The sequence below is a fragment of the Sceloporus occidentalis genome, unplaced genomic scaffold (genome assembly GCF_023333645.1).
Source record: "Sceloporus occidentalis isolate IW3139 unplaced genomic scaffold, rSceOcc1.0.p SCAF_9, whole genome shotgun sequence".
NCBI lineage: Eukaryota > Metazoa > Chordata > Lepidosauria > Squamata > Phrynosomatidae > Sceloporus > Sceloporus occidentalis.
The window spans coordinates 41,740,634-41,812,722 of record NW_028316989.1 but is presented as its reverse complement, the minus strand read 5'-3'; the positions used below and the strand labels follow the sequence as shown (position 1 = coordinate 41,812,722).

Genomic DNA, 72,089 nt, shown 5'->3' with positions numbered 1-72,089 from the left:
TTCCAATGAATTTTTATGACAAAACGTCCTCAGCACAACATGGGACCTTCTGCAGCCCCGAGAAAGAAAGGAAAGAGTATATGGGCGCAAACTGAATTTCAAATGTAATGGCTATTTTGATGTTAGCATTAGCTTTTATAGAGAATCTCCTGAGAAATAAAACTGAAGAGCAGATGCCTCATGGAATAAGAAGAGCATTGCTGGATGAGAGCAAAGGTTCATTTAGCCCAGCTTTCTTTTCTCCATAGAGGATAGCTGAATGTCTATGGAGAGCTCACAAGCATTACAGGAGAATCTTCCTGTTTGCCATCACTGCAAGTGGCATTCAGAGATATACAACCAATCATTCCATATTCATAATATATTGGTAGGACCTGTTGCATGTAGAGCCAGTATAATGTAGTGATTTGAGCATTGGACTATAACTGGAGACCAGAGTATGAATCCCTATTCGGCCATGGAAACCCCTGGATTGCCCTTGAGCTCAAGTTGCATCTGCACTGCAGAAATAATGCACTCCCAACTGATGGCTATCCGGCCTCTGTTTAAAAACCTCCAAAGGAAGAGACTCAGAGTCAGCCAGTTCCACTACTGAACAGCTCCTGCCATCGAGAAATTCTTCCTAATGTTTAGGGGGAATCTCTTTTCCTGTACCTTGAATCCTTTGCTCTGTATCCCAGTCTCTGGAGCAGCAGAAAACAAGCTTTCTCCCTTCTCAACATGACATCTCTTCAAATATTTAAACAGGGCTATCATATGACCTCTTAACCATCTCCAGCTTACATACCCAGCTCCCTAAGCCACTCCTTATGGGGCATTGTTCTCAGACCTTTCACATTTTGGTTGCCCTCCTTTGGACACACTCCACCTTCTCCACATCCTTCTCAAATTGTGGTGTCCAGAACTGGAAACAATATTCCAATTGAGATCCAGCCAAAACAGAACAGAGGGTTACTATTACTTCCCTCGATCTAGACACTATACTTATATCGGTGCAGCCTAGATCGTCTTTGGCTTTCTTAGCTGCCGTAACACATAGCTGACTCATGTTCCAGGGAATGTCATGTTATCGCCATCATTCTTGAATGTTTGAAGGGACTTTGTGTTGTAATTTTACATTGTAATTTTATTGCCCATTGCCTCTGGGGCATTGGTGGCCAGAAAAGTGCTTTACTAATGCTTTTAATAAATAATAAGACAACTTTGGTATGGCTGCACAAATCCTCTTCACTGTGTTAGAGCAGCTCCATTGTCTCCATTTCCTGAACACATTTCACCTAGGTAGTGGCAGCTTCTGTGACAGATGTCAGAAAAGCAGGGCAATCTGGTTCAATTGTCAACTATGGATAGCACCCTTCTGAAGAATCCAATTTGGAAACAATCCCAAAACCTACACAGCCAGAAGGTATCTTGCAGTTAAAATAACCTTGTTTTGTCAAGGAATCATTGCACTTCACAGCTGTTACTGTCTTCCCAAGTGTTCAGGTAAAGCATTTCTCTGTACTAAGGAACACTCCTTTTGCCAGAATAAAATTTAATAGCCACAAAGGCCATCCATCAAATCCTAAGATTCCCGGGTAGACTATCCACCACTTTGTTTCATTAATTTCCCCCCAATAGCTTTTGCGGATGAGATCTGTTCCTCCATGTATCTTACATAAAGGGCCAATGATAATATGATTTCTCAGCTTCCTGGCTAGCTATTCAGTTCTTTCAGCCCATCCAGCCACTTACAGTGAGACTAGATAAGAAGTTAAATGCATCTTTACATTAAACATGCCACATTTTTTAAAACAAATGAAGCAATTACCATCAAAAGTAGGCAGTAGAAAAGACCAATCTTTATTAAGAATGTAGTAGGTATAGAAGAGAAGTACAGTCTTTTCTTCCTTTGTTGTTCTAAAAGAGAACCAGTGCTTTGAAAGTGCTATTGCAAAGGTTTGTAATGTGGCTTCTGGCCACATCCTTTGAGATGCCCTTGGTTCTGGGACACCTAAAGCTGTTCTTATAATCAGATACTTGTTTTAGTGTGGCATTTTGTACACAGCCCACTTCAACATCTTCGTAGCCTGAAATTAACTACCAGTAGCTATTCTTGTGTGCTTGTATGTGCATTCATTTGTAATATAAGAACTACAATGGTCAATTTCAAAAGTAATGTAACAAGCAATTAATTTTATTTTAAATCCTGTGATTACTAAGAGCAAGTCTGGGTTTCTCAAAAACAAGTCATGCTAATCTAATCGTATCTCTTTTCTTGGTAGGAAAAGCAGACATGGGGAATGCTGTGGATGTGCTGTATCTTGAATCCAGTAAGCCATCTTAGTTCTCTCATAATATTGCAGACAAGCTATAAATTATGGACAAGACAATGCTATTGTTAGCTGAATTTGTAGCTGATTGATAAACCAAACCAGAGTTCTTCATAATCCTAGAAAGAAGTGGGATGCTGCAGAGTTCAACATCTTCAACATATCAATGATTTGAAAACATATCCAGGGATAGCTATGCTGGCCATTCGGCAAAGTGCAAAAACATCCATAATCCACAAAACAGTGATACCTTTGTTGGACCAACCAAAATGCACAAAATGTGTGATGTAAGTTTTCGAAGCTCCACTGGCTTCTTCACCAGGCAATAAATCATACAGGAAGAGAAAAAAAATATGATGTTAGAGTCATAGGTCTAGATTTTGTCAAGATGTTGTTCTCAGTTAGTATGGTAGAAATGGATATCCATGCAGGCAGAGACCATTCATTTTGGCCATGTGGGCTCTAGGAATGGCCTCTCCCTGCCTGGATATCCCTCTGTACCATCTTAACTGAGAACAACATCCTGACAAAATGTAGGCCTATGACTCTAACTTTGTTATATTTTCCTGTCCTGTATGGTTTTTAACACCTTTGCTTGATGAATAAGTCGATGGAGCTTCAAAAGGTTGCAACATGTATTTTATGCATTTTGGTTGGTCTAGTAAAGGTATCACTGTTGTGTGGATTTTGGGTATCATTTCTTGGACAGTGGAACAGAGAGCATTCTCATCAAATCTGCAAGTGACACCAAACTGAAAGGAGCAGCTAATACATTAGAAGACAAAATTGGTTTTTCAGGATGACCTTAGGGGATTGGCAGGCTGTGCCAAAACTTTAAAAAGGGAAAGAATTTCAGCAAGAAAAAAGTGTGAGGTACTACATTTGAGTAAGAAAAATTACACTGATACAAGATGGATGGCCCTTGGCTGGACAGTCATATCTGTCAAAAGAATCTAAGGGTTTTCACAGTCCAGAAGCTTAGCATGAAACAACAGAATGACTCAGTGGCAAACTAAACCCCCAAAGAAGACACTTTATGCACAGAATTACAGAGTACAGAGTCTGCGTCCAGTTAAAGACACCAGCGTTTAGTTTAAGAAGGACCTTAGTAAATTGAAACATGTCTAGAAGAGGACAATTAAGTCAGTCTAGCAAACAAAGCCTATAAAGAATTTAGGTATGTTTGGCCTAGAGAAGAGAAGACAGAACAATGATATGGTAGCTATTGTTAAATATGTGTTCTTCCTGAGTAATACCCTCTTTATCATCTTGGGCATGCTCTGATGTTGCTTTGCCATGTGTGGCATCTGTAAAATGTTGGAGGGTATGACTACTACTAATACTACTTTATTATTATTATTATTATTATTATTATTATTATTATTATTATTATTATTATTCCTGGCTATATGGAGCCCTGGTGGCGCAGTGGGTAAATGCCTGTACTGCAGCCATTCACTCAAAACCACAAGGTTGTGAGTTCAAGACCAGCAAAAGGGCCCAAGCTCAACTCAGGCTTGCATCCTTCTGAGGAGGGAGCTAAAATGAGTACCCAGACTGTTGGGGGCAAATTAGCTTACTTGCTAATTAGCTTACTTGCTGTTCACCGCTATGATCTTTGGAATAGCGGTATATAAATAAAACAAATTATTATTATTATTATTAATTATTATACTGACTGGGCTGGATGGGGATTTGGGTGCGCTTTGAATTCTGGAATCCACATATTATTGGATGTGACCACAGCCAGCGGGAAAGCATCTCAAATGAAAAGTGTGCAAAGAGAATGTATACACAGTTTAATCCAAGGGAGATGAATGCAAGCAATGCATCCATTCTGGAAAATATGCCAGAAGGAAACGAAAGGAAATGAGTTAATGATTTCAAAAAATGTCCTCAAAAAGTGGAACATGTCCCCCTTTTAAAAAAGTCCTGTTAAATAACCCAGAGGAAGAAGCATGCATGTATTTCATGTGGGTGCTGGGAAAGGATGTTGACATGTGGGGCGTATACATACATTCCTTTTCACCAGATGAGCCTTCAGTATAGAAGGCCCACCTGACAGCTCCTTCAAACCAGGAGCCTATCTGCCTGGATAAATCAATCTTGCACCCTCTGTAACCAAAATGTTTTCAGGTATAAGAGTGGCATGTTTCTCTTAATTTCAATGTAGAAAGTAAGTGTCTGGGAAGCACAATATGAAGGCTTGGCTGCCTGGATTTAGTTGGATATATTGTTTTCAATTTTTTTTAAAAAATGCAATTGCTTGATAATAGCAACAAGGTACGATATTACAAAGCTCTCAACCTCAGCCGGATACCGGGATGATTTTACATGCTAAATTATGGCTGCCGGGTAAGCTTGTTTTGGTTATCAGCTGCTTACAAGGGAAGGAGAGACACGCACCATTATCTCATAACGCAAAAAGCCAATGGCATTTCTTAGCTTATTCTCTTTATCCTTGTTTCGTCTTCTCCCCCCGTTCCCTCCTCAAACAGATTCAGTTCATTAATTGGAGCCTCTCTGGGTATTTCTGGAATGGAGACTAACATCTATTAAATACTGCAATCGGCAGGAAGCCCTCTGCTCATTTAGTACTTGCCTATCTTTTCTACTCAGAATAATAAAATGCTCTTAAATCTGTATGAATTATTAAAAAGGAACTGGTTTGTCGGGAAGGGACAAAGGAGGACATTTGCATACTGGATTTTATTTTATTTTTAAAAAACAACAATTTATAATGATGGGCTGCTTAGATGCTAATGGCACATCCCTGCTAGAGCTCTCTTATCAGCCTTTCTCAAATCACCCGTCTTACGGTGTAGTGGTTTGAGCACTGAATTAGGACTCAAGGAGACAAGTGTTCAAATCCCCGCCTGGCCATGGAAACCCACTGGCTGCCCTTGGGCAAGTCCCACTCTCTCAGCCATGGAGGCAAAGAGAAACCCTTTCCCCACAAATCTTGCCAAGAAAACCCCATGATAGGGTCACCGTTAATTCAAAACTGACTAGAAGGCACACAGCAACATCCATTCAAAGGCAAATATTTTGACTGAGCTATCCACCACTATCCCAGGATGAAGGATACAGCTAGCTCAAGGGAGGATAACCAGATGCTGTAGGACTCATCGGGAAGGATGCATATGCCACTACTGGGGGTGATGGTGCCATTGTGGTCTTTGGAGGGTCCGTTTAGGGTACAATGTGGCTGCTGGGCAAGTGGGAAAGAGCCCTTTCTCACTTGCCCAATAGCCATGCCAGTGCCTCTGTGTGTACCATCCCACTGGGTGACACCCATTCTGGGGTGACACCTGGTGTGGCCCGCACCCCCTGCATCCCCTAGTGATGCCACCGCTTCTGAGAGAATGTACCTGCCCAAAGTCACTCAGTGGATATCCATGGCTCAATGGGATTTAAACTGTCGTCTCTAGAGTCCAGAGTCCTAAAATGTAAACCTATACAACTGAGCACAAACATTAGAATTGTACAAGTCATTGTTTTCCCTATTGCCATGTATAGCAGCTAGAGCTGGACAGTGAGAAAAGCGGATAGGAGGAAAATTCTATCTTGGTGCTGGAGAAGAGAGCTAAGGATACCATGGACAGCCAAAAAGACTGGCCACAAAACAAATTTGAACTTGTTATTCCCTGTTTTAATTGGGAACTGTCCAATTAAAAAGATTGTATGTACAGCGCTGTGTAAATTTACAGCGCTTTATAAATAAAGGTTAATAATAGGTTTTGTTACAGCCATTGTTGATTTATTTTTTATTTCTATATTTATTATTTTAAGGTATGTTTTAATCTGCAAACTATTTAATTGTGTTTTGGGGAGTCTTTGGGATTCAGGACTGCATATTTTAATATTTTGTAGTTTCGCAGAGAGATGTGGCATAAATAAATTTTATTATTATTATTATTATTATTATTATTATTAACAAATGTCCCTTTGCTTGTTCAACTTCAAAGCAACTTTATTTTCTATTGCATTTGGGGTTTATTTCATGACTTTGATTCCCACTTTGCACAGCTGATTTATCCTACGATAGAAGATTGTAAACTGAGTGGCATATATTTTATAGTGCTATATAAACTGAACGTTTCTGCTGTCCAATGAGTGGTGAAATAGCGAGTGCTTGACAGTTCCTTACCCCTTAGGATCTGAAGGGGATTCTTTATAAACACTTTAAGGTTCATAAACGGAGTCTGATAGTAAACTCAGCAGTTTAATGACTATGGCTGCACCCACAATGCAGAAATAATCTGGTTTGACTCCACTTTAACTCCACTTTATCAGTAGATTCAACTATCCACAGCTTGAAAATATTTTTTTAAAATATATAAATTCCAAAAAGCAGATTTTGATTTTGATATTTTAAATAAAGGGACACCATTTAATGGGACTTGAGCATCCATTAAATTGCATATAATGAGTTTGAGCGTCCATAGATTTAGGGATTCACATGAGATCCTGTAACCAAACCTCAGAAGATACCAAGGGCCCGCTGTAGTGCTGTTATTCCACTTTAATTGCTGTGGTTCCATCCTAGGAAATCCTGGGATTTGTAGTTTAGGGAAGGGCATTTAGAATTCTCAGTCACAAAACTCCAGTGCCTAACAAGATTGCATATCCCAGGATTCCATAGAAGGGAACCATGGCAGCTAAAGTGGAACAATAGCACTGTCTTCCCCCTGCCATGGCAATTGTGTAGTGTGAATGGGCCACTGGTGATGTGAATGCTGCCCATTCACATCATCTAGTCCATAGAAATCTGCCTCCAAATAATTCCCCAGTCCTGTGTTAAGACCAGATTGTGAAATAATTGTTGTGGCGAGCTTTTAGCCATTACATTCAGTCCACTTTGGGGAAGGCATCATCCATTTGGTTCAGCCAAGGCTGGCACAGGCACCTGGCATGCTTGGGTTGCTGGTGGAACCCTAGTGCTCTGGTGACCCACTGCTGAGGCTGGCCCTAGGCACCCTGTTTGACTCCTTGTTTCTGGAGGGGAATTTTCTTGTACACCTTTATTTTCATTTGTTATGGAATGGATGACTTCTCTTTCCTACATGATAGGATCGCCTTCAGGTCACCATAAGTAGAAAATGACTTCAAGGCATACAACAAGAAAATGGATTATAGAAAGTATGTGCCTTGCATGCAGAAGGCCTGAGGACTGCCTGTTGTCAGTCACTGATGGAAAAGATGGGCACTATTGCCAAATTGGCTTGGTAAAGCAGGATTGGGGCAGGGGTGGTGGTCAGAAAATGCTGCTAAACTATGTTGTGTAACTAAATAGCTGATCTAGAATCATGGCCTTCATTAACAAATTCCTGGAATCTACATATACATACATACATTGTTGTTGTGTGCCTTCAAGTAGTTTCTGACTTATGGCAACCCCAAGGCGAACTGATAATGGGGCTTTAATGATAAGATTGGATCGGAGGAGGTTTGCCATTGCCTTCTCCTGAGACTGAGAGCGTGCGACATACCCCAGGTCACCCAGTGGGTTTCATGGTTAGCTGGGATTCGAACCCTGGTTTCTAGAGTCATAGTCCAACACTCAAACCACTATGCCATGCTGGCTCTCACATACATGTATATATACATACATATATTAAATCTCCCCTGTCCTAACTGCACCCAAAACCATACTAAACCAGAGTAGCAGTGTTACTTATGAGCATGTAATCTTTGTGAATGGTTTCTCTTCTTCTTTTTAATTTCCAAAAAAAGAATAATAAAAAGACACATGACAGAGAGATTGTCATGGCAGGGGAAAGACAGCACATGTGGTTGTACATTATGGACTTTATTATTCCAGTATTTGATGAAGAGTGACCATTTTTCCTTCTCTAAAGTGCTTATCTATTTACTATCCTCTGATTCATAAAAGGTTGATTAATGCATGCAATTAAACAGACATCCAAGCTTCTGCAAAACCAGTCTTAATGTAATCTTTCTTTTCCCATCAAGGAGGTTGCTAATTTTGCTTCCAGGCATACACTGTACACCCTTTCCATATTTTTATAATAGACAGGTTGAACATATAACAGTTTCTTAATTTCATTTTAATTTACATATATACACATTTATCTTACCTTTTCGTGCTCAGAGCAACGTGTCAGAATGGAAGTAAATTGAAACTGTCATTTGTATTGCTTCATATTGCAGATTGAATATTTTGCATCTTAGCATTGTATTGTTATGTAAAATCATATTGGAAATATGGTTGAGGGATTGTATGGAGTGGGGTTGCATTAAAAGATAAAGCAAAACATATGAAAAGTTAGTGTGGTATGGACTAGAATGTATGACATCCAAATTCAACTGCACACTGAGTCCTGAAAGTCACTAGATGATTCTGAGACAACCATGCTTTCTCAACCAGACCTACCTTGCAAGAGTGTTGTGCAGGAGTCGCGACTGAAAATGGGGAGAAATATCATTTAAGTCACCTTACAATAATTATGACAAGAGCAGGATATAGTGGTAACTAATAAATAAAATTGAGGGAAGAAGAGATACTATTCTTAGAAGTTGTTGATGATTCCTTGTGAATGCCAAACAAGGTGAAGCCCTGTTGCACACTATGGGGGCAGCAAATGATTATATTTGGGCACAATGGTTCTCCCAGCAGCAGAGAATAGCATAGTTGGAGAGCATGGCTCCCTTACCTCAATAATGAAATGCAGACAGCTAGCCAGTGAGGGATTTTCATTCTCAGGTTCAAATATATTGTGGCTAACTTACTATGCACCCTGGAGTGCAGGTGGGTGGCACCATTCATGCCCTGTGTTAGCATATCCTGCATACCCTGCATTATTTTGTGGTGCAAATCATCTATTAATTTGTGAGTGTCATCTCGGTAACGTAGCAATTTGAGTAATACCCATGTGAGCCAGCAGAAGCCCTTGAACCAGCCCTCTCCTGCAGAGAAGTGGCAATGGAGGTTTTAAGGACTAGTGAGCCATGGAGGAAGTTTGGCTACCTAGTCCTCCACTGCCACCAGACAGTGTTAAAGTTCTTTCACCACCTTTGGCCAAGAAAGAATTCTCCTATATATTGTTCAGCTTGGGCCCTGGGCATCACTTTGGTGAAACCAATGCCTTACTGGTTTCTGAGGACTTTATCACACCAGTCTGCTGTCCTGCCATAATCATGCTACTTTAAGAATGGAAGCATCTCAGTTTGACACCATTTATGGCAACATGATTTTTCATAATGATTTGGCATCATTTCTTATCACACACCTTTCCCCACGGTAGTCTTTTGGCAATTCATGGTTGCATGATGTGTTTTTCACAGATGCCACCTTCTTGGAAGATGTGCCAAATGCTGCCTTCCAGGAGGAAGTGGGGGAACAAGTGATCCTAGCTGCAAGCGCCTTCCAAAGCCAGGTGCTGTGTGAATATGCACACAGCAGTTGGCTTCGGGAAAGTGTTGGACACTGAAATTGCTCCTCCTTCCTCTGCCCTTTCCTGAAGTGCTCTCTGACAGTGAAGTTTAAATATCTTGCAAAATTACAAACCCCAGAATTCCATAGCATTGAGTCATGGCATTTAAAGTGGTGTCAAACTGCTTTATTTCTGCAGTGTGGCATCAGCCTCTGACTACAGAAGAGGAGCATCATATGCATTTCCCCTTCCTAGATTTTAAGCATTCTACAACCAGCCACACAACTTGGTAATGCAATGTTGGCTTGGGCATGCATCCTTTTTCAATGTGCCCATCCTGCATGGAAAGAATGGAGAATTAGAAGGATCCTTGGTATGACATGGAATTTCAGGTCCAAAATCAACCGCAAAAGCAGGCAGACTGAGACAAATGCCTTAGAAAACAATTTGGGGGTAACAGTAGAAGCAGTCTTTCAACTGTTCATCCTCTCTTGGAGAATACAGCTCTCCCTTCACCCTCCAAACTAGTTTACAGCCCTTAATTGTAGTGGATAACAATGCCAGCCTATTGCTAGTATTTATGTACCATTCATCTATTATTTATTATTATGTATCGTTATTATCTAGTTGGCTTCCACACATGGTCTGGAGGAGCTGCAAAATGTCACAGTATATTCTTAGAATTAACGACATTTGCAAAGAGTCGATAGTCTTGCACAGGATATTTAATCACATTTCATCATCTTAGATACAATTTAGGTTTCTGATGAAAACCCAAGAAGCACAGGATGTTTATAAGTGAACAAAATGAAAACAACGGAGGCCCAACTGTGAAGAAGTGTAATTATACTTAGATGAAGAAAGCAAGTGATATGGCCACAGTGTTTCCTAGAGCTGCAGAACCGGATGAAAAGACATGGGATCTTCATCGGAAACCTCATTGGAAACCAGATCTGATTATTCTGAGCTTGGTGTTTTGATTTTACTCCTACATTTAGCTGCTGTGTGCGAAAGATGGCTAAAGTTAGCTCTTTATTTTACTACAGCTGGGTGAAATCAGTTAATCTATGCATCAGTGGGAGACAGATTCTTGAACTGCTCCTAGCATCTCATGCTAAATTAAGTGAGATGATTCACTGGGCTATGGGGCATGCAAGGAAAATAATAATTGCCTTGTTTATGTATTGCAGTTTTTGGAGGAGGGGTTGCAACTGCCAGGAACAACAAATGGCGGAAACTGAAGTTTTATGCCCCAGAGCTGGGAAACAACCAGCTGTAAGGTAAAAGCAAATGCTCCCTCTGCAAGATTGCTTTACATAGCAGATCTCCCTTTGTTTAAAACAATTCCAAGCATATTAGCAAAGAATAATCAAAGGACATGCACAGTTTGCTTAACGGTGAAACTGACTTGTGTAGAATCCAATACGAACTAAATAATATCACATCTCCTATAACACATAATAATTAAAAATGTGTGTCATGTCAATCAGAGAGGTATATTTAGAAACGTATTGCACAAGGAATGAAAGCAAACATTCAGCAGATAGTAGTGCCTTTCTACGTACCTAATGCATGATGTTGTAGTTCTTCATTTCTCGCCCCATGGGACATTATACAAGGCTTACTGGCAACTCAGCAAGACAACAATGCCTTTGCACCCATTAAGGTTAGGAATGGCTACTCACATGCAAGTTCCTCTTGGATTCTGTACTGTATGGACATGTCACTTACAGCTTTTGATAGCACTCTCTGCTTTTCTTTCATTTGTCCCTTATATTGGTGGGGAGCCAGGGCCAACCTTAACTTGTTAGAAGAATAACCCATTTTATTAATCAAAGTGGGGAACTACCTCATGAGACATGGAAGGGGCATCATTGTGTGAGACACAAAATCTCCCACACTCTTAAACTACCCAGTGGTACTGTCTAGGATCTGTGCATGAAGCAATCCCTTCACATTAACGGAAGCATCATTGCTGGTACCAAGAAATCCTGCTGCCAGGTACATTGATGTGGGAGAGGAGTGGTCCATATGCATATTCCTAAATCCTAGCAGTCCCTGACACATCCATTGAGCAAGTGGTGGGAACTGTTCAACATTCATTTCTTTTCTCTATGTAGTGTTTGTCAGCTGATTGTATGAACAAAATCTGTTGAAAACACTGCCTTATATGAGGTCCATCTCATGAACAATTGGCTTGAAGAACCCTACCTGCATACTTGTTCTTTTATTCCTATGGATAAAGCAGGAGGGAAACTAGAATATTCTTCTTGTCTTTTAACTGCCTTCAAGTTGACATTGACTTATGTTGACCCTATGAATGAGAGACCTCCAAGTCATCCTGTCATTAACAGCCCTATTCAGGTTTTGCAGACTCGGGGCCAGTGGCTTCCATGATGGAGTCTATCCATCTGTAATTCTGGCTCTTTGCTGAGACACGTGATTTGAAAGACAGCAAGCTGGTGATGTCACATATTTTATCTGTCCCTGAAATCTTCAATGCCTTGGGCTGATTAGCTGTTACTAATTGTTTCTGCCACCAACTGTGCTTGAATATGATTAGCTGGAGGGGAGTAGGAGAAGGAAGCAGTCTGTTTGATCATTAGCTGTTAAGTTTCCCCCAATACAATAAATGATATGGGCTTCATATTCAGATATGCTAAGGGGAAATTAGACCAGGAACTGGGTTGCAAGTTTGGTGTAGGTAACATGTGACTCTCCAGGTATTGTTAGACTGCAGCTCCCATCATCTTGTATAAATTCTCCAGTTTGCATGGGCTCAGCTCCAAGCAAGAGGAAAGAGCTCTGTGCAAATCTCCACGACAGCACCACCTTAGTACAACTTGCAATCGTTCATTCATTTGCTGATGTAACTTACAAATTAGTCTATGTATTTACTCAGCTGGCATCCTCCTTTGCTTCCCATCGCTGAGGTGCTCTGTTTCATCATTTGCTAAGATGTCACATTCCATTAGGCATCTTTGCAAACCTTCATTTCCATCCAGTTTCATCTTGTTTCTTGATGGATAGGGGTGGTGGAAGTTATAGTCTGGGCCGTCCGGCAGTTGTTGGAAGGCCACCAATTGCCCAGCTCTGTTCAGAAACCTTCCAGTAGGCATTTTTCCAAGTCTTCCTTTTCACCTGCTTTTGGTCCCTGGATAGGAATGATATAGTCCCTCAACAGCTGGAAGGCCATCAGTTGCTCAGCCCTCTTCAGTCTTTCCAGTAAGCATCTTTGCTTTTCACCTAGTATCTTTTATCTAATATTGTCCCTGTACCTTGATGGATAGGGATGATGGAAGTTGTAGTCCCACAACAGCTGGGGGGCCACTACTTGCTCAACCCTATTCAGTGACTTTGCAATCGTCATTTTTTTGCAAGTCTTTCTTTTCACCTAGTTTTTATCCATGCTTCTAGATGGTTGATTTAGCTTTAACTATCTTAAGCAGCAGAAACCAGGTGAGCTCTCAAAGATAAAATGAAATTAAAAGAAAAACACCTTGCCGGGTAATTTTAAGCTCTCCCTGCCTTCAGTGTTTCACAAAGCCATTTATTCCAAATTGCAAAATGGTCGCACCGCTGCTGTTGTTTTGTAACTAAATCTCCAAATTGCTACTGAAAGGCTGCCAGGCAGGAGAACCTATAATGAACAATGTGAGTGAAACCTCTAGAGCCTTGCTCCTTTATTATTTCAAATCCACAGCAGCTGAGGCTGCTGAATTTATCAGGCTTTGTGATGTACAGCACCTTAGCAATTGGGATGGGACCTCTTGGTGGATTACAGCCATCAGTGCAGAATAATTTATGCCACTTTGGGCAATCCCCATTGAGGACCATTGAAGCTTTAAACTTCCAGGATTGACTCGCCTTTCACACTTAAAGCTCTTCCTGATAATAACTGATCTTGTGGCCTCCACTTTTAAAGAGGGTAGAAGAAGGGGAAGGTAGGAGGAATAATGTGGTTTTGTAGTTAGCACGACGCAGCAGCTAAAAAGGCCAATGCAATTTTAGGCTGCATTAATAAAAGTATAGTGTCTAGATCAAGGGAAGTAATAGTGCCACTATATTCTGCTCTGGTCAGGCCCCACCTGGAATATTGTGTCCAGTTCTGGGCACCACAATTTAAAAAGGATGTGGAGAAACTGGAGCATGTCCAAAGGAGAGCGACTAAAATGGTGAAGGGTCTGGAAGCCATGCCCTATGAGGAACGACTTAGGGAGCTGGGGATATTTAGCCTGGAGAAAAGAAGGTTAAGAGGTGACATAATAGCCCTGTTTCAATATCTGAAGGGGTGTCATATTGAGGAGGGAGAAAGCTTGTTTTCTGCTGCTCCAGAGACTAGGACCCGGAACAACGGATGCAAGCTACAGCAAAAGAGATTCCACCTCAACATTAGGAAGAACTTCCTGACAGTAAGGCCTGTCTGACAGTGGAACAAACTCCTTCCTCGGAGTGTAGTGGAATCTCCCTCCTTAGAGGTCTGTAAACAGAGGCTGGATGGTCATCTGTCGAGTATGCTTTGATTTGGATTTCCTGCATGGCAGAGGGTTGGACTGGATGGCCCTTGCAGTCTCTTCCAACTCTATGATTCTATGATTCTAGTTAGAAAGCTGGTGTGGGACCTGGGTGGTCCAAATTCACCTAGAAATTCATGGAATGATCTCCAGCTTGTCACTCTGAGATAGACTCCCCTCACTAACAGGGTTGGTATCAAGATAAAGTGGAGAAGATGAGAGCCAGGTACAGCACACTGAGCACATGGCATTACAACATAAGTGTAACTAATAATAACATACCTCCCAGTATCCCAGTTGGCAAGGATTAATCATTTGTCACCCCACATTTCAGTTGCTTTTTAAATGTCCCAGTATCTCTCTCCTCCTCCCACTTTCCCCCTTACTTCAACTGCTGCAAACTAAGTTCAAAGTACAAAAGCTAATTCTGTAGGGAGGATGCCAGGGTCATGGTCCAGAAATGGTCCCACCATATTTAATTGCCAAGCTTGGACATATGTGTGGTAATGCAAGATGATGCTGGGAAAAGAAAAGATTGTGCATCTTTGTAACCTGGGAAAATGAGCAGATTTGTGGGGAGGACGAGTGATCTACAAATGAACAAGTTGATTCTTATGGGAAGCTATAGCTTGGTATGGGGGTAGTGGGTGGGAGAAAGTGGAGTAAGACATGGGATGGGAAGACAGTATGTTTTGAGTTGTTGATTAATGGGATGAATTTGTAATCAAATTGTTTGGACTCTAAATTTACTCTGCACCTGAAAAAAATCTTTGTACTGTGTACTGTGATTAACTGCTTACTGAATAAAGCTTTTCTGAATTTTCTGAAGGTATGTCTTCCTGGAATAGAATTAGCCTGCACATTACAAGAAGCCAGACATGCTCTGCATCATAGCACACGTGATTCTTATAGGATCACCCTTTGCTTCAGGGTTACTCTGATCTCACTATGGTATGACATTATTGGAGTCATGGCAGATTGGGAAACTCTGCCGCAGCTACAAGGTGAGTACAGTGTTTCCCACCAATGCAGACAAGCCCTGGGACTGTTGCAATAGAAAGAGATGTTGCCTTTGCAGAATATCTTCATCTTAAACTTGTAAAGGATTGAAATCTTACATCTTGGTCCTACTGCTCTTTATTGAGAATCAGCTCTGACTGCTTTCAGTCCCAGTGGGGCTTATGCCCAACTAAGCATGGCATAGGATGGCAGAGGGAATGACAAGATGAGATACAGTGAAGGCTGATAAGAACAGCAACATACAGCCAAAATGCAGAGCCTGGAAAATAGAAGAACGAATCTAATGATATGCTGAAGCCATCCATAATTGAACAGTGGTAGGAGGATGTTTTGGGTCTCAGAGCATCATTCCACAACTGCTCAGTTATGGATGGCTGATCTCACTAGACCCAGTCTTCTTAAAAGTGAATTTCCAAGTTCTGCCAAAATATATCAGCATCCCAACAGTGCAGGCCAGACCTTTTACCCTGGAGGAACTCTTGAAATCATTTTCAGCTCTCAGGTAACTACAGCTTTTAAAACAGTCTTTTTTTTTCCCTCCAGTCATGATCTCTTGCAGAACCTCTAGCTACCTCTTGTAGAGCCCCAGGGTTCTGGTGAATCCTGCTTAAGAAACCCTGGTAGAAGCTATGAGAAACAAAAATACTGGGGAAATAATCACTTATAAAAGAGGGCTTGATGGCCATGAGATACATATAGATCAAATGTGGCATACATGTACTGATATGGGGAGAGTGTATGGGCAAGCTTAGATTTAGACAATATTAGAGATTATCGGATGGGGAGGAAAAGTCAGGAGTAAAAGGCATACTTCTGGCAAAGCTGCATGATTGTGGTGAAGATTTTCAGCCACATTGTTCTCATCCAGGACTTCTCCCACAAAGATCCAGGAATGCTCCAGCAGCAAACTATTCACACGTAAATCCTGGGAATGGTTAGTTGCTGCAGCGTTCCTGGTTCTTCCTGAGATAAGTCTTGGATAAGCGTAATGTTGTCTGAAAATCCTCAGTGCAATCACGTGGTTATCCTGGGAGTATGCCTTTTTCTTCTCTGATTTCCTTCCGTCTGATAATCTCTACTGTTTCAAATGTGAGCTCTCTGGATTTGGTATGGACACTTGGCAAAGTGTGTTTTGGTGGTTCAAATTCACAGATTAGAAACGCTACTGTTTGGAATACAATCCCTTTAATATTTCAGCCAGCATGGCTATTTAAAAATTCCCTAACCCTGACAACTAATGCAGGTACCATTACCTAAAGAGCCAGCATGAGGAGTGGTTTGAACATTGGACTATGACCCTGGAAACTAGTGTTCGAATCTCCACTCAGCCATAGAAACCCACTGGTGACCTTGGGCAGGTCATATGCTCTCAGCCTCAGAGGAAAGCAAAGTCAACCACCCCCGAACAAATCTTGACAAGAAAAGCCTGTGATAGGTTCACCCTAGTATCGCCATAAGTTGGAAACAACTTGAAAGGATGCAACTTCATTATTACCAGTGCCCTCAGTCACTGCCAGCCAGCTAAGAGCTGCCCTTTTACTGTTTCACATTGCCCCATCAGAGCATCACAGTGATGCAGGAAATAGATATGACACATTAGATGGGGTTGCATTTAGGCTTCCCAAAATGCCCATGGAGTAAGAGTACACTTTGATGTATTGAAACTCTGAGCTATGACATTTTTGTTAAGGCTAAAAAAAAAGCATTAGCACTGTAGCATGGTGTGCCATGTAGGAGAAAACACTGTAGCATGGTGTGCCGTGGCAAGCGGCTGAGCTGGGACTCAAACCCTTGTTTCCAGAGTCATAGTCCAAGTCTCAAACTTCTATGCCATGCTGGATGGCACATAACAATGTGCACATAGGTATTGCTTTAGGATGAGCAACTACAATTCAGTGCAATGACACACATGCATAAGTAGTCTTGCTCACAGATTTTCTAGTATTTTCCCCCAAATTTCTTTAGCCAATCAAGTTCTTAGGATTCATTATCTGCCTGGTAATACAATTTTAGCATCACATATCAGCGTCTTCAAGTTGCCCTTGTTTTTCTGCACACAGACAGCTAACCACAAAGGCTCAACAGAGGCAATTTCAATTGATACTCAAAAACATATCTGTTTTTAAAAGTGTGAGACTTTTTACAAGTCATAACATCCGCTACTCATTATCGTGTTCTAAAAATAATTTGTTGCCATCAGTTTTTGTATTCCTTGTTGCATTACTCATTACATTGGGGGGGGGGACTTAGAGCTGATACAAACATTCAATTGAATAAATTCCCGTAGAAATGCCCCTAAAAGCCCTTCAAGAGCAAGATTTAAAAATAGAAAATATTACTTATTAGGCCAACATAGTTTGCGTGCATTTGCGTATACACACGCTCTGTCTAGAGATCAAAAATAAAATGGTAATGAGCCTAGAAAGTTGCAACTGGGAATGAAAGATTTATTTTTACATTTTTCTATCAGTGATGTGTGTGTGTGTGTGTATGGAAAAAAATGCCGTATGTGGCATTTTTCCACATCAACAGCATGCCTGGTGGATAAATGCCTGCCTAGTATCAATAACATCTGCTGATTCCCCCATTTTTGGAGCCGAGTAATCAATCCTTCCCAGCAGGCTGTTCAAGAGAAATGCAAGCTTGCAGACTGAGATCACCATCTGTGTTTCCCCTCCAGCCAATATTGTGGCAATATTAACCAGAAGAAGAGGATTCGTCTCTTTCTCCCTTTCTCCTACTAACAATCATGGAATTTTTACAAAGCTGGTTATAGAAACAAGGATCACAATGGCGGGTTATAGACCGCCGCTTTGAGGCGGTCTGCCGCCGCTGCCATTTGCTCCATAAGGGAGCCGCCGCAGCCACACCGCGCGGCTCCCTTGCGGAGCAAAAAAGAAGCTCCAAAATGGAGCTTCTTTAAGCGGCGCCTCTATGACGTCGCGAGGCGCCAGGGGAGGACTCGCAATGTCATAGACGCCACGACACGTGCGGACGCACAGCGTCCGATATGTAAACATGGCGGCCCCCATGTGGAAGGGGCGCCGCCATGTTGTACGTATGGAATACGTACTAGGGTTAGGGGGGTGCGGAAGCACCACCCCTTCCTAACCCTAATACGTATTCCATACGTATTTTTTGGCGGTTTGTAACCCGCCAATGTGCCCAGAGTCTTTGTGGTGAACATTGGCACCATGTTTCTGTGGGCATCTTCACTGCCCAGCAACTCAGGGCTGGCAGAATGAAATACATTCACAGTGTTAGGCCTTTATACACAACTTTAAACACAACTTACACAACATTAGGCCTTTATCTAAGCAGTCAGGTGTCTAAGAACACTGCTGTGAGTGCTGTGCAGGCTGCCTTCCACTCACCTGAGGCTGCATCCGCACTGTAGAAATGATCCAGTTTGAGACCACTTTAACTGTCATGGCTCAGTGCTATGGAAATCTTGGAATGGTAGTTTGTTGTGGCACCAAAGCTCTCACTGAGCCAGCGCAGTAAAAGCGGTGTCAAACTGGTTTAACTCTGCAGTGTGGAATGGTCCTGCCAATGTTCCTGTGACTCTGGACAAATAGAAACTTGCCATGAAAACCCCCACAATAGGTTCACCTTAGAGTTGCCATGAGTTGGAAACTACTTGAAGGCACACAACAACAACAACAACAATAACATGAGCTATTTAAGTGTTTATACTGCGTATTAATCTCATCACATCTGTATTGTACAAATACCCAAGATGTACAGAACAGTTCTATGTCTCACTCTTGATCTCAGACACTAATCCTGATATAAAAGATAAAGTGGCCAAATTGGATGCAGCAGTGATTAAAATTTGTCAGGTGATGAATTGTACTATTGACTAGAATAATGAATATCTAGTTACGTTTCATAATTTGATGGTTAATGTGTTTGATATAGTAATTTAGGAGCATACATGGTGTAGTAGTTTGGGCATTGAATTTGGACTCTGGAAACCAGGGTTTGAATCTTGGCTCAGTCATGGAGACCCACTGGAGACCTTGGGCAAGTCACACTTTCTCAATGGATGGCAATGGCAAACTCCCTCTGAAGAAACTTCCCAAGAAACCCCCATGATAGGCTCGCCTTTGAGTGTCCATAAGTCATACTTTGTAATTGTATAGGCACACAACAACAACAATAGCACAATAATGCTTATTTATATTAGTCTATGTACTGCATATCTATATGTATTCATTTTATTTATGAGGTTGAATTGACTATCGTTTGCCTGTCTTATGCTGGTCTATGAGTGTAATAAAAGATCATTGCTTTGCTAATGGTTCAAGAAGCGATGCAGAGAAATGAGGAACGCTGTGGCTCTGAGCTCATGCCTCAGCCTTGAAATTTGGTTTCAGGGCCAGAATGACCCAAATCCTTTTACACACCTGTCTGGTTCTGCTTCTTTCTCAATTATAGCAGCCTAGTCTAGAAGAAAGCAAAAGATTTCTTGTTCTCTCTATTGCTGAAACAGCAGGATTAGGAAACCCTAGCCGAACTACCTCAAATTACCTGGAAGTCTTCCAGGACAGCCCCAGTCTATTGTTCACCAGCCCTTGCAATAAACAAATTGTAAATGTACCACATTCCCATTAGCAGGAAAGAACATGATGTGCTCAGGAAATGCTATCTACACATTAATTTATTGAAAGGCCTCACTCCCACTTTAGAGCAGAGGCTTCCCATTAGAGTTAAATTGGAGGGTGTGACATGTATACATAAAACCACCTCCTCAGACAATGGACAGTTTCAGGGATAGTTGCTAAGCGGTCCTGCTTCCCAGAGCTTGGAAAAATTTGCTTTATATATTCCTGAGGCCTCCTCTTTCCTCTGAGTTGTGTCCAAATAGTAGCCAGCTACATCCTAACCATGAATGAGTATGAAGATTATCAGACGGGGATAGGACAGAAATGGGATCACTCTCCTGTCCTTATCCCATCCTTATCATGATCGCGCAAAAGCATTTCATACATGTCACGCTTATTGTGTCATTATCCTGCCATTGAAGTGGAATTGTATTAATGCAAACTCCCATTAATACAAAATGATAGGATATTCCACTTCAGTGATGGGACAATGACAGGATAAGTGCAATGTTGTACGAAAGTATTTTTGTGATCGCGGCATAAGGATGGGAAAAGGGCAGGACAAGGATATCATTTTCCCCATCTGATAATCTCATCCATCTCTTCTGCTAGCTTCTGAGCAGTCTCCTAAGGCCAGGTTTCCCCAACCTTGTGGAAAATTGAAGCCTCATTTCCTCAACTTGAAACCTTCCAGATTACAACTCCCATTCTGTCTGACTATAGGAAAAACCCAGCAAAATAAAAGGAGCGTGCACTCCACCATTTCACCAGGACCTGCATGACCAAACAACATCAAGGTAGCAACATTATTACAGAGAAAAAGCACACAAGCTGGAAAAGGCTGCAACTGTTTGCTTTGGACTGAGCCTCCTGGATTGGCCAAAATTCTGCCCTTCTTTTCTTTTCTTTCCTGATAGGTTAAATGAGGGCAAAGTGAAAAACTGGGCCATTTTAAAAGCACCTGAAAAGAGGGATGACAAAGAATTAATCCGGACTGTCCCTGACAAATTGGGACAGTTATAGGGTCTGTATATTGTCAGAAGTCACAGCTGCTTAGACTGGATCTGGCCACTAAGTTCATTCCCTCACGCCATCTATTTTAAATCCCATCCCTCCAATATTTTCCCTTTCTATCCTCCTAAACCTATGGGCTCCCCATTGCAGGCAGTTGGTCATGTGGCAAGCTGCAAAATCTCCTGCTTTAAAGGGTGCAGCAACAACACGCACGAGGCCTTGGCCTATTCCCTGCCAATCTATCGGCAGCATACCTGTCTTCAAACAACAGTTGAACACGGAGGGATGTTGACTGGGTGATAACCTTCACTGACATTTTAAAATGGCATCGAGCAAATTGATTTTGGGTTTTTTTTCACCCTGCAAGTCAAGCAAAATGAATGCAATTCTTTTCAGCACCTCTCCTCCTCACCAGCCCCAGATGATCAGCAGTTACTTCAGCTTTACTTCAGCTCTTGAGTCAGTGGAATCCACCCGCGATTTAGAATACTAGATGCTCTTGTGACTTTGGACTACTAGATGCTCTCATGGAGCACCAATACCTGCTCCAATACTAGGATGGGAATATGGATCGGAACTTGATAATTAATTTCTTTTTGCAGCATTGCGTTGCAGTCATAATTTAATGCAGAATAGCTTCAGTCCCTTCGCAAGGTAACTGCAATGACAGACCTTCCAACTGTCCTGGTTTGGCAGGGACAGTCCTCGGTCATCAACTCTCCTACTCAAGCCTTCCAGTTTCCCAAGCATTATCATCTTTTTCAATGAGCCACGCTGTCTCATAGGTACATCCAAAGTATAACAGTCTCAGTTTAGTCATCTTTGCTTTGTTTGAGAGTTCAGGCTGGATTTACTCTGAGAACCACTCATTTGTCTTTTTACTGAATGGTCTTGCCTGTGAAAATGCTATGAAATTTCATGGAGTTGACGCAAATAAACAGTGACAACTCTGTATGGCTAAATACCTTGAAGGTAAATACTCAAAGACACCAGCTCTTGTCTGATCTTGGAAGCTAAGCAGGGTCAGCTCCGGTCAGTACTTCAATGGGAGACTGGCAATGAATAACAGATGCTGTAGGGTATATTGAAGAGGAAAGAACTGACAAAACCACCTCTGGGTGTTCATTGCCTTGGAAAAACCTATGAAATCCATGGGGTCACCATAAACCAACAGGCAACGTGAAGGCACATGCAAACACACATACACCAGATTCCATCTTATCTCAGATGCTAAGCAAGATCAGACCTGGTTAGTACTTGGAAGGAGACTGCCAGGGAATACTAAGTGCTAAAGCGTATACTCAGAGGGAACAAATGGTAAAACCACCTCTGAGTATTCCTTCACTTTAAAAAAAACTTACAAAATCCATAGGGTGACCATATGACAACAGGCAAGTTTGGAGGCACATACTATAATAAATCAGTATTTATGTAAATCCTGTTGATTATATGCTATACTCTAGTTGAGTCTAACAAGTGGATTCATACCAAGTATAGGGAAAGTGTGGCTATCTAGATATTACTTGGCTCTACCACTACACCTTCCCCATTATTGTCTATGCTAACTGGGAAGCATGGGAATTGCAATCTTTCAATAACTTTTGGAGAGCTGCATTTTCCCAGACTGATCCAGGCCAAGTAAATGTGAGTAGAAGAATTTTTTACCCAAAGCCCCACTTTGCCTTGAGACCTAAGCATCTCCTTTTCTCAAAATAAACACTTAGTAGCTATGAGAGCAGCTCATAATTTCCTCAATACAAATAATGATTGGATTCTACCACTCACCAATTTGTGGTTCAGGAAGCAAATATGACCTTGATATTTTTAATACATACATCTTTCTTCACCAATAGTCCATTTCCAACAAAAGTACAAAGGGAAATAGAAGACATCTCCAGAAGCCGTCTGTTGTTTGCCCACTTGACAGGTGAAATTAGCAGACTTGGCAAACTCCTTAGGCTATTTTTAAAAGTATAGAGAACAGGATAAAGAAAGAATGAATACTTGTAAACATTGCTTGAAAGGACTCTGTATAAAAATTAGTTCTACTCTCTTGCAGGTCAGCCCATGCTAGTCTTTTTGCTCCAATTCTGAATGCTATTCATAGAAAAGTTATTTAGATAATTAGCTCAAAGTGTGGTTTTTGACAGTTGATTCCATTTGAAGGGAAAACATGAAGTCCTGATATAAAAGTATTATTTACATTCATGTTGACTTCAGCTGACAGCATCCCTAAGGTGAACCTATTACAGGGTTTCCTTGGCAAGATTTATTCAGAGAAGGTTTGCCATTGCCTTCCCCTGAGGCTGAGAGAACATGACTTCTCCAAGGTCATCCAAGGGATTTCCATGGCTGAGTGAGGATTTGAACCCTGATCTCCCAGAGTGCTAGTCCAACACGCAAACCACTACTCCATGCTAGTCCCACTCAAACCATGTGTGATGGAGAGGGGATTTCTCTTAAGTGTATAAGGGGAAGCTCCTCTAACCTGGTCTTACTCAAAGTAGCAGTCCACAGATTGGTGCCAGTCCATGAACTATTGGCTTCTGGTCCATAGTAAGTTTCTACAAAAGAAAGCAAAAGTTGTTGCCAATGAGCACAAAATGATGATGCTCCCTGGGCACAATGGGAAAAATATTTCTGGTTCTATCAGATAGCAAAAGAACCACTGACCTAATGAAAACAAGTTTGAAAGCTTGTTTATGTCACAGCTGTTGCCATTGCATTCAGTGATATGCTTGAATTATGATTTATGAGTAACACTAGTACATTAGCATGTGCTGTGGTATGGCAGAAAGTCAATAGGTTACTGCCACTGTGTGATGCCAACCCTAGTGACTTCACTGGAAGCCATTTTTTCCTATGGTAGATTGGTCAATTTATTGAGACTCAAATATCTAAAGTGTGCACGTCTGCAGCTTTGAATGCGGCCTAGGAATGTGACCTATCGTAGTCACATAGCCAAGAAATATAATGCATGGAAATGGAAAGCTGGGGGGTAAAGTCACCCTGCATTTTGGATTGGGCAACTTAATCTGAAGGGCTTGATCCAGGATTGGGTCTAGATACTGAGATGTTCTAGAGAAAGATATTCTTACTTGTCCTCATCAGAGTATTATTTACATTCATGTTGACTTTTTGTAGAGAGGCAGGATATTAATAATAATAATAATAATAATTAAACCCACCTCTTTGCCTCTTTCTTCACTATGCAATTTGCTTGTCATCTTCCTCTGGGAACACAAAGAACAGCAAGCTTACACTAAAGTAGTCCTACCGGAAAGGGAACAGCAAATGAAATAAACACCTAGCTTTAGGCTGGTTGCATAGACAGTACACTGTAACAGCTCATTTTCAGAGAAGAGCAATGCTTCTGAACTCTTTCCACACTTTCAGCTCCGAAAGCATTATTCAGATCATATCAAATCTTCCCTTCCTAACTGGCTCTCTAAAACATTTAGAAGTGCAATGTACCGGAGTACCTCCTGCCTTACAGAGGTAATAGAAGTTCTTTTTAATAATATTAATTAGATTTATTGATTATCATCTTAAAATAGTCACCCAGCAATGTCGCGTAGGAAAAGAGCAAAGCGGGCGAGTGTAAAACCTGGCGTTAATCTTATCAGAGGCATGCCGCTAACACTACTTAACATTAACAGGAACTAATTGTTGCTGTAATCGTTTTATTATACAGTAGTATCAGTCATATAAATAGTCCCTTTAATGCTCCTGGTAGTTTACAAATCATTGGTCCTGCAATTCTTGCCAGTTCTTACCACAGGAAAGGAGTACTGTATATACTCATGTACAAGTCTAGAAATGTTAGTCAAAACATTGACCCCAAAAAAACCCTGAGTCGCCTTATCCACGGATCAATGTAAGTACTGCACTTTGACTCTCATAAAAAAAAGAACAATCCTCTGGTTAAAGGCAAGAGTATAATCTGTCCTGGAAGCACTGATCCCCTTTACTCTCTCTCATCCATCCATCCTTTTGTAAGTTCTTTGGCATTGTTTTCCTTTGCTTCATCCTTTAGACCCTTTGTTACATGCTCCTAAATTTTACCTTCGACTTATCAAAATCGATTATATCTCTCGACTTATATTCAGGTATATACAGTAGTTTTGCTTCCCTTTATCATATCCACCGCTTATTTCATTATTTTGTATTTAAAGCAAGGGTTTGAAACCTTTGGTCATCTAGATGTTTGCGATTTCGTATCCTAGTACCTCTCCAGCCAGCAGGGCCAATGGCACAAGGTTCTGGGAGTCATCGTGAAAAATGTCTGGTGGGCCAAAGATTTAGATCTACACTTGCTTCTATACCAGGGGGTTAAAATTGCATAACTGGTATTCTAGGATATCTTTGTATGCCCACACTGAATTCCAAGGTATCAACAGCACAACACAATGAGCATTTGTGTTTTCAGAATAAAACATGTTAACACTCAAAGAGTCTCAGAGTAGAGAGCAGAAGGTGAGCTGTGAGCTGTGTTTGAGGAGTCATCCTTAACTTTTTCTCCACTTTTGGGGGTCATGTTAAGGGTTTTTTTTATTGTTTGGAGCCAAATGCTCTTCCTGGGCACATGGTCTGAGGAGACCAGGAGAGAAGAATAGCAGAGATAGAGATATTGCAGAATGGGGAGAAGAATAACAGAGATGGACAACTGGCTTCACAAACGGTGCCACTAAAAACAATTTGGCTTCTTGGACCATGGTCCACTCTTTCAGGTTAATCAACTTCTGGCAAGGGATGGGTTGCACCTCACCACAACTGGCAGCAATGTTTTTGCCATGAATCTCAAAAATCTGAACCAAAGGGCTTTAAACTGAGTTATGTATTCTTGTGTTCATTTGTGCATTAGCTCCTCTCCTAGCAAGCCACCTAGCCATCTGATTTTGCTTTCAGGCTGCAGATTGGTTTTGATGTCATCCTACTGTGTTCACTTTGTTGATGATGAACATGTCTTCTGGCAGGCTAATGATTATTAATTTTATGGATTAGAAGCTGACAATGTACTTGGCCCTGCAGGGAATACAGTATGACAGAGTCCTTGGTCATGGAGAGATTGTATTATAAGCAGTGGGGTAACACGTTGTTAAAGGAACAGAGCATTCCCTTCTTAGGGAAGAGGTATACCTCAGTGGTGGAACATGCTTTGGCATACAGAAAGGTCCCTGGATCTTCTCCATGCTCAGGTATGGGCTGGAATAACTAATATTTGATACATATTTGAGCAGCATTGAAAACACTGGGAAGACAGATGAATTGTCTCACTTATCAGATTCCTCTGTATATTTCAGGTCTCTGAAGCTGACCTTGGAAACATTGGCCAGTATTCTGTATTAGTTACTTAGTGGTGATCGTGAATATGGAATGATTGCTTAGATTTAATCATCCATAACTTTTCTGTATTCACAATCTCTACTAAGTCATGATTATGACACTATTGCCATGATCATAACTCCTTCCTCCCACCTATTTTACCAGGCATTAGCTGCATGGGAAGACAGAGCTCCATTCTGTCCATTGGAGCGTGGGTGAATGATGTTCCCATTAGGTTTGGGTCGGAAAAGTTCACTTTGGGCAAAACAGAGGGCCCTGAAGCGGCAGCTTGACACCACCGCTTTGATCACTGTATTGGGGCCACATCAACCACACACCGTGACCCCAATCTGGCATTTTTCCATCCCAAAAGGAAGCAGAAAATGCCACTCCTTTTAGGGTGGAAAAAAGCTGCCCTTTCCACCACAGTGGTGGCTTTTCCCTATTTCTATGGTGCAGTGCATGTAAACACTGTGCTGCAGAAATGCCATGATGCCGCCCGCTATGCGGTCAGTGAGGTGGCATGACACCAGCTTGGGGTGGCGTTGGGGCATCCAGCGTGCGTACGTCATGTCCCCACGCCACCCTGAAGCCAGCTCTTTATGTCGGTCTGCTTTGCCCCTTTGTTGAGTGGCTAATACAGACTACTGCCCCTTAGTTTTTAGACTAAAACTAGTCCAAAAAATAATGTTTCCAAGCTTGTAACAATTAACGTAGCCAAAATGGAATTTTAAGGAGCAGGTTTGCAAAGTTGCATGTTGGATTAAGCAAGAGGTACTTTGAATTTAAACCTGTGGCATCTCATTCAAATGAACTGGAGAACCCAGATGTACTGAGGAGTTATGCTGACAGTTGGTTAAACACTCACAGCCATCCTGTCATAATGTATTTAGTCCAGCAAGAAATTGGTCATCACCAGCTCTACATCTTTAATATTACAATATGGAATGATATATAAATTGCCTTAAATTAGTGGCCATTGCCTCTCAAACTTCATTAGATATTTTTGCCCCATTGAAATGCTCCCAGTTCAGAGGTACCCAATACCACGGCATCTTGTTTCTTTTTCTTTCATGCATTTTACAAACTCAAACCCATCTCTTAAAAACAGTTCTAATTTTAATTTTAATTTCAGCAAGGCAGTGTGGGGAGGTCAGCATTCTGTCATTGACAAATTTAATGATAATAAAGGCCCAGACACCAAAACATTATGGGACAAGGTAACCCTCCTTGACTGCTAGCACTGGAATTAATAGTTCCATTCAGTCACTTTAAATTATATTGATTTTTCCCCTCCTGAAGCTTTCTACCTAAAAGTTATTTTTCATTTCTGGGAATCGATACGATGGATCCTTTGATGTGGAACAAGGAGCATCTTGCTGCAGTATGGAGTGGATGATGGAATAAGCCAAGATATCAGGCTTCTTGGTCTGTTGACCTGAAGAATATATATATATATATATATATATATATATATATATATATATATGAGAAAGCAATGTCAAGGTGGCTTCATGAAGTAAGACTGTATGTGAAACTAGACCAACCTGTGTTAATGCCTTAATAGAACTTAGTGGTAGAAGAGCTAGTAGAAGAGTAACATCCATTGGTCAGAAACAATACCAAAAAAGACAAATATTGGTGAGGAATCACAATAGAGAAAGCGCCAGAAATGACAAAAGAAATACAAGTAGGATTGTATGAATAGAATAATGTAAATAATGTATTCAAAGCATATACAACATATAGAATAATATAATCAAAACATCTATACAGTACAGCATGTTTTCGGATAATATTCATTTCAACCAAAAGAGTCATCTTCAAAGTACGGATAATATGTACAGTGAATTCTGAGAGCAAACCCTTATCTTCATAATACATAAGCGTCCCCTAATCATTTAAGAGAAGCAATAGTCTCACAAGCAAGGCTGTTACATAAATAGCACAAGCACAGAATAGCAAATATGCAACACAACAGTGAAATAAGAAAGCACCTGAAAAATAAAAAGAGAAAAACATTGAAATGTGGTGCTGGAGAAGAGCGATGAGGAGATTGTGGACAGTGAAAGGGACAAAGAACTGGAACAAATCAATGGAAGCCATGATGACTAAACAGAGGCTGTCGTACTTTGGATGCATCATGAGAAGGCAAAGCATATTAGAAAATACAATAGTGCTTGGAAAGGAAGAGGGAAGTAGAAAGAGAGGAAGACTGCATGGCAGATGGATAAACTCAATTAAAGAGGTCACGGATATCGGTTTGCAGGAACTGAGCAGTGCAATGGAGGACAGTGGGGCTTGGAGGTGTCTCATCTGCAGGGTCAACTCTTGGGATTTATAGTACATGGGAGAGTAACATGCGACCCTCAGACGTGGGACTGTAATATCAACTGTAATGATTACAGTTATGCTCATGCTGTTTCCACGCTGCAGAAATAATCCAGTTTGACACCATTTCAACTGCCATGGGTCAGTGCTATGGAATTCTGGGAATTGTACATTTGTGAGATGTTACAAATCTCAGAATCCCATAGCATTGAGCCATGGCAATTAAAATAATCCATGGCACTCGCTTGTTTCTGAAATGCGGTTGCTGCCTTTGTTCCCAGACCCACTAAGAATGGAATCCTCTTACCCCCTTTTGCCTGGGAAAGTGTCAACACTTTCCAAAAAGAGGGAGAGATGATATTTAAGGATCAGATTCATTCCTCTTGTCCTGAGGGAGTGGAAGTAGCTATAGTATACTGCAGCCCAGGAACCTAGTCATCTGGAGGTAGTGTCTAGTTTATCACTCTTGTTTCTCTTCAGATTATATAAAGCTTTTTGTTACAAGTTTATCACAGAGACTCCAGTGAATAGCAGCTGCGACAAAGGATTGCTTCAATCAGCTGAAGGGCAATCAGTCTGCTAACTTTGGCTTTAGGTTTTATTTCAGCATCCCACACAACACCTTTGTGCAATCTATAAACCATGATAGTTTCTCCATGATGACTCCTTTATTGCAGACTGGTTTCCAGTTATTTCTTTTATTAAGAGAAACATAGGTAATCTAGAATCACCTGGTTCTCATGTTGGTCTTTGGAGTAGCATCTTAACTTGGAGGCTAGAAAAAGTGATTTTTTCCCCTCCTCCATTACATGTTTTGTTAAGGAATGCTGGCAAGCCGTAAAAAAAATTGTTCTGTTGAAATTTGTAAACTTATATTGTCTTTCAGCCAAAGTTCAAAATAACAAACCAGTGTTTTGGTGCACCTGTGGCTCCCTCTTCTTTTGACTGCTGGGCAGTGAAGAAAGCTGATAGGGTTTAAAAATCAATGCATTTGAAAGACCAGTGAATGGGTCCTAGAGCAAATCAGGCCCGAACTCTCCCTAGAAGCCAAGATGATTAAACTGAGGTTGTCGTATTTTGTCCATATCATGAGAAGAAAGGACTCACTGTACTGTATAATGCTTGGTAAAGTGGAGGGCAATAGCAAAAGAAGAAGACCACATTCCAGATGGATAGACTCCATCAGAGACACCATGGCTAAGGAGTTTAAGGACAGGTTGACTGGGGGGGGGGGGAGGTCTCTCATTGATAGGGTCACCCTAAGCCAAAGTCAATTTGAATGCATTTAACAGCAAGTCTTACTTGACTTGGAAACTGAATGGATCAGGGCCCTGGAATGGTTATAACCACCAGCCCTGTCTAGCAACTCCAATGATGAGGGATGAGCTAAGCTATAGACTTACCAACAATCAGGAGGACCACATTTTCCCAATCCCATCCATTTTCCATCTATTTGCCCCACTGTGAGTAACTATAGTGTTACTCTGTTGAGGGCAGGGAACCATCTAATTAAAAAGATTGTATGTACAGCACTGTGTAAATTTACAACGCTTTATAAATAAAGGTTAATAATAATGATGATGATGATGTAATTGAAACTTTCTTGACCAAAAAAAAAAGTGAGGGGTGGAGGTAAGAGAGGGAAAAGAGTTTTAAAAGTGTGTGCATGTGTTTGTGTCTTCAAGTTGCCTGTCAATTTATGGCGACCCATGAACTTCATAGGGATTTCTTAGGCAAGGAATACTCAGAGGTGGTTTTGCCAACTCCTTCCTCTGAAATACAGCCTACAGTACCTGTTGTTCATTGGCAATCTCCCATCCAAGAGAGAGGACTAAATACCTACATAGAAGTTTCATAATTCAGTGGGCAGTTCTGTGACTGTGTACATTTATGGTTCCCATAATAATGGCCTTTGTTTGTGAGTCAAAAAGAAATAGGAATATATTGAACCTCTGTATCAGTATAAGCAGGTATAAAAAGGCCCCACTCAATGCTCATCTCTTGCTTAATCCAGCAAAACGAATTGCTATTATGAATCACAGCACAGAACCAATCCATAGGATAGACAAAGAAAAGGGAAGGGACTTGAGACTGATGTTTTTTCCCCCCTAGATTTGTTATCTTACAAAAACCAGTAGCAGAATACAAATCAATGCATCCTTGCTAGCAGAAAGGACAGGAGAAGGATTCCTCAGAGGCTTCCTCTGCTGATGAAAACTGTTGGATTCTGAAAATCAAAACACATTACCATAAAGGGTAAAAATGTCTAACATGTAGAGCATTTTATTTGATTTTTTTAAAAAAGTACTGACAAATAGAGTATTTTAATGCCCCAAAATAAAAGGCTTTCATCTGTAGTAATACAGGCCAAGATCCCGCATCATCATCATCATTCATCTTCATCACTAGGATGACAGTACTGTCAATGTAATTACGACTGATGATGCCCATTCCCAACCTGCATTTGCAGCTTGGCAGTCTCCTGACTGAAACATCTCGGAGGCACAGGATATTGAGGAACCCGAAATTACAGACATGATTCTAGATCAGCTACTTAGGGCCGGAACACACTGGCAAAATACGTCGGTTTCCCAGCGGCTTGGGGGAAAGGTGTACATACGACACATGCCCCCAAGCTATCAGGAAGTCACAGTGAAGCCTCCCGGATGTTTACACGGTGGCACCTTTTTGGTGCTCTAGTGGCATGGCATTTAGACATCACATGCTTCAGGAGTGTTAAGAAGCTGCAGCAGCAGTGGAAAGAGCATTTTGCCGCTTCTTTTTACTCCTGAAAAAACCCGAATCAGTGCCACAGCGTGCGGTTGCCATGGCCTTGATCTAGTGCTCAAAGACATGGCATCATGCCACCCCTTTGGGCTGGTCTGTTTCGGCCCTGAGTTACATAACTACCTTAGCTATGTAGTTAAGTAGCACCTCCTGACCTGGCCTACCCAATCCAGACTTACTTGCAGTACTTGCTGCAAGCAACACAGGTCTGTTCTCCTATCAATAGGGATACAGCAGGCTGACATTTCCAACCCTTTCCTGTGAGCGATCTTCGTTGCAAGGAGAAATTATGATAGGGATGTTGCTTCTGACTGTCACACTGGGGAGTCACTCATAAAGGGAGTGGAGACCCATGTCACTTGCAGTGACTGCTGCCCATTAAGTCCAGACTGGGGGACTGTTGTGATCCCTATCCATTCCTTACTCTATTGACTGTTGAGAAATAGTGAGTACAAATTAGTCATGAATGCATAACTTTACTGCACTCATCAATTCCAGCCCTTGTCTGTAGCGCATTCCTGGTCAAATGATGCTTTGAGAACTGGTAGCTTGAGAGATCCCCTCAGGGTCCAACCATAACTTATCGTCCCATGGCACCTTGCAAGTGTACTGTGGACATCATTTCCTGGTACTATACTGTAGTCATCATTTCCTAGCACATCTCCAGCACCTTTGAAATACTTCAGTCAGGGTGCTACCAGTCTGCAAAAGTAGGTTTTTCTGGTCCCGCTTGATTGTTCATTACATTAAATGTGAATTCCCAGCAATTACAATAGCCTAAGTCTAGCTTACGATGTCATAAGTGTTGAAATGGATGCCAGCCACAGTTTATGTAGACTTGATGTCATAGATTCAGGAAGAGCCTGCTTGGGTTAGGTCATCTAGTTTCTGGGGTGAGATTGATCTTTCTATAACAGATGTGTAGGTCATATCATTAGGCAGAGTGAGTCAACCACTTCAGGCCACAGATACTCAGGGACAGATGAGAGAGCTTCCCAGCTATTCTCATAAGCTCTCTATTTGTTGAAAGACAGAAAGAAGTACAGTTAGCACTCCATATCCATGGATTCTGCATAAAGAACTGCTCTTCAAAAAGCAAGAAAATTGACTTTTAAAAACTTTCAATAAGTAGTTTTAGTGTGGGGGGAAAAGGGTTAAGGAAAAAGTAATAAAGAAAGAAACAGTAAGGAATATACTCCCATTACTTTGCAAAATGAATGTTGTCAGGCATTTGTCAACACTAAAAGTAGCATGTTAGAACAAGGATAGGTGAAGTGTTTAGATAGAAGTTCAGATTCTTTTTGGACTGCAACTTCCAGCAGCCCCACCAGGTAAGGAGTGCTGGGAGTTGTCCAACAATGTGAGGTAATCACAGTACTTATAACATGCTACTTCCAAGCTCTGTATTGTTCTATAAATGCTGCTGCTGCTACTGCTGTGTGACTTCAAGTCATTTCCAACTTATTGCAACCCAAAAGCGAACCTATCATGGGTTTTTCCTGGCAAGATTTGTTCAGAGGAGGTTTGTTATTACCTTCCCCTGAGGCTGAGAGAGTGTGACTTGCTCAATATCACCCAGTGGGTTTCCATGGCTGAGCTAAGAATTGAATCCTGAACTCCAGAATCATAGTCCAATGCTCAAACCATTATGCTGGGTCTCTAAATACAAATACAGAATACAATACAGAATACAAAATTCTGTATTGATTCAGTTGCCAGTCTAGTCAGTGTTTGCATGTAGACTAGCAAGCAGCTGCCATCTTGTCCATTGCTCAGGCAGCTAAATGTCTTGGGCAGATGAATGCTATGATTTAAAACAGACTAGGAATAAATCCACCCTCTGTTGCCCCTCCAAACTCACACTAAAGATCAGAAGGGTCAGGAGCAAGTCATGCATTGGCAGGACTGAGTTAAGGTTCCAAAACAAAAGATATGACACTTAGGACAGTCATTTATAAGATCCTTGTAGGGAATCTGGGCAGGACATAATGTGAGATACCACTTATGCAGCCAGCCTGATGAAAAACTAAAATAAAATGCTCACCAATGGGGCGTTGTTTTCTATTTTGAAATATATAATGCATGAGTCGGAGCCCCGGGGAGATATAAATATGGGATTTAAATGAACTGATGAAACAGCAGTCTATGGAGCCCAGCAGGAGGACATGCTTTCATTTAGACCTCACATGAACCTGAACTAAACTTCTCCCCTCAGTCTAACTATAGAAGCCACACTCTCTTCCAAACAAAGATGTTGCAGGAAAGATAGGCATTTAGCTGGGTATCGTGCCCCCACTGGATCGATCCTCATCAGAGGATGGTTTACATTTCCCCAAGCCAGACCCCAGAGAGGAATATCCTGGGTCATGGGAATTATTAGGAGGATCCTTGGCCTCCATGAGAAATCAGAAGTCAAATCTTTCCTTCAAGATGTGGATGACATTCATGTTCAGATTGCTGGTGAAGTAGCCCTGACAGATTCTTATGAGCCTGTCCTGCATCTAATTGAATATTGTGCCTTTATTTTGGATGAACAGCTTGTTTGCTTAATGGGATGGCTAACTAATTGTAAAAGCTGGGCTTGCTTTCTGCATGGATCTAAGACGAAGATATTTAATTACTGGCTATCACAGAAAGTGCAAAATGCCAAGCAGAGCACTGGGAAAAGGTGGTGATTTATTTCTCTCTGCCTCAACTGAGCAGCGTGCAAAAAGACTTGGGGGCCCAAAGCTCATTACAAAAAAAAATTGGAAATGTCATCTCGGGCTCCTTCTAATTTGATTCCATCAGAAAAATGGGGAATAACCAGGACTTTGACTGATTTGTGCCAAATTATCATCAGCCAAGCATTAAAAAAAGAAGGAAAACATCGGTGTACAGGCAAGAGAAGAGAGAGTTGTCTTTTACAACTACAACAAGAACAAGGCTGATCCAAAATGATCCCTTCTGTCTCACTAAAATGCTTGGTGGCGTCAAAATAGGGCTTTGGTTTTCAAAGGTTTTGTAGCATGCTTTCAAAAATGTTGAAAATAAAGTCTCTCCTTAATATGATCCTGCTCTTACTCTAAGATATGTGAGAGAAAGACATATTGGAGTTTATCAAACGGGAGGAATTTCTCTTAAATTCGAATGGAAAGAAAGTGGGGCCAGAACGCATTCACTTAAATTCACTAGTTTAGTGCAATTACATGAATGCGCATTGCATTCAAACTGGCTTCCCATTGCCCAAAAATAGCATGCCATTGCCCGAATTTTCGTGTGGCAGTCTATCACACAATGACATGAAACCCCATGATTGCGTTTGGATTGCCATTGGATTATACTTCCTTTCCTCTTCCCCCTCTTGGTTTTTTTGCACTTTGATCTCAGTTTGCAGCAAGTGAAGTAAGGTGAGGAAAAAGGGATAAGTGGGAGGAGGAGAGAAAAAACAGGACATTTTAAATGCAGCTGAGAAAGTGGGATGACAGAGGATTAAGCAGAACTCTCCTGCTAACTAAATCAAGACAGTTGGAGGGTATGTTCCTGGATAAGGGTCTACTTCTTCAGCCAGTATGACTCCATGCCTCTTACTTAAGGTAACCTAGCCTATCCAGGTTAAACATGGGCAAAAGTGAATGGAAGTTATCTCCAACAAGGGTGATGCTTACTGACAACTTCATAGAAACAGATGAGCTTACTTCAGTTGCTGCAAACTGAGATCAAAGTGCAAAAAAACCAGGAAGGGGAAGAGGAAAGGAAAGGAAAAGGCAGAATCTTGCTTTCCCCAGTCAGCTGAGGCAAGTGCAAACTGCTGCAGCCTCTCCTGATTTGTAAGTTCTGCCTCATTAATAACTTTGGTCACACTCCGATGTTCTTGGCCACAGGTGTCCTGGTTTTCTTCTGCCAAATGTTGGAGAGTATGATGTAGGTGCTTCTATGGAATGAAGAATTTGAAAGAGTCACCATGCTATGGACAGATCACAACCTGATAAAATTTTGATATGCTGGGAGTCCTAAGCTCTCAAGGGGTGCTAGACCCATTAAAATGGTCCACACTTAGAGACTAATAATGGATCCAGAAGGATTCCTGAAGCTCTGAGGGATTTTCCAGCTGCTAGAGTTGATTTTTTTTTTTTTTTTTTTTTTGGATCTGTGGAATAGGGAGGTGACTTGGGCAACTAACACAGTTGTCCCCAAGTCTCCTTTACCTGGGTGCACTATCTCCTTGGTTTTGTGAGTTGTTCAGGGCAGTGAATCACTTGGGCAGATTATTATTGTTATTTTAGATGCCTAAAGCAATGGGGGAGAAAGACTCGACAGCAATTGATAACAACAGCAAGGATATCCATCTACTCCTGTCCCAAAGAACGTTCCCCTATCCCAAGACACTTATTTATTTATCTTTAATACAGAAGAAAACAGCATAGTTCTGATATAAAATCCATCAGATATTCTGGCAGTGACATCTCACAGCCCAACGCCTGAGTAACCCATTAAGAGGGAACCGAAGATTAGACAAATGAACGATAAAGCTAACAATTTCATCTTGTCCTTGGTGAGTAAAGAGGTAATGAAAATCTCATGAAAGATAAATGGCAAAGTTAGCTTAAATGGATTTGATGAAAGCAAAGGAGGGCAAGCCTTCGTTCCATTCTGCTGATTTATGCTTTCCACTTTCCAGCTCTCATAACAGTTCTGTTTTCACACATAGAAAGAAGGGGCTAACCTTTTGGTGGGATTCTTGGACACGTATGGTTAAGTGAAAGAAAATAATGCTGGAGTTGCAGTGATTATTGCCATGTGATTTGGCTGAGCCCTTGCATATTAAAACCAACATTCAAAACCAGGCTGTCTTAGAGAATAGAAGTCCAAAACTGAATTATGACAAAGGAAATTGAGGCTTATGCAGAACACACTGGGAAACTACTGAAATCCTATGAAGACAATATGGCTTTCCAAATTCTCTGTTGTTGGTTTTTTGCATATAAAGTTCTCTGTTTACTTTGTCCTTATTGTTTCTCAAAAGCATCTTCCAAAGTTGACACATAATTTACGGCTTCTCCACCCGCAATCATTATACCATTATCATATTGCTTATAAATCTTCTGCGTTCATAGCTGTTCCTGATCCCTGCTTCAGGGGAATTGTCGATAATCATATATGAAAAAGTGAGTGAGTTCATGTTTTGCTAGTATGTTAACAGCAAGGGTTTTACAGATTTATAGCTCAGTCTAGTGGAGTGAGCACACACACACAAACGCATCACAATATATCTAGAACAAAATGTTGCAGTATGGAATGCTGTTGCTTAGGTTTCCAAATACTCTGGACCAGGCCTAATGGTTTTAAGTTATAGGGATATAGATTTCAATGGAATGTTATTGATGGCGATAGTGGCTTGGATGCATATGTAATGTCATTCACCGTCTGAATCGCAGAAATAGAGGGAATAATTCCTTGCCATCCAACTGTTCCAATTTGACAGGGATGATCCTGATAAGTCTAGTTTTTTCCAACTGCTTTGAAAATAGACCAGTTTTTCTCTCCTCTTCCCACTTTCTCCTTAGTTTACTTTAACTGGTGTAAAATGAGTTCAAAGTACAGAAGTAGTTTGCGCTTCTCTTTAACACAGCAAGGGAGAAAGGAAAGGTGCAAGTGGAATCTTGCCTTTTTCTGTAGGTTGAGACAAAAACAAACTGCTGCAGTCTCTTGTACTTTCTTTTTCCAAACTCATCTAGTGAACAGATGCAATACTACCCTTGTCTCATCTCTTCTTATGAAGCAGTCAGATGCCATTTAAACCTGGCTAGATTTGCCACCTAATTCAGCACCAGTAGCCTGGAAAAAGTAGCATTTGTGGCAACAGGAAAAAACAACAACAACCTAATATATTGTTGTAAGGATTTGTGGGTTGATACAGTAGCTTCTTGCCATTTATTTCCTTTTTAGTGAACCCAGACAGACTTTTCAAATATCAAATAATAACACAGTGGGGGGTGTCAACAATAATTTGAAATACTGTGGCAGGAAAACATTGCAGGTCACATTTTGCTTCGTGTGGCATATACTCAATCTCTGTGCAAGTTTCTGAACTTGCGCTATCTTTATCATGAGTTAGTATATTTAACTGATGAATTAATTTTGTTGGTTTCAGAGAAGCTGCTGTTTGTTCTTAAGAAGAGCACAAGTGCCATTAATTGCTACATGTGTCCTTAGGGAACCCCAAACTGTTTCTTTTATTTTAAAGAAAGAAAAACAATTCTTTCCTATTTGGAAAATGCAAATGATAAAAGAAGGGGAAAGGAAAAAGCCAAGTCTATGTTTGGAATGTGTAATGCATTCTAATTAGCTGCCTGTTAATCAGACCAATTACCAGAGGCTATTGCAACACCAAAGGTTGCACTGAGACTGGTCCTTTTGTGATGCATCTGTCAAAATAATTATCAGCTTGCGCTTCACACCCTTGACACCTTCCCTTTGAGCTGAGCACTAACAGGAGCCAGAGTTATGTTAGGAGTGGATTAATTTGCTCTACTTTTGAAGACAAGCACAAGCAGGATTTGGACGACTTTGAGGATTTCCTTGTTTCTCCAATGCTTCATCCCTTGGGACCTCACCTCTCCCTGGATTTCCCAAGTCCTAGAATCTGAAGGAAGTGGCTGAAGCTCAATGTTAGAATACTAGTTTTGCATAAAAAGATCCGAAGTAGGGTTTCCAGTGGTCCCTTATTATAAGTTTGACCCTTACATTGCTGAGAGGTGTCCTGTATTATAAGGCATGTCCCTTATTTGAGGGTTGGAAAGCTTTTCCTTTTATCCAGGCTGAATAAGATTCCAAGCAGGGACGTAGCCAGGATTTTGGGAAGGGGGGGTCCAGACTTAAGTGCCACCATTATAATGGGGCTTGGGTGCAGTGGCGCAGCAGCACACACCATTCCTTTTATCTAACGGGAGTCCAGACCCCAAGAACCCCCCCCCCCCCTTGGCTACGTCCCTGTTCCAAGGAAATCTAGTATTTGGGGGTATGAGCCCTTCCAGTATAAATGTAGGCATTGTGTAATTTATTCATCTGGATGATTAGTTTCTGGAATACTAATTCCAGAATCTGGAATATTAATTTCTAATGAGAAAAGCATTGCTAGGTTGACTGACATTTAGGTAGAACACAAATTTGTTCATAGCTACTTCCCAACTACCAGCCTTGCATGTCATGAATTGTGACTATCCTTTATTGCTGTTTTGAAAACCTGGCAACACTAGTTGGCCCAAATTCAATCCTGGGTGTCTCTAGGTAGAATTCCAAGTCTGAAACACCAGAGTGCCACTCCATACAATGTAGACCACAGTGCGCAAGGCTTTTTTCCCTATGGAGAGACATATATAACAGATAATGGGTTGTGAGGCTGCATAGTAGAGTCGTGGTACCATCGGTGGGCAGACCAATACACCTGTGCACAAAAGACCTGCATTTTTCTTCTCTGCATGGATGTGTCTTCAAAGATGTGGGTGGGAGAGGTTTGATCAGGTAGGAAATACCCCAAAACTAACTGCCCACTCAGTTACAGTACACCAGGAACAAGCAACTTGGTGCCCTCCATATGATTTCAATTATGACTCCCCTAAGAAGTTGAGCTTATGGCAGCTGTAGCTCAACAACATTTGGATGAGGTGCCAGGTTGCCTGTACCAGTAGTTGTCACACAGATGCTGGAGATACATAAGATAGTACTATATCACCATTTCAGTAGGTGAACATGGACATGCTTAGTGGATATTAAAAATGGAAGCCATGGTGGTTGTAAAGCTTTAAAAAAAGCCCACCAAGCTGTATCTACACAACTCTAAGCATCTTTGTAAGTTTCTCCCTAGCACCAAAGAGACCCACTCAATGCCTCCTTCTCCCTTTTCAGAAAGTGACTCTGCATCTCCAAGCTTTGTATCCCTTAAAAATTTCTCTTTAGGTAAAACCTACTACTCTTTCTTTCTACCAACACAATGGCCCATTGAATTAACGACTGAATGGGATGTCAACACTAACATAGATCCTATTGATTCAATGTCACAGATTGACTTAGATAGAACTTGCAATTGCAGGTACATCTATAACATTTTTTGTACTCCTGGACAATGCATGTTTTCCAATAATAGTCCTAGAAACTCCCAACAAAATTCTTAGTTTGTATTATTTTCCCATCTACACTATGTCCATGTGCCAATTTATGTAACAAAAAACCCACATAAGCCCCAATGGTTGTGCTGGTGTGCGTGTATTTAATTATCTAGGTTTAATTAATCTGGTTTAAGCTTTTGTATCATGAATTTTTAATTATGTATAATCCACTTTGAGTCCCAAACTGGGACAAAGGCAGGATAGAAATTATTACTACTATTACTGCTACTACTACTACTACTACTACTGTTCAAGTTCAAAATACTAAGAGAAAAAGCTGATACACCACTAGAACCACTAAGAAACTCTCAGATCTTCCTCAATTCAGCCCGGTACCTGCTTCTTAATCCCAGAAATTTCTATACACCAGACACTGAGTTAGGACTGCTAGATGTTTTTTCCCCTTACAGGACTCCTTATATTCAACAAGTACATACTATTCAGGTATAGCATGGTGCTTTCCATGCTAAGAATAGGTGCACCTAAATACTCAGACTGGCACAGACAGACTGTAATTGCTTTGGGTTTAAAAGAACTTACCCAAGTTCTCCTAGATCATTAAAAGTGGGACAGAAAACACCTGAGATTTAAAAAAATGAAATCTGGGAGAAAGTGAAACTAATACTTGTCCATCTCTCTTCCTAGCTTTTTCATCCCGAGTTAACACTAGAACCAAATATTTGTGGGGGGAGTGAATATAAAAAAGAACTGTGACAGATTTTATTCAACCAAAAATGTGACGCTTTCGATATGAAACAAAACAGACAGGCAAGTAGACAACCATCAGTCAGATGAAATCAGTAAATGCATCTGACAGGTGCATATTTTGAGAAATAGAAATATAATCTCTTTATTTGAAATAGAAAATAATGATTACTCTACACTCAATGGAACTATTAAGTCTGAGTCAGTAGCGATGAGCCACTCACACACTCACACACATAAGTCCATAGTCAATATGGAGGTAAATAAGCATGTTTAAATTCTGTTTTAGGAATCCATTTTCAAAAATTCATATCTGTTTATCAAAGTTGTCTATCAGTCTTCCTTTTCTTCAAACAGGATTTCATCAACTTTCACATCGTTTTCGGATGTGGGGATGACCGCACACATTTGTTCTTTAAAAGCTAAGGCGATTGTGTAAGGTTTTCCTTTTGGGTGTTGCATACATCGGCTCAGGTAGGCATCATAGTACCCCTTTCCTCTTCCCAGTCTGTTGCCACTTTTGTCAAAACCAAGTCCTGGCATAAGGATAAGGTCAAGACCTTCTGTTGGTAAAGGAAAAGAAAAGAAACATATCAAAACGTATTTCATTATGATTGGGGGGTGCGCTGGGTTTGGGGATTTTTCTTTTTTAATTGTAATTTTAATTGTATGATGTGTTATTTTATACGGTTTTAATCCGCTTTGATTCCTTAAGAAAAAGTGGAATATAAATAATAATAATAATAATAATAATAATAATTAAAACTACCACTGAGTACTTCTTGCCTAACAAAACCTCATAGAATAGAGTTGGAAGAGACCACAAGGGCTATTCAGTCCAACCCTCTGCCATGCAGGAACTCTCAATCAAAACATCCCTGACAGATGGCCATCCATCATGAAATTCATAGGGTTGCCCTAAGTCATTGGACAGCTTCTACACATATACACATATATACACCATTTTGAATCCTATCTTGGAACAAAGGTGGGATATAAAGTAAATAAATATGAATAAATAAATAAATATTTGAAAGGTTACCATACTGAAGATGGAGCAAGCTTGTTTTCTGCTCCAGAGAATGGGACCTGGAGCAATGGATTCAAATATAGGAAAAGAGCCTCTGATAATCAGTTTGACAATAGGCATTTAATGGATCAGTGGTCTAAATCAGAATGTGGCACTGTCTTGTGATGCTAGCTGCAAGGCATGCATGCATCAAAATATGTGGGGGCTTTTTAACAAATACTGTTTTAAACCATGCAGATGTAATTGGTTAATTCACCAGTTACAACACATTTGATTAAATGACCATGATTTGCTTAGGTTGGTGACAGGTCTGGAGATAAGTACCATAATTCATTTTTCACACTTCAGACACATGAGTTTATAGACGCAATGCCTAAACATCTCCTTATGGATGTTTTCACAACTGGTACTTCTGTTCCTAATTCCTATTCCTCTCTCTGTTTTGTGTCTGACGGCAAGGGCATTTTTTATGAGGGTTTCTGTTTTTACTGTTTGGTTTTAATTCTTTTGAGTAGGTTCATCTCCCTGATTTTCTTTCTTTTCTTTCTTCTCTTTTCTTTCTTTCTTTTTTTACTGTTTGACAGCGGGTGCTTTTCTTTTCTTTTCCCCTCAAGGTTTTCGCAGGTATAATTATTTTTGCAGTTGATCTATTGTGCAATCAATAAGATGAAAACCCAGCGTGTGCATTTAATAATAATCAAGATTTTCCCTTTTTTTCTTGGGGGAACAAAGGGAAACATCTGGCAGCTGTACAACCACCGTAGCATTTTAACTACAGATTGGTCCATTTGGACTGCAGCAAAGGGGATAAAAGGAAAACAGGATTAATTACAGGCCAGGCCCCTGGCTGCGGGATTTCAAAATCCCAGCAGCTACCTGTCAGTGTTGTCACAATGAGTACATGGGAAGAAGGCATATAAATTGAGCACTAATAAGATGAAGCTCAGTCCTGACAAGATGGGGTGCTCTTGGTAGGTGATCTGTTAGCTTGGGAAATCATCTTCCTCTTCTGTCTTATTACTGTATATACTCGACTATAAGTCGACCTCATGTACAAGCGAGGGCAGGTTTTGGGACCAAAATTATGGATTTTGATATGACCCATGGATAAGTCAAGGGTAAAGCTTAGGGGAATGTAATGAAGGATGCAAAGGACAAAGCAAAGGAAAACAATGCCAAATTACAAAATCCCAGCAGCTATAACTATTTCTGCTCATACTAAAGGCTGGTCAGATGAGAGAGTAGAAGGGGATCTGTGATTCCAGGGCAAATTAAACTTTTTTCTTTCACCAGTGGGTGGATATGTGTGTGTGTGTGTGTGTGTCTGTGTCTGTGTCTGTGTGTGTCTGTCTGTCCTTACATTGACCCACGGATAAGTCGACTCAAGGTTTTTGACTCAATTTTTACCTAAATTTCTAGAATTATACATGAGTATATACAGTATTTATTCATCATTTCTGAAAACATTTTACCCCACCTTTCTACCAAAATAATAATAATAATAATAATAATTCCAAATCAGGTGTTGTTGTGTGCCTTCAAGTTGTTTCTGACAACCCTAAGGTGGGGTTTTCTTGGGCCAAGAATATGTTACTCATCCAAAGTCATCCACCGGGTTTCCATGGCCAAGTGGGGAATCCTGATTTAGAATCATAAAGTTGGAAAAGACCCCAAGGGCCATCCAACCCTCTGCCATGCAGGAACACAGAATCAAAGCACCCCCATGTGAGAGACGGCCATCCAGCCTCTGCTTAAAGACCTCCAAAGAAGGAGACTCCACCACCCTCCAAGGGAGTGTGTTCCACTGTCGAACAGCTCTTACTGTCAGAAAGTTCTTCCTAATGTTGAGGTGGAATCTCTTTTCCAGTGGTTAGAATCCATTGCTCCAGGTCCTAGTCTCTGGAGCAGCAGAAAACAAGGTTGCTCCATCCTCAATTTCTAGAGTCCTAGCCCTATGCTCAAACCAGTATGCCACACTGGCTCTCATCCAAATCAGATTTTTAAACCCAGAGAGTGAGAACAAGAGGGAGATTGCCATTCAAAAGGCGCAGGGCAAAACAGATAGGGGCAGGAGAGGAGAGAAAAGCAAACTCAAGTGCCAGTACATTTGTCATCACAGGCATCAACTGCATTCCAGTTGACTTTGATTCATAGTGACCCCATGAATAAGACATCTCCAAGATCCCAGTCTTCAACCTCTCTGCTCAGGTCCTGTAGGGCCATGATCTCCTTGATACTAGAGGCAGCTGTTCAGAGTAGTCATGCTTTCCAACAAGATGGAATAGATGCTGGACAGGACAATTGGGGACCATTCTTGGGACTGTACTCCCACTTCAAAAGGTGAGGCTCACAGTTCAGGTGGCCTAGTAGATTTAGCCAAATCAGTATACACCTTTGTCATGGGAGCAGTCAATAGACTGGCTCTGTGGTACCGCCATCTGTGAAGCTATCTTCTATTGGTAGGGCCTTCTAACCCAAAACTAATTTAAAGACAAGTTTTCTGTTAAAGACAAGTTGTAGGAAGAGAGAGCTAGGCTACATGGTCCAGAAACACAAGTCTTGTTTCCTTGGTGCAAAACAGTATTTCAGTCAAATTTGCTGGCAAAGTCGGAAACAAAGGAGGTCAGGGCATATTCTAAATCTGAATGGTGTATTTATATTACACCTCACCCACAGGGATAGAGGTATTGCTAGCCATCTCGCTTTCTAAGTTGATTCATGCTTCTGCCAAGCAGAACAAGGGAATGGGCTGCCGTCCTGAACTGCTGCCAAGCTTAAAGACAACCAATGTACAGATTTGCTATTTTTGTACCAATGTGGCGTAGGAATCATCAAGGGGACATTTGAAACAAATGAGCTTGCAGCAGTTGTGCAGCCCTTTGGAACAGGTCTCATCTTGCTAGTTTTTGGGGAGAAAACTTCAGGAACTTCTTATTCCTGAGGGATACAGGATCCTATTGCATTACAAACGAAGAGCAAAAGGAGCTCTGAACAAAAAAGGAAAAGCAGCATTAGAAATGGGCCACATATATGCCATCCTGGGATCTTTTGTGTAAGAATCTATTTCTCAAGCTAGCTTAATACTATGTAGAATCATAGAGTTGGAAGAGACCACAAGGGCCATCCAGTCCAACCCCCTGCCATGCAGGAAATCCAAATCAAAGCATCCCCAACAGATGGCCATCTAGCTTCTGCTTAAAGACCTCCAAGGAAGGAGACTCCACTACACTCCGAGGGAGTGTGTTCCACTGTCCACATGTACTCTGACTAGGGGCTGCTCTCCAGGGCCCTAAATGACCCAGCTCCTTTTAACTGGCGTGACTGCGACTGAACATGGGCATCTTGTATACCGGGTACTCTACCACTAAGCTCTACTTACTCCTTGTGTGTGTGTGTGTGTGATTATTTAGTCCCCTAATAATTGTGACTTTCATGTTGCCCAGGGGTGGGCAACTTTGGAAGGCTAGGGGACCAAATTACCTCCTCCAGAGGACCGGGGTGACACCTCTCTACTATACACCCTTCACTGCAAATAAGAAAAGAGGTCTTCCCCCAAAAATGTTCCCTACCCCACCTTTATGTTTTGTATTCTGGCTTATGTTTAATGTATGATTATTTTTCCTATCTAATGTTCTTGTTGTAATCCGCTTTGATTCCGTGGGAAAAAGGCGGAATAGAATAATAATAATAATAATAATAATAATAATAATAATAATAATTATTATTATTATTATTATTATTATTATTGGAGCTCTTGGGGGCATTTTGACCATGTTTTCACCTCTCGTACATCAGAGCAAACATCCTGCCCTATTGTGGAAGATGCCTGTTCTTAAGAGCAAGATGCTCTGCAAAGCTTTGGTATCAGTTTAAAAATACAATGATGAGATCTAAGAGTTCCTTAAGTAAACTGGTACGGAATTTTGATTGATTGATTGATTGATTGATTGATTGTCCAGAGGATTTTTGAATATTTTGGATTTCAGAATTCTGGATAACAGAGACTCAAGCTTTATAATGCGCAACTTTCAATTCCTCAATAATGAATCCTCCAAATGCCACATCACATTATTTTGATATGATCATAAAGGGATAGAGGCAGGATGCAAGAGTCGTCCCCTTCTCTTCCCTCCCCCAGCCACCTTGTTGTTTAATGTCTTCTGCCCAAAGTAAATTATTCCCTCTTACTTAATTATTTCAGGCTTCTCGCTGGGAGTTGCAATTTATTTTGCATATTGGTATCAATGCGGTGAGTGCTGTATGTGTAATTACTGCTGGGGCACTTGCATATCTCCTGCCAAGTCTTTTGTGTTTATCTGATTAAAAGAAAGCACAGAGAAAGAAAAATATAGATTGTTTGTCACACAGGAGTGGCATATTTTCCTAATAGGGAGCAAACACTCCTAACACATATGGTACTGGGCTTGTATTACTCAGAGTTTGGAAGAAATGTCTTTGTGGACTAGAATTGCAAGAATCCCATAACCAGCAGTTTTGGACATTTTAGTCCAAAATGGTAACCTCTCCAAGCTCTGGCTATTATTTTTGAATGGATAAATGACTGATTAATCTGGGAGAACTTCTTAGTTGATAAATATCTTTGAGAACAATTAATCTAACTAATTAATCAACCCTCTTATGCTTGTTTATTCAGGGGTAAGATCCAGTGAGTTTGATGCCATTCGTTGGGAGCAGTTTTCAAAAGCAAACACAGCATCAGTACAACAAATGAACAGTTGCAGGATTTACCTATTAAATCAATGTGTGAACTCAGCCTGAAACAAATAATTTTTTGAATAAATATTGAAAACGTACTCTGAGGATAATAAAAGGGGGGAGGATTAAAGCCTTCCGAGTCTTCAAATGAGAAAACCATTTTCTCCCCAAAATTGCTTCATGCATATATACCACAAATAGCCAAACATCTAATTCAAAGACATTTTTCAGCTCTTACTCTGTTCTAAGGATGGTATATTTGGTTTGAAATAGCTATCTAAGGAGTAGCATACAATGATAAATCAGGACACCACCCATCCCTGTGCAATTTAGAGTCATGGAGCTAAACTGGATACTATGGTTGCATCCACACTGCAAAAATAATCCGGTTTGACACTGCTTTAACTACCCTAGCCCAATGCTATGACATTCTGGGAATTGAAGGCTGTGGTGGCCCTAGAGCAGAGCTTAGCATTGAGCCAGGGCAGGTAAAGTGGTATCAAACCAGATTATTTCTGCAGTGTAGATGCAGCCTATGTCAAACATGCAGATTGCAGGGAACCTTCATTTCCTTTCTTTCTAGTAAGTGTGTAGGAGACCAGTCTGGACTGAGATCAGTGACTGAGAGTAGGATTTCCCATTAAATCCTCTTCCATGGGGACTTAAAAGTGAAGGGCAACTTTTACTGATAATATTAACAATAGTGGAAGGCAGGTGCTTCTGGGATTTAGAATAGGAAGCTGACAGGCTTCAACAGTTCAACATTTAATGGTATATTACCCCTATACATGGAGAGTCAATTTAACTATCATCACCTTATCAGTTTGGCCATCATAGCTGCAGTTGTCCTTTTCTATGACATGTTGAAATGTTTGAATACTCCTTTTGAAAGTTTCTAGCTAATTGCTGTCACCATCTTTTGGCAGTAAATCTGTCATGCACCAGCTAACTTCAATTCAGAAACACAAGCCTCAGCAAAATCAGAAAGCCCTATTCAGAAAAACTGAATTGATCACAGTATAACAGTGTTGTCAAGACTGAAGCATTTTGGGCTATACAGTATATTAAAAGCACATAGCAATTCAACCATTTTGTGGGCTTGCATCCAATTCGTCAGAGAGCCAGCATGTGTAATGGTTTTAGTGTTGGACTACAACTGGAGACCAGGGTTTGATTCTCCACTTGGCCATACAAACTCATTGGGTGGCCTTTGGTAAGTCCAACTCTCTGCCTTGGACCAGCAATGGTAAACCTCCTTTGAACAAATCTTAGCAAGAAAACCCCATGGCCTTAGGGTTGCCATAAGTCGAAAACAACTTGAAGGCACATAACAACAACAAATCCCATTTGTCTATATAACCCAAACATTTTCCCAGAGCTGCCCTAACTTCTTCAGGTTTTCTCACAGAACTGACTTTGATAGCTTGGGGCTTGGGTCCTCCTTCCCACACATCAGCGCATTACCTGGAGCCTTTATTGTTAAACAATCCTTGCACGCAGCATCCGAAGTGGTGTAACACACCCTATGATCCAGTGTTTCGAAGCATAAACAAGAGTATGGCTAATAGGTATGGCAGAATATATGATTCTGACAGAATTCATTATACAGTACTTATTTTATGTAGTGCGGAGAAGTCCTTTAACATTTCCATCTTCAATCTATCCTCAAAACAGGTTATTTTTGTAGCATTACAAAATAAATAATGCTTATTTTGAGTTCCAGCATTTTTATCTATTGTCAGACAGACAGGGTGGCATAGTGGTTTGAGTGCTGGGCTACAACTCTGGAGAGCAGGGTTCGATTCCCAGCTTGGCCATGAAACCTACTGGCTGACCTTGGGTAAGTCACGGGCTCTCAGCCTCAGAGGATGGCAATGGCAGACCTACTCTGAATGAATCTTGCCATGAAAACCCCACAATAGACTCGCTTTAGGGTCACCATAAGTTGGAAATCACTTGAAGGCACACGGAGCACAAGCACATATATTGTCTACCACACCATTCATAGTTTTATCAAACTCTCAGTGCATCTGTTCCACTTCAGTTCACTCCATTGGCATGTGTTTTTAAAACTTGCAGACAATCATCTTAATAATAATAAGTGTGCACCTATCACAGCTGCTTTCAGACCTCTGTGAGAACATCTGATCTCTCCTGTACGTGACTGCAATGACTGAGCAAGATTTTAATTATATCCGACTAGGAAAAAGTCACTCACACTTGAATCTATGATATACTGTCACCTGCTGGTCATGGAAAGTGTTTCCATGTCTGGTGGAAGCTGGCAGAGGTCTGTCTAGTTCCCTCTGCGCATGTTCTGAAATGACAGAGCCATTTTAAACCAAACACTAGTTCTGCCACTGACTCAGCATATTTCATTGACATATTTCATTCTGCAAACAAGTGTCACTGAGCAATAATACATGTTTTCAAATGTGTGTACACAGCATTTCTATTTTTAGAAAAATGGTTTTCATATCTATTTTTAGACATGAAAACCAATAAAAAGGATGTTGTCAAAGCAGCACATAGACCAACAGTGGCCAACTTCCATAGGTTAAATAGCTGCACCCAGACCTCAAAAAGTCCCACCATCTTAACCCATTTCAACCTCCACCTCACCCTAAAAATGTTTGGACCAAAAACGTCCAATTGCACCTCTCCAAAACCTCCAGGGCATATCACTGGCCATTTTAGTCAGGTGGGGAAGTCAGAACTATTTTAAAATTGGGGAGGTTCAAAACCAAACTATTTTAAAATTGGGGAGGTTCAAAACCAAACATTATTTTCTGGTTACTTCTGGTTTTACAAAAGGGCTAAAACAGACTCAGTGCCACTGATGTCTCAAAATGGTCAGTTGTACTCTTGAGAGCTTTCTCGGTGCCATAGCATAGGCCATTTTTAAACAAATGGCTTTTTGGGGCACGCTGCTGAAAACACACCCCTAGGTGCCACATTTGCCTTGCAGAAAGTCCCACTAAACACAGTAGGAGTGTCCTCCGAGTGGGCAAGTATCTCATTTGCAATGCAACTCTTTTAGTGGGTGGACGAGTCTTTCAATTTTGTCTGAAAGTGGTGTGATTTAAGTATATGAACTCTGGATTGGTTAACACTTAATGCTTAACACTAAAGTTTTGTGTTCTATGAGCAAATATGGATGAGGCTGGGGTATGCACACTATCTAAGCATGCAGCTAAGGAAAAAGGAGGGGAAAGAGGGCATTGCTACCCCAAATAAGAATTCTGCCGGTCAGACTTGACTAGGACTTGTATGGAAGACCACCAATGAATACCAAGTTCTATAGGCTGTATTTCAGAGAAAGGGACTGGCAAAACACCTCTGAGTATTCCTTACCTAAAAAACTCCTACAAAATTCATGGGGCCGCCATAAGTTGATAGCCAACTTGAAGGCTCATGCGTGCGTGCACAGACACACGGCAGAGAGGTCCAACATAGCTGTACCTATTAAATGTAAATGGGTAAGTATTTCTGTGGGTTCACTTTTGATATCTTCTCAAAGTTTGGAAATTTCTTCATATATATATATAGAGAGAGGAAATAAAACTGAAAGTCTCATCCAATTTAAATCAGATACTTGTCCACTCAGAAGAGATTCCTACTGTGTTTAGACAGATTTTCTGCCAGACAAACGTGCATAGGATTGTGCCTATTTACCCGGGAATACACTCCATACCTTCCAACTGTCTTGATTTGGCAAAGATCATCCTAATTAATTTTTTGCTGTCCCGCTTTTTCAGTAGTTTTAGAAATGTCCCAGTTTCTCTCTCCTCCTTCCATTTCCTACCATTGTCCTCATCTTACTTCAGTTGCTACAAGCTGAGTTCACTTTGCAAAATTAACTTGGCAGGAGGGGAATAAAGGGGAGATGACAGAATCTTGCCCTTCCCAGCAAGGTTAGGCAAAAGCAAACTGCTACAGCTTCTCCTAGTTGTGTATTCTTCCTCATTCATAAGGTTTGTCATAATGACCACACTCTGATCTTGCTTGACTCATATGTGTCCCAGTTTTCATCTGTGAAATTTATATTAGAAGACGGAGTGTTTGACAAGACTTGGCATTTCTCAAAAGCAATCCCTTCCTCCCAAAAAGTTTCCTCCACCAGAATACATAATACCTCCCTAGACCCAAATCCAGTCTTGCTCCATGTGTTAAAGCACTATGGCTCATTGTCTTTGAGCAGGAGTTCACCCCAAACTTCAAATCCTTTCATTAAAAAATAAATTACATTAAGAGCTAAGCCTTGATTTTCAATTTTGTCTCATGCCATTGTCTTCTTATGACTGGCATTAAAAATGTTTTTAATTAATCTCTCACTTGGATATACATTGTTCTGGAAATTTTTAATCAACCTTCCCTGAAGGCAAGGAAAATCTAATAGTCCTGGCAATCACTTTACAATCTTGTTTGGAACATTTTCTGTTTTCCTATTACGCTGTTATATTTAACACCATGCTGCTCCCAACATATGTACTCCATCTATCTGTCACTTGGCACATATCTTACCGTATTTAAATCCTTCAGTAGTGCTACTGCAATGTCATTTATACATGAGGCAATTTTTCAGAGCTCCTAATGACAACTAAACTCCTATGGAATGACAGTCTGAAAATGATTAATATTGCTCACTCATTATACCTTCAAGCCTATGTATGCAAATGAATTAATTTCTCTCCACTCCCTCCCCTGTTAGAGTTGCTCTTCCTCTAGTCTCCTCAATGTTTTTACCTTTTTGGTATACTTTTAGAAGCAAACTATATTTTCACAAGACCTCTGCAGACCCAGTTCACATCCCCATTGGGTAGCCTTGGTAATAATCGTTCTGTCTCATTCTAACTTACCTTCTAAGGTTGTAAAATGCACTGAATGATATAAGCTCCCTTTGAACTTTCTGGAGAAAGGTGATCATGTACATTTCATAAATAAATGCTCAGATTACATAACACACTGTGCATACAACTGCCTTTAATCTACACTGGAATTTCCAGTGAGGTTGTCTCCCTGAACGTCTGCGGACTGCTCCTTCCTTTTTATTGTTCTAAATCTCAATTAAAAACATCTAATGCTTTTGGGATTTTAAGACATAGCTGTCAGTCCAGATCAGTATGCAAATGGATCTTGTAGCACCTTTGAGACTGAGCCTGCTGCCACACTGCAAAATTAATGCAGTTTGACACCACTTTTACTGTCACAGCTCTATTCTATGGAATCCTGGGATTTGTAGTTTGATGCGGTACCAGAGCTCTCTGACACAGAAGGCTAAATCTCTCACAAAACTACCAACTCCCAGAATTTTATAGCATTGAACCATGGCACTTAAAGTGGTAGATGCAGACTGAGAGATTATTCTCAAAGGTGCTACGAGATCCCTTTCCATTTTGGAATTTTAATGTTATTTTATAATCTTATATATTTTAGTTAAATGTATTTGTCAGTTTGTTTTATATAATATTGCATTTGATTTTTGAATATCTATCTAGATAATTCATTTTACAATTGTATTCCAAAGTTTTATATTTGTATAACTTCTTCCTTCCCTTAAGTTGAAGACCATCCTGTTCAGGGCAGCGTTCCCAGGCATTGCATAATTGTCACTTGCTATTTGATGTTCTATTGTTGCCTGTTTTATTGAATCATTTGCTATGTATTTTATATGTATTATCCTACTAGAGAGGCCCCTTCCCCACCACCACTCCCTTTGTGTCTTGTCTTTTTAGATTGTAAGCCTGAGGGCAGGGAACCGTCCAATTAAAAAGATTGTAGGTACAGCGCTGTGTAAATTTACAGCGCTTTATAAATAAAGGTTAATAATAATAATAATAATTATAATAATAATAATTATATATGTGTGTGTGTGTGTGTATTTATGTATGTAGCTAGATTGTACGACTGTGGCAAGGCTGACAGTTGTTGTTCTTTCACTTGCAAAGCATCAGATACACTGATGATACATTTTGATTTTCTATTTCCAGTTGCTCACTGATAGAAGAAAAAATAGGATTTGAAGGATTCCAATTTGTTGTGCCACCATTGGGAAGAATGGGACTTGAGGTCCTGAATATTTCTGTATCCGCGGGTGGGTTCGAAATGGATCCCCCACAGATACAGAGATCCAATTCTATGGTAAAAGGAAGTCTGTGGGCCATATGCTGCTGCTTGCCTGTTTGGATCTGTAGCTGCTATTGCCACTGGAAATGAACTGCAAACAACCCCTTTTTCCACTGTCCTTTTTCAGAAGGGAAGGAAATAGGGAGTCTGCAAGGTTCTGGGATGGGATGATACTCTGGCCCCCTTCTGTATCCTAAAAAGATGTTACACTAATGCTGGGGTGGTGCAATCCAGCACTGGGAAATTGCCTAACTCTATGTGATTTGAAACAATTTCCCCCAAAATGTGCATGTTTGCCCATATAGGCAAATCACTGAACTTTGTCTGCACATTCTTTCAGTGTGTGATGCATTCCTCCCTGCTCTACTTTTAGTGATGGATAAGTGGCCACCCTAAACTAATTACCATCACCTGCAGCCCATACTAACCTGGTGCAGTCAAGGCTTCTTCCCTAACATCCTTTTCATCAGGTTGATGTATGTTCCAGGATGTCAGAGGGAGAGAGGCAATTTCCGCGTAGGAAGCTAACTTTACCATGTCCATGTGGTTGCTCTGGGGCTCGTACCGTGGAATGAAACAGTCTTTGCCTCGGTGAAAAATGTCTTTAATGATTTCTTCGGTCTGGACCTCATCCGCCATACTCAGGAAGACTGAAATGCGCTGGGATGCTTGGTACTTAGCATGTTGTATCACCTGCTTTTGCAGAAGAAACATTTACATTCAGAGTTTATGAAGAGGAAGAAAAATAATACCAACCTTATTTAAAGCCCCTGTTTTCCATGAATTTAATAATCTAATCTTTATTAAATGCAATTTCTTCCAAGTGCATGAAGCTCAACTTGCTCTCATTTGTCCATATCTGTGGACAGGACATATCTTTATATCCAATATAGAAAAAAGGTGTGATTTTTAAAAAGGGAAAGTGAAAGAAACTAGAAATGGCAGATTCTTCCACCCTTGTTTTGTCCAGGAGAATAATTTATCACTATTTGTATACTTCTCCTAGAGATTTGAATTCTCAACTCTTATACCATGATGAATAATTTCTGTAGTTTTCTCCCCCCAAAAAAAATACTTTGATGCAGTTCTCTCTCCAGATTTTAATGTAGAATATAGCACAAGAGTTGTTCCTCTAGTTTTCTTCCCAATGGGGTTCTCAACTATCAGGAGTTATTGGCCAAATAGTTACCTTTCCCCAGCTCTTCCCAAATGTAATGTGCAGCCACAGTTGGCCCATAACCACAGTTGACCCATAATCGAGAACGGAAAAGAAATCACTGTCATGGGGAAAGAACGTGGGAAGACAAAATGATCTCCCACTCTGAGTCAATTTTGTTTTGGTTTTTTGCTCTGAAATGCCCAAAATGATCTCTTAAGTGGTGTGGAAGGCATTTCCCCCATGTTTGGAGCCCCCTGAACCTCTGGGATCAAAACAAAATATAGCAAAATCCCCCCTTCCCTAGGATGGTCCCAAAACTTTAGAGAGCATTTGGGGACATCTTTATTTTTCTTGTGTTTTCTTTTTTTGGTGGGATCAGGTACACTGAGGTGTGCAACCCTCCAAGGTCTCTTTGAGGGCTAATGCGGAGCCCCTAGTCTTCCACAGTTGCCCATCCCTGCTCTAGAGGCTTGACCTCTCATTTGCAAGCCATGGTTTACATACCGCCAGAATAACTTCTGCTCCAGACCACTGCACCCATTTTAAATTGGTTTAATCCTCTGAGCCCCCCGCTTGTGATCCAAACTTTCCTTCTTTATTGAGAATCAATATCAAACCACACTCCGCTTTAAATTTTGCATGTTTTCCAATATATTTGCATTTATATTAAATGGGCTTTGAAATAGGATTGCTTTCCTCGCCACTGCCCCGGGGAGATAACAGAGATCATGTTTGAAGGTGTAAGACACATGCAGTGGAAACTTCCACAACCTGCAACATGGTGAGTGAGACTGCAAACGACACCAAAAGTTTGCAGAAGGGAAATACGTTTGCCTTCCTGGATCAGCGGATGGCCCTTATTGCAGAATCAGAGCATGCAAAGCAGCAGGACTTCAATCACTGAAGCAAACATTAAGCAAGCAAAGCCATCCAGTGACTAATTAAACAACAGTGGGAAGGTCAGCCCAGTGCAGTTACTCCAATTTCAAATTAAGACCTCTGGAAAATGACTATCTAGACTAAGACAGTCAAAATAACTATTCTCTCCTCCACTCCCCTTATATTTCTTTACTTTCCAACCCAAAGATGCTTTTCAGCACATTTTCATCCATCATTCTGCATCTGAAAGACGATAGGTGTGTCAGTATCATTCATGCAATGATTGTCATTGTCCTGCTACATTTTAGATAATGACATTCTAGATCAGGCATGAGAAACCAGTTCTTGACCTCCAGATTTTCTTGGACTCCCATCAGTCCTAGCCAACATGGCTAGTAGTTAAGGCTTTAAGGAGTTGGTACACAATACCTAGAGGCCCACAAGAAGGACCACCAGAATGACTTCTGCTCCAGACCACTGCACCAATTTTAAATTGTTTTAATTCTCTGAGCCCCTTCCTTGTGATCCAAACCTTCCTTCTTTATTGAGAATCAACATCAAATCACATTCCACTGGTGGAACAGTGGTTAAATGCCAGTACTGCAGCCACAATGTTGTGAGCTTGAGACCAGGGCCAGGGATGTAGCCTATGGGGTTCTTGGGGTCCGGACCCCCCCTTCTATTAGAAAAATGAATGGTGTGTGCTGCTGCACCACCGCACCGAAGCCCCATTATAATGGTGGCACTTAGTCTGCCCCCCCTTCCTAAAATCCTAGCTATGTCCCTGCCAGGGCTCCATGGTTGACTTTTGTTGGTCGGTAAAATAAGTCCCCAGCTTGTTGGGGCCAATTGGCTTACAGATTGTAAACCGCTTAGAGAGTGCTGAGTTCACTATTAAATAGTATAGAAATGTAAATGATATTGCTATTGCTATCCACCATACTGGATGGTAGTAAAAGGACTATGGCGTGGTACATACCGCCCCAAAAGGGTGGGCTGGAGGTGTCCATTTTAACTCCGGAGGGACGCCACAGCAGCCAAACCACACGGCGTCCCTTCGCAGTAAAAAGAACCCAGAAAAAACTGGTTGTTTTTAAGGCGCCTGGCATATATCACAGGTGTGCCATTGGCGCACTAGTGATGTAAGTGGCACGCAGCGATGTGTGGATGGGACGGCACCATGATGCTACTGCCGTTACATGCTAGGGTTGGGGAGTGTGCAGTTACTGCACATTCCCAAATGCTAGTATCAGCAGCGGCACGACACGTTTTGCCCGTCTGTACCGGGCCTAACTTCTATCATATAAAACAGAACAGGGAAATCTGTTCTCTGACCACACCCTGATGTCACTGGGCATCATCTCTGGTCTTTGGTCATACTGACTGTCATCCTGAGAAGCATAGGCTCCCCACTCCTCCTATAAGAAGTGTTATAAATTCCATTTCTATCAGCTTCAGTTCTGCTGTTTCCAATTAGGAATAACTAAAGGCAGCTCTTCCATCAGGCAGCAGAGCAGAAGGAAAGAATAGAAGCAAGGCTATACCTTTGATTCTGTTGAGAGACCAGCTGCTTTTGACCTCCCTTAGCTGTCTCATTTCTGCCTGCTCTGTGCCTCCGAGATCAATGATTCACTTCCTTGAGCCCACCTAGTTTAGTACACAAATCCAAGGTGACCTGTATTTCCACACTGCAGGAATGTTACACAGCAATGGGAGAAAGTTCAAGCAAACATCAGCAACACAAATCAGACCTCTGTAGGGACTGGTCAGAAGGAACTGCTGACGCTTAGTCTTAAACAGAACTTCAGAATTACAACCGAATACAAAAGCACTGTAATCCAAAACAACAATTTACTATAATGTATAAGAGACAAAGATTTTTATAAAGTAGTTTTAAAATAATTGGAGTACATAATTTATTACACTGCGGTCTTACATGCCAATGGACTGTGATGGATCATAAATTATTGGAAAGTCTGTGTTTTCATGTGAGACTGCTGAGTTATTATATTTGTCTCGCCACAAACCCATGCATGATGTGGAAAGGGGATGTTTGCAGGCAGAGAAGTTGGATCATAAGATATAGACCCCACAATTAAGATTGCCATACCCCAGTTTGGCCTGGATCCTAGGGTCATCTGACCCAGATACCAAGCTTTTATTATTTAAAAAAATTAGTTGGATCATAAACTTGGATTATGGTTATTTTACCATGAAAATCAATAAGACTTTCCCTGAAGTCTCATTATTTAGTAAGATTTAGTATTATATTGTTTGATTGCCTTTGCTACATTTCTCTGCATTATTAATGCTGCCCCATTATCTGACTCAGAATATCCCATTCCTTTCCACTTTAGCTCATTCACCCCAACTAGTGCAAAGTTTTTATGTTCCATTTCTTATTTTACTATGGCTGCATCTACTCTGCAGAAATGATGCAATTTGACACTGCTTTAACTGCCATGGCACAATGCTATGGAATTCTGGGAGCTGTAGTTTTGTGAGATATTTAACCTCTGTCAGAGAGCTCTGGTGCCCCAACTAACTGCACTTTCCGGAATACCATCGCATTGAGCCATGGCAATTAAAGCGGTGCCAAATTTCATTATTTCTGCAGTGCAAGTGCAGCCTTTGTCAAGCTTCCCCTGATTCATCCTTCTCATATTCCATGTTTCTATAATGTGTCAGACTGTATCTCCCATAATCCCCAAATTTATTTTTTGAAAGATAATGAACGTTTCCCATTCCTCCCCAGGACTATCCCTAATGATGTTTAAAATAAAAACAGAAACCTCAGACTCATTTTGCATCTTCTAACCATGCAAAAATTCCTCCACCCATGCAAAACTACACCAGGGAAATCCCCTAACTGTGCAAAAATCCCCACTCTACCTTTAAGTGGCCTCAGAAGGCCACAGGTTTGTTATTAGAAGGTGGTATGTCCCTTGTAATGAAACCTGTACTGTCCCTCCTCATGCTTTTCTTAAGGTCAGGGTGTGTGTCTCCATGTTTAAAGTTTACCAACATCAGGATACACACAGAGACCCACACACACACATACATACCAATCCCCCCAAAATGTATATACCTTTAACACTGTCTTATTGTGGGGATGCCTTAAAAACTGAATTTATAACACAAGCCAAAGGCCTGAGAATGAATATATATGCAATATTTGAGGAAGAACATAAAAAACAAAATATGCATTGTTGACTGTGCCTTCAAGTCATTTCCAGCTTATGGCAACCCTAAGGCAAACCTACCATAAGGGTTTGTTGGCAAGATTTGTTCAGATGAGCTTTGCCTGAGGCTGAGAGCATGTGACATACCCAAGGTTGCTAATGGGTTTCATGGCCGAGTGGAAATCAAACCCTAGTCTCCAGAGTCATAGTCCAATGCTCAAACCACTACACCCCGCTGGCTCTAAATACATTTGAAGAATTAAAGATTATAACAGTAGAGAAGTGTTGGGAAATTACTAGAGAAATGTTAAGTGAGGTTTGCAACTCTGTGCTTTGACAATGAAAGCAGTCCATTGCTGCACAGGGATGCAAATCTGAACGCCTGTAATTTAAAAATGGAATGTGTAACTCTGATTAAATCATTATTATAACATTTATTCTTCAATATAAATGTATTGACTTAGCCTTCAAATAATCACCAGAGCTACTATTAACTGTTAAAGGTTGTATAGATTTTTGGAGGGTGTGTGTGTGTGTGTGTGTGTGTGTATAGCACTTCTGCAAACCTGGAGGTTTCCCCAATTCTCTCGGTACTTTCCTTTTGTGAGAATTGTGTGGATTGCTCATTTGGGCTGCCTAAGCAAAGCTCTCTGAACTAGTTGTCACCATCACATAAATTAACTCTGTTCTGTGTGCCTACATAATTGGCAATAAGTGCCACTGAACTCACTGGGACTATGGCTGCAGTTATAAAATCCTAGACTCTGAATGTAATTGTACTGCAGGGAGAGACAGGGGCTCCATAGATATCAATGTGCATTATGTTCAAACTACATTAAGCCATTGCTTCTCAGTGGAGCCCTGGAACTCTGTCAGACCTGGCTTGACGGCATTACTAAGAGGAAAAGCCTTCCATATAAACCTGATCAAGAAGTAATAAAGTCAAGCACAAAAAAAGCATGGGTAGTTTCCACATCCAACCCAACAACAGCATTCTACAAGGTGAACAGAAAAGCAATGTTGGGTTGGAACCTGAAGACCCATACTTTCCCATACATTTTATAGATGGGAATTGGGATAAATATGGCCAAGCAACACCAGAATGTGGTCAACATGGCAAATATTATTATTAATGAGGAAGCGTACATAAATTAGGAGATGCTGCAGCAGTTTGCTTTTACCTGAGCCAACTGGAAAGGGCAAGATTCCACCTTGACTTTTCACTCCCCGCTGCTAAGTTACCTTAGTGCAAACTACCTCTGTGCTTTGAATTCAGTTTGCAGCAACTGAAGTAATCTGAGGACAAGGGGGAAAGTGAGTAGGGAGGAAAATGGGACATTTTAAATGCAACTGAAAAAGTGGTATCACACAAGATTAACTGGGACCGTCCCTTCCAAACTGATACATGTCTGTACCTTGCTTCCACTCCTCCAAAGGCATCTGAGGAAGTAGGCTGAAGTCTACGAAAGCTCATGCTGCCAATTTCTTTCTTTCAGTCAGTCTCAAAGGTGCTACAAGATCTTTCTGTGTCCTGATTCTACAGACTAACATGGCTATATCTTTGAATCCTTCCAAATTGAGAGTATGAAGTGCCCCATAAGAAAGGTTAAGATCGCTGCATAAGATAGAAATGTATGCAATCATGCATGGTGTGGGGAAACTGTGTGCAATACTGCAATGGAGCTGAATGGTGGGAGGACATCATTAAAACTATGAAATTCTCCGCCGCAAGATGTAGTGATGGCTGCCAACCTGGATGGCTTTAAAAGAGAATCAGATACTTTAAAGGATGTCAAAGCCATTATTATTTATTGGCTACTGGTATCATCTCTGGCATCAGAGGCAGTATGCTTTGGTATCCCAGTTGCTGGGGAATAAATGCTCATGTCATGCTGGGAGAGTTACATTAGGCAATTTCTCGGCCGCTCTTTAAAAAGAATGCTAGACTAGACAGGGCTTCCATCCGATTCAATGATATGTCATATGCTGTCACATTGCACCTGGTTGTCTGTCTGTATTTCTTTCAACTGTACATTTGGTGGGCAAAAAACTAGGGATACGTTTTGCAAATGTTTGCTGCTGTTTCTTTTCACCCATTATACAGGTGTGTTTTGGACCGTAGTTCATGACCTGTAAGGATACCTTCACTTACTTCTAATTCACTATGGAAGAAAGCAGGGCCTAAGTACCCTAAAGGCACCAAATCCCATTTGGTCTTGGAAGCTAAGCAACGTCAATCCTGGTTAGTGCTTGGATGGGACACCAGCAATTAATGCCACTTGCTGTAGGCTATATATCAGAGGAAGAAACTGGCATAACCAACATACTGCAGAAATAACCCAGTTTGAGACTGCTTTAACTGCCCTGGCTCACTGCTAGGGAATCCTGTAGTTTGTTGGGGCACCAGAGCAATCTGATGGAGAAGGTTCAATGTCTCACAGCACTACAATTCCACAGTAGTGAGCCAGAGCTGTGAAAATGAGGTCGAACTGGATTATTTCTGTGGTTTGAATGCAGAACCAGAAGCCTTCTGCCCACACCCTTCCATCATCTGGAGTTCCCACACACGCATGTGTAAAATTCCCACACTGGTTTGACACCAGGGTTGTGGCTGGGGAAGCCCCACAACTTCTCCATGCTCCTCAAAGAAATGGGAAGCGGAGGAGTGGGTGGGTTTCAGTTGGCCGAAAATAAAAGTAAAAACCCTTTCTTGGGCATGAGGAGGGAAAAGGTAAAGCACTTGGTTCTCTGGCACCTCAGAGTCTAGGGTGGCAAAGCGGAGTTTGGGCACCATGGGCGAATAGGGAACAAAGGAGGAGAGACAAAATGCAACAAAATGGAACTTAAAGTTCTCTCACAAGGGGAAATCCTGCCCTGGGACCAGAGGCTGCATGCACACTGCAGAAATAATCCAGTTTGAGACTGCTTTAGCTGCCCTGGATCAATGCTAGGGAAATGGTAGTTTCTTGTGGCACCAGAGCTTTCTGATAGAGAAGGTTAAGGAAACGTTCCTATTGTGATTTAAAGTGAACTGCTGATCGGGTTATAGGATCATCGTTCCTATTTGAAACCGGTTCCGATCCTACTGTGATCGGTTTCAATCGCGATGAAGGCAAATGCAAAAAACCTGCTCTTTCCTGACACTAGCTCTTTGGAGGTTGTTTTGAAAAGAATTGATCCCAAAGTGTGTTCAAGAAGTGGGAATGACGGATTTGAATTGCATCATTCTGGAGGGGAGGGATTCATGGCAGAGGGGTGTTTACCATCCCTCCTCAGTTTTTGGTAGTTCCACCATCTCACCTCCCAGCGCTGCCTTTGCGCTTGTGGTGTGACCTATGGGCGCATGATTTTTTAAAAAATAAACAAAATAAAATTGATAGAAGACTCGATTCATTGATACTGCAACTACTAGCAATCAGCGAGGCAAGTAGTTGCAAAACCAATGAATCAAATCTTCTATCAATTAAAAAAATAGATAGAAAATACAATTCACTGGTTTTGCAATTACTTGCAATTACCTGGGCGACCCAACAGCAGCTCATATGAGGCAAGTTGTTGCAAAACCAATGAATCAAATCTTCTATCAATTTATTTTAATATATATATATGTGTGTGTGTGTGTGTGTGTCCTAAGCAGGGCTGCCCAGGCTGCCGCTTGTCACTGATGACTCATTGATTGACATGCATTTTTGAAGTGGCGCAAAGTAGTGGGGATGACAATCATACCAAAAAAGAAGCAATTACCAGGGGACAATGAAAAGATCTGCTTTCATAGTGGGAACCATGGACCTTTTGGAATCAATGTACCAACATGGAGCGAGGGCAGATCACAAACCTGTTTTAAAAGCAAGTGGGAATGAGCTCTAAGGCCTGTTACAGATTGCCAAAATAAAGCTGCTTCGGGTCTCTTTGAAGGTATGCTATTTAAATGATGCATGGGTCCTAAGAGTCCAGAGGTCGCGCCAAAGCCACACTCCATTCCTAAGTACTGGAGTGCAGCTTTGGTGCAGCTTCTGGATTCTTAATGCATCATTTCTGCATGCATCATTTAAACAACATACCTCCAAAGAGACCTGAAGCAGCTTTATTTTGGCAGTCTGTAACAGGCCTAAGTGTCTCAAAAAAGTACAGTTCCCAAAATTCCTTAGCACTGAGCCATGGCAGTTAAAGTGGCGTCAGACTGGATTATCTCTACAGTGTGCATGCAGACAGCAGAGAGAAACCAAGACTGCATCCACACTGAAGAAATAATCCTCTTTAACTGCCCCAACTCAATGCCATGGAAGTCTGGGGAAGCATAGTTTATTGTTAGGAATGTTATGCAGAAGTTATGAATGGACACTATAGAGAAAGAAGGATTGTGCAACAAAGTAGCTGTTAGGTGAACTCATCTATACGCCAAATGTTATTTTGCAGGCCTTGTGCACATTTCTGCCACTTGTTTATTTATTATTTTGTTATTTCATTCATAACATCATTTACTACATTAATTAATTAATTCATTCATTTCATGACATTCTTTCATTTATTATATTATTTCATTCATTCCATTTATTTATTATTCATTTTATTTTATTTTTATCCCTCCTTTCTCCCAAAGTGGGACTCAAGGCGGCTCACGGACGCAAAACACAACAGTTAAAACTGTGCAATTAAAATCATCAAAATATAAAAAAAATTACAAATATAAAATCTAAAACATACAAAGTTATAACACACGGTGGAAACAATCTTGTTTGGGGGTCACTTGAATTGCCCTGGCTCAGTGCTGGGGAATTCTGGGAACTGTAGTTCCGTGATCCGTTAAGCCTTCTCTGTCAGAGAGTGCTCCGGTGCCAGAATAAACTACAATTCCCAAGATTCCCTAGCACTGAGCCAGGGCAGTTAAAGCAGTCTCAAACTGGATTATTTCTGCAGTGTGTTTTGGACCTTGGCTTTATGTGCTATAGGGGTGTGAAATCCTTGCTGCTTGGTTTCAGTGTATATACAGTATACACAGTATATGTATATGTAGGTATATGTGTCTCACACATATATATATATACACACATACATACATATATACTGTATATATATATATGTATATATATATATATATCCACACACACACATATATGTATATATCCACATACACATATATATGTATACGTGTGTGTATATACACACACACTGTGTGTACACACACACACACACACACACACACACATATATATATATATATATATATTCTTCTTAGGCTTCTTAGGTCCAAACCACACTGCAGAAATAATCCAGTTGGAGACCACTTTAACTGCCCTGGTTCATATAAAGATATAAACAAACAAACGACATTGAAAACAACAAACTGCCATCCCTAGAACTGTGGTTCCTGGGAAGTGTAGTTCCTTGTGGTCCCAGAGCTGCCTCTTATATAGAAGGCTCTGTGTCTCCCAAAACTAATTCCCAGGATTCCCTAGCACTGAACCAAGGGCAGTTTTAAAAAAAGGGGGGGGGTCTCAAAAAGTGGGTTTGTTTCTGCAACGTGTCCTGGACCCTCCTCCATTTGGGGATTGCTGCTGGAGTAAGGAGAGGCAGGAGGAGGAGGCGTCCTGGATGGAAAGGAGGACTCACCTGGGCTGCCAGCAGCCTGGACTGCCTGCCCTTCTCGGCTGGGCTGAGGGCTTTCAGGCTGCGCTTCAGCTGGGCTCTCAAGGCTGCCTTGGCTGCATGGAGGGAGGCAGCAGAAGCCATGTTTCCTGGGCTCCTCCTCTCCCCAGCTCCTCCTCCTCCTCCTCTGCCTTCCATGGCTAACTGCAGCTGGAGCAGCCAGCATGGGACTGGCACTTGCTCTTGTTCTTCTTGGGTGCCTCCTCCAAGTCACGTGCTTCTCTTGTCAAGTTAATGCTGAGTCATGTTTGATCAGACTACTAGCCCCTTTCAATCATTAAAGAGTACTTTCGATCAGCTTTAACTGCTGGGGGGGGGGGCTCTAGGAGCCAATGTAACCTTGGGATTTGTAGTTTCATAAGGTCTTCATTCATTCATTCATTTATATGCCGCCTTTTTCCTGGAGGCAGCTCACAAAAAGGCACCAAGACGATACACAATAAAATTATTTTTTAAAAAAACAGTTAAAATAACCCCATTATAAATTTTATTTTTAAAAGCATGCAAATCATTTCCAATTATGAAAAGGTTAAATTTTAGATTATTTTAAAAGCATGCATTTTTTTAAAAAAATAACTAAAATATTTAATGACAGTCACTTCAAGTTATTTTATTTTATTTAAGCATTTTATTTTATTTTATCGAAGCAATGACTTGGATTTTATTTTGTTTAAGCAAGCATTTAAACATAAGCATGCCAGGTTTAACTCATGCATCACCTTTTAACTTCTGTTATATTTTTAATGTCATTTTATATTGTTTTTAGATTATTTTTAACTGTTTTGTGGCATCCATAGTTTTTTTTGTGGGGTTTTCAGGCTGCAAATCTACAGCGCTATATAAATAAAGAATAATAATAATAATAATAATAATGGGTAATCTTGGACAAGTCACACTCTCTCAGCCTCAGAGGATGGCAAGTGCAAACCCTCTCTGACCAAACCTTACCAAGAAAACCCTTGGGTAGCTTCGCCTTAGAGTTTCCATAAGTTGGAAATGACCTAAAGGCACTCAATAACAAATATTTCATCCAATCCCTCTTATCTGGAAGATAAAATGTGCTACATTTGCATCAGTAAATACGCTTTGCTTTGGAATGGTGCAAATAAACACCGCCTGCGTCAGCCGCACAGCATCGCGTTCCCAAAATGTCAAAGCATTTAGCTGTAAGGCATCCGTTGCTCTTTCACCAGCGACGTTATATTACTCCACATCATTGCAACAGACTACAGAGAGTTCATTTTGTCCTGACTTCATCATTGCTGCCAATCCTTTTGCAAAACCCTTACTTCATGGCCAGATGTCGGAACCGCAAAGGAGGACAAGGCACCACAAGACAAAAATGCAGCACGTTCAAGAAAAATGTGACCAAAAACAAGCTACAAACACTCACATAAAATGTAAATTCATGCTCCTTAGTCATGCTCCAAATGTCCTGGAGTGGACAGAAGGCTGAAATGTAGGATGTGTCCTGGAAAAGGAGGATGTCTGGTTACCTTGCTTATGCCACATCCTTTTTGCTGAACAGTTGGTGCTCAGTAGCTCTATTGTATAGTCAGCCTCCACATTTGTGGCTTTGACTTATGGGGATACGATCATTTGCAATTTGATCAATGTGTCTCTCTAGGAGGTTTATCACACAGAAGGCTAAGTGCCCAAATCCTATGCAGAAACTGGATTCAAATTCCGGGAATATCCCACAAAAGCGGGATCGTTTTCAGACACATCAGGGGCATTAATCCAACATTAACCCACAGAAAAAGTGGACGAAATCGGCCCTAATTGTCCCTGCGTGATAAAGTCCAATGGTTGGGTGGATCTCGTTGGGAATTTTCACACACATCGCAATGAAAGAGGACTTATCCCAGCAATAACCAGGTAATAACCACCAACAAATCATTCACGGGATTTCCTGGTTATTACCTTGTTATTGCCTGGATAAATCCTCCTTAATCGCGACGTCATGTGAAAATCTTCAATGCAATCGTGCAATTTTCATGGGATAATGTCCATTGAAACCCCAGATTTTCCCTGTGCAATAAAGTCCAATGGTTGGATGGACATCTTTCAGGATGTGTATTTTTGCATGAGGGGTTTGGACTACATGGTTTTTGTGGCCACTTTCAACTTTAATGTAATAGAGGGCAGGGAAATGTCTAAATGTCTAATTAACAAATTGTAAGCCACTTTGATAGCCTTGGCTGAAGAGTGGGGTATAAATAAATAAATAAATAAATAAATAAATTATTATTCTGTGGTCTTCCTCTTTTTCGACTGCCTTCAACTTTACTAAATGTCAAAACGGTGCAGCTGGTATTTTTAAAGGGTGAATTGTCACTCATGGAGGCTTGGTTGGGATAGCAGTTAAATGGCTAGGGAGTCTGGAGGGGTTGAGGACTGCAAAGGCAACCTAGGAATTACATAGACTTGATGGAGTTTATCACATGGGAGGAATTCCTCTTAATTTCGAATGAAAAGAAAGTGGGGCCAGAACGCATTCACATGAATTCACTAGTTCAGCGAATTTACGTGAATTTGAATTGCGTTCGAACTGACTTCCCATTGCCAGAAAATAGCTTGCCATTGCCCGAAATTGTGTGTGATCACCTCTCACACAATAACGTCAAACCCCATGATTGCATTCGGACTGACTTCCCATTGCCCGAAATTGCGTGTGTTAGTCTATCACACAATAACGTTAAACCCCATGATTGCGTTCGGATTGCCATTGGATTATACTTCCAATTTCCCTTGTCTGATAACGTCCAAAGAGTTGGGAGAGACCTCAAAGGCCATCCAGTCCAAGGAACTCACAAGCAAAGCACCGCCGACATATGGCCATCCAGCCTCTGTTTGGTATAGAAATGTGTATGATTAAATAAACTGGTGCGCAAGCATTCAGTTTGCCTAGGGAAAAAGGGTAGCAATTTCAATAAGCAAATGAATAAATGTATTTAATATTTAATGAATATTTAAAGGCCATTTTAATTCAAACACAGCACTAATTTTTGCTTTATTTCAACCCTTAAAATAATAAGATGCAGTTAAGCTATATTTAAAGTGTTCCTTTCAGCTACAAGATATAATATTCCTTTCAGTTTAAATATAGATCATTGGTTAAATGGCCCACTGAGATTATGAACAAGGATCTCATGGATTAAAATTGACACCAGTTTTGCATTTTAAGAACAAAAAGTTCATCTGCTGTCAAAGATATCTGTCGCATGGGTTAAACCAGTCCAATACAACTTGTCTACTTATAGTCCACAAAGTAGTTTACGTTTTAAAAAAATACAACTTAATTACTCCTCCCATTCCAAAAACCTAAACTCCCATGGAACACAATTCTACCATTTTGTAACTCATTCAAGATCACCCATCTTCAAAGCAGTATTTTCAAACATTACTGCATATTCCCAAATAATCATAGCTGCTGTTTTGGATTGGATTATTGTGAAACTGTAGGTCTGACCTTATTAAATTTTAATTGGTGATATTATATCACAATGCTGTAATGGTTGAATTATATATATATATATTCCACTACTTTTAGTCAGCTCTTGTGCTCTAAAAGTGAAAGAACACAACTGTAATGTATTAAATAATTTAACATAAAATGGAATTACATAGATAATGGTAAGATTGATACTTGGAGCCAACATGGTATAATGATTTGAGCATTAGACTATGACTCTGGAGGGCAAGGTTTGTGCAAAAAACCCCACTGGGTGTCCTTGGCCAAGTCACATTCTCTCAGCCTCAGAGGATGGCAATGGCAAACCCCCTCTGAACAAATTCTGCCAAGAAAACCCCATGACAGGTTCACTTTAGGATCGCCAGAAGTCAGAAACAACTTGAAAGCACAAAACAACAACAAAAGATGGATACCATCGGGAAGAGTGAGGCAGTTGTATGAAGTAGCAGACGCTGATGGGAAGGAGATCTGGCATGGTACTGCAGGACCAAGCCATGAGTTTCTTTTGGATTGTCCTTAAGTTTCCATGCTGCTTCGAGTACATTACTCTGAGACTATGTGAATAGACCAAAAGGCTCGTGTTCCCCCTGGACTCACATCGTCCTGTCTGGATAATGCAGGACATTGACCCTGGGCTGGGATCCAGTGGATTCGGCCCATTCCTACAGGGGCCTTAACCTGGTCTAAAAAGACTGGCTGTTTCATATGAAGTTATTAGGAAATTTGGTAACAACAGCCAGCAGACAGGATGGAGCCATGCGCCCCATACCTGCTTTGCCATCACATCTGGTGAGAAAACCACCATCATGGCCTGTGATGTTAGATGGGCACCTGGTCATGTAGGTTTAGCCAGGCACCCAATTTACACCCAACGGCCTCCAATAGGGTCTTCTCACCAGACCCAACATCAAGGCAGGTACAGGTTGCGCAGTGGTAATAGGTCCATGGCATGGCAGCAGGCAGGTGTGTAAACAGTCCTCCATTGCCACACAGCTGGGAGACTGTCCCAGGGCTTGCCCCATGTTATTCTACCCATCTATTTAGTGCCTAGCTTATCCTAGCAGTGTTGGGATAAAATTCAGTCATCAGCTTGCTTGGCTTCTGAAAGTGGAATGGTGAGTCCATTGTCACAGCAGAAAACTGGAAGAGGAAATAGTATGGAAAACCCTGCATTTTACAGTAAGAGTAGGAAGGGAAAAATAAGGAAGAGGTTATACTATGAGGAGCAGAAATAAAGAGAGCTTGATGTAGATTTGCTGCCTTGAGTCCCTATATTGGGATATAAGAAAATAATAATAATAATAATAATAATAATAATAATAATAGATTCAGGAAAGGAAATTTGGGGTTTTTTTGTTAAAGCAATTTGTGACATGCCACGTAGACAGTCATGAAGCAGCTATTAACACAAGTTTGTATTTTACCTAAATACCAAATGAAATACTAAGTTCCAAATAAAAGTATTGATTATAGTTAACTTAGATGTGTATTTCTCTGCAAAATTAGCATATTGTCCATATTCATAAATTGCATTCTGTCTTTCTGAAGAGCCCAAAATATGAGAATAAATCTTTCTTCTTTCTTTCTTTTGCACCTTGCTCAATATATATATATTTCAACTCTCAAATAGGGGACATTCCTTATAATAAGGGTTGCCTGCCCACACTATAAGGACAAACTTTCTGGCCCTCAAATAGGGGCATACCATAAGGAAGGGGCATCTGGCAAACCTAAGTCACAAACCTCTTTCTCTCACAGTTTAGACCAGATGGTGCTAAAGTTTTGTAGTTCCAGCAACATATTTTTCAAGCAACTCTGCAATAACTCTCTTACAAGCTTTAATAGTTACAGATGGGGAAAATGTCAAGACAACTGCAATTTGATTGTTTGAAAATATTTGATATAATTCATAGGAAATCTGATATAAATTGTTTGTACATTGTGTGACACCAGACCTGATTTATTACCAGTCAGATTGGCTGTGGCATTTTTAATACAATGCAAAAAGTATATACAAATAAATAGCATATAAATAAGATCAGAAACAGAAGAAGAAGTGCTCTCTGGCTCAGTGCAGCAGTCTCAGTTTTCTAGGCATAGGGACCGACCCTTCCAAGATCTGAATGTAGAGTAATATCATTACGGAAGCATTAACCAAGTTTCCTCAGTAATATTGGCTAAAGAATGAAAAAACAGCCATAACTTTTGACTTCACGTTGTGCAAAGACAGCCAGGAACTTTGGTCCTCAAACTTTGTGACAAAGCCATTGTCCTGCAGGTAAAAAGAAAAGATGATAACATTCTGATTAAGATTCAACCCCTGTCCCCCCATCAAAGATGCCATTGATTCAGGGCCCACATTATATCAGGAGAGATGAAGCACATCTTAGGGCCACCATAAGTTGGAATTGATTTGAAGGCATGCAAGAACAGCAACAATGCACACTTGAGGTTTTTTATGTGCTTCCTTAAATATTCCATATATAGTCATTCCCAGACATTTGATGGGATGTGATTGGGCCAATTGGTTCATTATCAGCTTTAACCCAATGGATTTTTGGAGGTGGAAGTGGTGTTGCTTTATCATACTAGGTATCTTTTTGAATACAGTATTTTTATCTGTAGGAAAAGATATCAAAGAAACTGAAGTCATCCCCGCCGCCACCATTGTATCCTCTACAAAGCAGCCAAAATTCAATCTAATATGAGACCTTATGCTGACTATAAACTGTCTTGAAGGTCCCATTAAAGATGGAAAGACAGGTCAGAGGTTTTTAATAGATAAATGCCTCCTAGAAGTTTAATTCTCTGATCGTAGACTAAGTGCCACTGAGTTCAATGGGACTTCCTCTAAGCCAAATGTGCATGGTAGGATTGCTACTTTATAGTAAGCTATTCTTGACAGGGACCTCATTCATATCCATTCATGCTCATTCATGCACACCACATGCTGGGCTTCTCATTGCATTTCACAAGTAAATCATTTGCTATTTATCTGAAAGGCTTTTAGGCCATCCCTCCGTAAAAGTATCAGGGTGGCATACAAGGAAATAGTAAACCAACTACCAAATACCAACATAAATGCACAGTACAGAACAACCAAGGGGATAGTAGGACAAAAATTCAGCATTGCAAATAAATACAAGCACAATGCAAAAGCCAGTGCAGCATTTCATAACTATCATAGAACAATTGAATGTAATTTCCCCATGGGCTTTTAGTCAAACATCTCAGCCTATCAAAAATGAACGTCAGATCGGAGACGAGAACCTAGTAAAGGGTGACCAAGCTGAAAACTTACCCATCCTCCATTTTCACTGATCCATTTTGCTTTGGTGTTCACAATATAGTCTGTCATAAAATGAGAAATCTGGTCCATATTTTCTTTTGTCAAAGGGACTCCGCACCCTTGTAACCTTTTAGTCAGAATTCCTCCGAACAGGAATATGGTCAAAATCCGTCCCCAGTTGATTTGCCCATCGGCAAACTCCGTTTCCATCACTTGACCGAAGATTCGCCGGGCATCATCGACAGAAGTGATCTCCAATGAGTCTAAATACAGTCTGAGGCTTTCTTCGACTTCTTGCTCAAGCGAAGATGCAGTTTTTCGCAAAACTTGGGCAGGCTTGCTCAGGGTCAATTCAAGCGCTGGTTCTTGGCAAACATGCTTCAAGTAACCTTGGACCAAGTTGTAGACGTAAAGGAAGTTGTTGCTTTCCATTGAGAAATGAGCACACAGGGCACAAATTCAGACTTTGACCTTGGTGAGGCAGCCAAAAAGGACCTGTCTGTTACTTGACAGCTAAACTAAGTACCTCCGGCTTTTCTAACTTCGTAGTTTCCTCACTGGAGGGCTGGTGGAATTTTATTTTCATTGCCACAGTTTCAGCAAAAACCATTACGTTAGAAGGACCTACGTGTACTTTGACATGAATCTTATGACTGGAAATGAAACCCCGTGATGATGTAGGTGGGGAGGACCAAGCTGCAGCCTAGACTTCCCCTAAAATGATTTACTGTTCCTCTCAATGCAGAAAGGGGAAATAGTCAGAAACCATTGCAAGATGAAGTTTCCAAATCAAATTACTCAATCCCACGTTTGGGACAATTGGTCTGTGATGTAACTGAATATCCCCCCACTTTCCTTCCTCTTCCATTGATGTTTTTCCCATGTCAAATATTAGATTCGATGTGCCTTAAGACAGTGATTTGCCCTCTTGCGCTTTGTAGTGATTAAACTGATGGACTAGAAGTTGGATGATCCAGTTTCTAGTCCTCACTGATCTCTCCGCTGGATCCATTTTGCAAGTTTCTTGTGAGGATAACATGGAGACTGCCAAGTATGCCATTTTGAACACACTGGGGGAAAGGTATGGTTTAATTTAACTAATGTGAAATATAAGAATATGATGCAAACTGTTCCAATAAATCAATGCCATAAATAATTTTCTATACATCTGAATAAGGAATGAAGCTGTATACATGGAATACAACAGAAGGAATCATCTATAAACTTACTGAGGTTTGATTCCAAGTAGATAAATATATTTTAGTACCAGTTTTCAAGATTACAGTCACATCCCAAGGTAAGGAGGAGGGGGGAGAATGCAACAGTAAAACCCAATATTTGTATTTCATTATTACTTGTCAGAAAATGACAGTGCAATCCTATGGATATCTGATTTATATTATATTATATATTATTCATTACACACACACACACACACACACACACACACACACACACACAGAGTTAGCTCTCTGCATCTATGGATTCTGCATCCGTGGATTCAACCATCCATGGCTTGAAAATATTTTTTAAAAATCCCTAAAAGCAAACCTTGATTGACATAATAGAAACTATTTTATTATGCCATTGTATATAATGGGACTTGAATACCCATGCATTTTGGTGTCCATGGGGGTCCTGGAACCAAATGCAGTGGATACCAAGGGCCCACTGTTCATTTCAATGCTTGCATTTTATGCATATGCTTTCAGTCTCTAGAGATGTCACTAAGGGGATCAGGGGAGTGCAGACAGCACCAGGTGGCACTTTAGGGGAGAGGTGACACCACTGCACCCCAAACCTCTGCCTTTTGGCAAAAATGGGCTGTGGTGTTTGCCTGCATCCTTTTAAAACACTGGAGCTCAGTGGAAGAGATGGCATGATTGGGGCAAGGGATTCTACACTCCCTGCCCAGATATATCTCCCCTCTGAGGCTGAGAGAACATGACTTGTCTAAGGTCACCCAGTGGGTTTCCATGGCCAGCAGGGATTCGAACCTTGGTCTTCAGGGTCATGGTCCAACCAACACTCAAACCACTAAACCACACTGGCTCACAACATATCAATTTTATTTACGATCTTTGACCAAAGTATGGCTCACAACATAGCTAGTGACACAACACAGCCAGTGACAGATGATCTTCCTTGCTATGGCTGTGCCAGGGAAAACCAGCTGAACAAGACACATCTATATCCATTATCAGCTATCAGAGCCAGTGCTGTGTGATATTCAGCTGCCCCTCTCCCACTGTCACTACCTGGCTGGCCATAGAGGGAAGGATGGGATGGACTTTCTCCAACTTGCAAAAATGTCTTCTTCAAATGCTGAACACTTTTGGAAGGCATTCCTACAGGGAGGAACAATTATTCTGTGGGAACAAACAATTCCGACAAACACATCCCTAAACAGTGTAGTTGTGTAATAAAT

The 72,089-nt window shown here is 40.9% G+C and overlaps 2 protein-coding genes across 5 annotated transcripts; both read right to left on the bottom strand.

Annotated features, from left to right (window-relative positions):
• Positions 1 to 40,235: 40,235 nt before the first annotated feature.
• On the bottom strand, positions 40,236 to 62,993 carry MTHFS (methenyltetrahydrofolate synthetase). 4 transcript variants are annotated; one of them, XM_089537938.1, is made up of 4 exons: positions 62,862 to 62,993; positions 52,460 to 52,727; positions 45,378 to 45,505; positions 40,649 to 40,722 (listed from the first exon to the last, which is right to left on the bottom strand). In XM_089537938.1, exons 1-3 carry the CDS (start codon positions 62,979 to 62,981, stop codon positions 45,387 to 45,389), a joined length of 507 nt encoding a protein of 168 aa, XP_089394064.1. In that variant the 5' UTR covers positions 62,982 to 62,993; the 3' UTR covers positions 40,649 to 40,722; positions 45,378 to 45,386. The 4 variants fall into 4 exon arrangements, with proteins under 4 accessions (XP_089394063.1, XP_089394062.1, XP_089394064.1 ...); XM_089537940.1 differs by lacking the exon at positions 45,378 to 45,505 and adding an exon at positions 48,124 to 48,222 and having other exon boundaries at positions 40,651 to 40,722; XM_089537937.1 differs by lacking the exon at positions 45,378 to 45,505 and having other exon boundaries at positions 40,236 to 40,722; positions 52,460 to 52,724.
• A 5,319-nt stretch (positions 62,994 to 68,312) lies between these two features.
• On the bottom strand, positions 68,313 to 70,262 carry BCL2A1 (BCL2 related protein A1). Its single transcript, XM_089538695.1, has 2 exons — positions 69,674 to 70,262; positions 68,313 to 68,644 (listed from the first exon to the last, which is right to left on the bottom strand). Exons 1-2 carry the CDS (start codon positions 70,091 to 70,093, stop codon positions 68,537 to 68,539), a joined length of 528 nt encoding a protein of 175 aa, XP_089394821.1. The 5' UTR covers positions 70,094 to 70,262; the 3' UTR covers positions 68,313 to 68,536.
• Positions 70,263 to 72,089: the final 1,827 nt, after the last annotated feature.

Bases quoted from the DNA above. Each gene is read 5' to 3' on its own strand.
- MTHFS (XM_089537936.1), bottom strand. From the start codon at position 62,981: ATGGCTTCTGCTGCCTCCCTCCATGCAGCCAAGGCAGCCTTGAGAGCC. The intron at 52,728-62,861 runs GTGAGTCCTCCT...CTTCTGCAAAAG, and splicing joins CCAGGCTGCTGGCAGCCCAG to CAGGTGATACAACATGCTAA. The intron at 40,723-52,459 runs GTTAGTATGGGC...CTTTACCAACAG, and splicing joins AGAAGCCTTGACTGCACCAG to AAGGTCTTGACCTTATCCTT.
- BCL2A1 (XM_089538695.1), bottom strand. From the start codon at position 70,093: ATGGAAAGCAACAACTTCCTTTACGTCTACAACTTGGTCCAAGGTTAC. The intron at 68,645-69,673 runs GTAAGTTTTCAG...TTTTACCTGCAG, and splicing joins TCAGTGAAAATGGAGGATGG to GACAATGGCTTTGTCACAAA.